This window comes from Adiantum capillus-veneris, chromosome 10 (assembly GCF_014529385.1).
Source record: "Adiantum capillus-veneris isolate H3 chromosome 10, ASM1452938v2, whole genome shotgun sequence".
Lineage (NCBI taxonomy): Eukaryota > Viridiplantae > Streptophyta > Polypodiopsida > Polypodiales > Pteridaceae > Adiantum > Adiantum capillus-veneris.
Window position 1 is genome coordinate 135,827,639 of NC_140940.1, and position 72,089 is coordinate 135,899,727.

Here is a 72,089-nt window from a genome sequence, read left to right on the forward strand (position 1 = left end):
TTCATAATAATATGATACTCACAACAAAATTTCTGAAATTTTTCCTTCATCAAATGACAAAGATTTCTCTCATTCATACCTACTACCAAAAAAGGTGCACCAAATTTACTATCACACAAGGTTTTGTTGGAATTAGGGTTGAAGAAAAATGCACACAGCTTGGAGAAGACGAAGGAAGCTCAAGGTACACAGTAGAGAGTGTATTGCTTAGTGTTCAATGGAAAGATAGATAGCCCTAGAGTGATGGGCTTATGTACAATGCAAGGGGAAAAAAAATCTAAAGAGGGAAAAATGTCCCGGTAATCCTAGTGTGTTCACACACATCACTACCACATGTATATGGTAACAAATCCCCTTGGAGTGATGCGATGAATGAGAGATGGCACAAGATTAAAGGGGAGCTCCATGCCCTGAGGACATGATCAGTCCAGAAAGGGGAGTAAGCCCAAAGCTTCACGGAAAGCTTCAAACTTCTCACGAGACAATTCCTTTGTGAAAACTTCTATAAGGGAGTCCTGTGATGGCAGTGTCCTATTCAACACTCAAATCATCCATGAGGCGTCTAAGCCATACACACTCAATCTGAGCTGTGAAGACTTCCCTGTACTCAGCCTCACAATTCCAGGCACTAAGGGCTTGGTGAAAAGGTTTGAGATGTGTGGATACAGTGTGCTTGGAGCTCCATTTCTTGTGTCATTTAAGAAGCCTGGCCATGATCAACATTATGTTTCCGACTTAGACAAAGATGAATTATGGGGGCCTGTTTGGCGAGAAATAAGCAATGATTTTGATAATGCCCTTCCTCTTGAGTGGGAAGACTTAAGGGGGGGGAAATTTATTGTTAGGGATGGCAATCACCGCTTGAAAACTTAGATGTGCTTGATAAAAACACGTAAGTGATTTGTTTTTTGTTTAATATAAGGTTTTCTTATATTACTCTATGCTTTCTAATTTTTCCTTTTGTTGTTGTAGAATTTTCAATGATAAAGTGGAGACATGTCATTCCCACACTCATCTGAAAAGCAACTTTTGCTTTTTGCTTTTGATTTTTCTCCTAATTGAAAATTTATCAATCATATATTTCTCTTCATGAATCATATATTTGTTACAGACATAACTTTGTTGTAGAAGACATTTACAATTCAAATCACTATTATAGATATCTGTTCTCAAAAGTCTATACTATTCCAAGTTGTCCAATATGTTCTCAAACATTTACTGATGATTTGTTCTTGGATACCTATGTTTCTAGATATCAAATGTCTATAGATATGTTCATGGATATTTGTCATGAATATCTTTCCGATTCAGTCAAGCCTTGATGATCATCAAAATTCCATCGAGCTATCAATGGTATATGATCTTTTGAGAGAGAGAGAGAGAGAGAGAGAGAGAGAGAGAGAGAGAGAGAGAGAGAGAGAGAGAGAGAGAGAGAGAGAATATTTATAGAGTTATAGAACAAAGATGTGGGTTAAGGGAAGATGTAGAAGAATTTGGATTGAAGTGGGTAGGACGTGTCCATTGCACATCAAACCTCGCAACATGGATGTGTCCATTGCACATCAGACCTTGCCGCATGGATGTGTATATTGCACATCAGACCTTGCTGCATTTAATGAGCGCGTGTTTGTTAAGATAATAGATCACCTCATAAGCTCCAATGCAGGTAGTATTGATAGTAACATCAAGCTTGGTTTACATAGAGCACAATGTTATTGTGAGCAAACTTGCAAGAGGAAAATGAGTAAATAGGAATTCTCTTTTGGAGCGCACGTTGGTGTGCACTAAAGTGACCAAAGTAGGTTCCTTCTTGCTCAACCATGATATGGATGAACTGCCAAGTATGAAAACAAAAACCGCTTGTGGACACTCGCGTGTCAAAACAACCAACCCAATTTGAGTCCAAAAAGGCATGTAAGTATGGCGACAATGATCCCCCCTTGGGATAAAACAAGACACGATGTAAAGTACCACTAAGGTAGCAAAAAATTCTCTTGACAACCTACCAATGCTTAGACACTAGGCTATGTATAAATTTGCAGACATGTGACACTACAAACTGAATATCCGGTCTCGTGTTGCATACATAAATGAGCCATCCAACGACAGTTTTATAAATAGTGACATTAGCAAGATCACAAACGTCATGAAGACTCAATTTCAAACCTGTTTCCATGGGAGTGGCAATAGGTTTTCAATCCTCAAGTACAAACCTACATAGCAATGTCTCTATGTAACTTTTTGACACAAGGAAATACCACCTTCACACTGCTTAAATTGTATACCCAAGTAATGATGCAATAGCCCCAAATATTTCATCTTGAAAGTAGCATTCAAATCAGCCTTAAATTCAACAATATGTCTCTCATTTGGTCAAGTGATCAACAAATCATCTACATAAAGAACCACAATGAGAAGTACTTCACCCTCATGCTTTATATACATTGTGCTTTCTGTTGAACTGTAACAAAAGCCTCGTTTGACCAAATGAGTGTTAGCTTTCTCATACCAAGCACAAGGAGATTGCTTCAACCCATATTAAGCCTTCTAACATCTGCACACTTTGTCCTCTTGTCCTTTCTTGACAAAACCGCGAGGTCTATGTTATATAAAATTCCTCAAATATGTTACCATTCAAGAAAGCAATAACAATGTATAATTGATGTACATCCCAACCAAAATGAGCTTCCAATGCACATAGAAAACAAATAGTAGCCAAACAATGAGTGGGAGCAAAAGTCCCTTCATAATCTATGCCTTTTTGTTGTGCATAACCCTTTGCAACAAGGCGAGCCTTATGGCAATCAATCTCACCATCCACCTTGCGTTTCAACTTGTAAACCCACTTTGTACCAATGGCCTTTTTTCCAAGAGGAAAATCACATAAAGTCCATGTGTAATTTTCTATAAGTGAATCATATTGTGATTGCATGGCAGCTATCCAATTTTTTGAATTCTGTGCTTTATCAAAAGACATAGGTTCTTCAACATCATGTAAGCTAGATATAGCCAAATCATAACAATCTGATGCATAAGATGCATGGCCGAAGCCCTGAATGAGTATGACTAGACAAGGGTGCATCCAATTTACTGTCAGGCAATGTACGCACGAGCCATTTTGGCATACCTGTAGCCTGCTCATTTTCAGCCCTTTCCTCATCAAGTACATCATGTACATCTGCATCAATAATAGGCTAATCTGTAACATTTTTGGAAATCCTCATAGGCTTTACATTTGCCTCATTGGAATTTACATTCGAACTTCCAACTCTGAAAAGAGACAAAAAAGTGTCATAAATGTCATGTGAGCTTACATTACTGTCTCTAGTACATGACACCAAGGGTTGAAGAGAATCTTCCAAAAACAGTACATCCCATGAAACCAGAATACGCTTTGTTTCTGGATGATACAACCTGTAACCTTTTCTCTCATCACTATAACCAACAAGAATACATTTGACAGCCTTATCATCCAATTTTCTGCGATGTGTTTGTGGCACCAAAGCATATGCCAAATAGCCAAAAACATGCATGTGCTCAATAGAAGGCTTTCTATTATGCCATGATTCATATGGAGTAACAGACTGCAAAGCTTTATTAGGACACCTGTTGAGAACATAAGTGGCACACATGATGCCCTCTACATAGTGCCATTTTCGTAAGTGACTTGTTTTTTCCTCTCAGCTACACCATTTTGTTGAGGCGTATAAGGCACTGTACATTGGTGTTTTATCCCACGACTAGCCAAGAATGCATTAAATTCATGAGACATATACTCCCCCCCTCGATCAAAATGGAGGGTGACCAGAGTACATTTCAAGACATTTTCAGCCATAGCCATAGATTGTTTGAAGCACAAAAAACTTTGGACTTCGCTTTAAGCATAAATACATATGCATGCCTGGAGTACATTTCAAGATATTTTCATCCATAGCCATAAATTTTTTGAAGCATAGAAAAACTTTGGACTTCGCGCGCTTTAAGCATAAATACCTATGCATGCCTGGAGTCATGAAGTACAGGTAATTGCCCAAGGACGGAGTTTGCATGGGCCCATAAACATCACTATGCGCAAGCTGCAACCTGCATGTGGCCCTAACTGAACCATCCTTTGGAACTTAGAACGCTGCATTTTACCCAAAATACATCCTTCACAAACATGTTTGACAGCTGCTTCAAGAGGTGGCAAAGAAGCAATTATATCAAATTTCTATAAATGCAACAAACTAGCAAAATTCGGATGCCCCAAACGTGCATGCCACCGTTTTGTATCTGAAACAGCCCTTGAATCTATAGTTGCATTTGCAATAATGTTTCCACGCTTGTCATACAAAGTTAACACTAGAATGGTAACCTAACAGGACATAAAAGTGTCCTTTTAGGGTTTTGGGAAAAAATTCCAAAACCATAGTAGATCCACTCATTTTGAAAAATCCTTTCATGAGCTTATAGTTCAATAACTACTACATATGGGAAAAATGAGAAACTTGTAATTTTTCTCATCCCTTGGTCACTACAAGCCTCCAAAGTTGATGGACCAGTGCATTTTGCCCAAAACAACAATTTGTTACGATTGATTGCATATAAATAAGAGTGGGGATTTTTGTAGGACATGAGATAAAATGCCCCGTTAACTTCAGTGGGTTGGTGACCAAAACATATGGTTGCTTTTACATCACTAAATTTTTTTTTGAGCAAAAACAATAGGTACAAAAAAGTTGCAGTTTTGCCATTCTGCGGACCTATCATCAAAGTTTCTATAGTCACGCTCAATAAAGATACTATATACATGTTTTCTTAGTTCCCTTTGGGCATTTGGATTCAAAAGGAGCCATGGAGCATGTCAAAAGGATAATGGATCTCTAACAATTGGAACTTTGGGGGCAATGATAAAGTGCTAAATACAGCAAACATGAAAAAAATGTGTTTAGCATTATGACCTCTAGAAACCCATAGAAACTACTCAATATCTAGCCAAGTTTGTAGTCTATGGTTAGATATGGTTACTACCTGCAAAATACACGCAATTAGCCTAAGAAACTAGCAATATTGAGAAAGTTATACTTGCTACTCTAAAATGTATAGTATTCTTCAGCAATCAAAAAACTCAACCATCATCATATACTATGCTATATAGCATATTAGGTCCCCCAAAACTCAAGCAAGATTAGCTTTGTGTTATACATTACACTTACACAATCAAAATTGAATTTGGATATCAAGAAAGCCACCAAAAAAATCATAAAAGTGCTAATTTTGGCCAAAAAACTGGATTATGCAATTCTTGTAAATTGGTCATAACTTTCAATTTTAACACTTAGCTCTCCCTACAAGCATCAAAACATGTTGAGAACTATGAAGGCCTAACCTCTAGCCATCTAAACCTCACAAACATGAAGTTTAGAGTGGTATAGTTGCCAAAAATTGAAAAAAAACAAAAAACAAAACCCGTTTTTTCACACAGTTTAGGTTCAAAAATGTTGTGCAAGAGTAAGGTTAATGGTGAGATTGATACTCCAAAAAAAATGCTACGTTTTTTTCAGCTCATAAGGCAACTTTGTGGATATATAGCACCTAGAAATTCATTTTCATACTCTTCAAATAATTCAAGCAAAATGGTCACATTACAGGACACAAAAGTGTCCAAGGACATAAAAGTGTCATGTTACCATTCTAGTGTTAACTTATACAACCCACGTCAAAAAAGGCTAGATGCAACAATTTCATCACCAAAATTGAGATCATGAACTGTACATCTATCATCCACAAATTTTACTACAAGTCTAAGTCTAGAAAGTGCTGATACAGACAAAATATTTTTCTTGATCCCAGGTACATAAAGTGCATGAACAAGTGTTGAAGAACTACCATTTATAGCAATAAGCACAATCTTTTCAACTTCCTAAACTATATAAGAGGCATTGTTGGCACGAGTGACTGAATTCCCAAGAGGGATAGGCTCAAGCGATGAACAATTCATGATGTGAGGTAATGTTCTTTGTAGCACCATTGTCAAAATACGACACATGTGAATCTGCAATAGCTGACATGCATGCATCATGGACAGGAGGACTTTAAGTGCACTTTTCACTAAAAGCCCATTCTACATCAACATCAGCATCATAGTCTTATTTCATAGAAGACTCAACAATGGATGCATGCATAGTGGAACCAACAGTTGCAATGGAACCACCCTCTTTCTTCTTAGCCTCTTTGACCTTCGTTTTAGGACACTGCTTGATCAAGTGATCATTAGCTTTACAATAAAGGATACACATCTTCTTACCCTTATCACCAAAATTTCCAGACAAAATGCTACCAGCAGAAGCATTGGGAACTGAAGTTTTTCCTCTCGCAGCAGAACCATAAGAAGTGGATCCATTTGTTGTTACCACCCTTTCTTTGAGAAGCAATAAAAGCCTTCTCAAGTGAACACTCTCTAGTCCTGCTCTTTTCAGAAAGTGACTCTTGCAACAGCAATATGCACAATGCATCAAACTTGACAACTTCAGGATATCCTTGGGTCATTCGTCTTCAAGTACTAGCAAAAGTCTGGTAAGAATATGTAAAATCTGGAAAGGCATCAAGAACAAGCTGCACAAGGAAACTGTTTGAGATGAATTCACCTGCAGAATAAGTTGCTCATTGATATCCTTGACACCAGCAAGGAAAGTGTCCATATCATCTTCCTCATGCATAATATTTGATTCCAACTCTTTATGCACCAAAGCAATTTTTGCCTCATTACGGCTTGCATAAAGAGTAGTCAGAACATCCCAAGCCTGTTTTGCAAATTTCATTAAATGAATGTGAGGAGTAATGGTGTGATTTATGGTAATGCAATCCACGCATAAGCCTATGCATCCTTTACATCCCAACGAGCTTGTTCTGCCGTATGCAAAACAACTCTAACAACAACAATCCTTGAAGCAAGACCTACAACATCCTCAAGATCGCCTATATCCTCAGAACCAAGACATACATCAATGCCTTGCACAATATTCTAGATGCCCTTTGACACAAGAACATGTTGCATCATGTAAGCCCACATAGGGTATCTGTCCCCATCCAACCTGTCCTCAGTAGCAAACATCTTGAACACATCTGCGTCGCTATCAACCATGGAAAATGTATACACATGATTTGAAAACTTCCCAAAATGAGGAGAAACTGAGTGAACTAGCACGTCCATATAGCAGAACCCCTAGTAGACTATATGGGAGCTGCTATGCAGAAAACGACACTAACAAAAATTATGCACTAAATGAAAAAATTGATTGTGCAGACCTACCTATAGTGGAAACGGAGGCCAAAACGAGCCCAAATCGAAGTAAGCGAGTAGGCGTGTTCTTGAGCTGCTGGCGACTAAGCCCGAGAGGATGCAACCTACTCTTATACCAATTGTTGGAAGTAGGGTTGCAGGAAAACACACACAACTCGGAGAAGATGAAGGAAGCTCAAGGCACACAATAGAGAGTGTATTACCTAGTGTGCAATGGAAAGATAGATAGCCTTAGAGTGATCAGTGTAAATACAATGCACGGGGGGAAAAACCTCCTAAAGAGGGAAAAAATGCCTCGGTAGTCCTAGTGTGTTCACACACATCAGTACCACATGTATACGGTAACAGGATTACACAATCATCTTTTGTATACCTCCAACCTTCTCATTTCTAGCCCCAACCTTGCTAACTACATCTTGTTTATCTCCAGCCTTCTTATTTCTAGCCCTATCCTCGTTAATTACATCTTAATTTTTTCATCAAAAAATGGCCACTCTATAATATCGTTTAAAACATGCATAGGCTTCATGTGTCTCATTAAAACTCATATTCATAGTCGCATGATAAAAAAGAGGCTACATAATATTGTATACATTTTGGTGTCAAACAAGAGTTGAACTATATCTTCCACAAAACTATCTCAACTAATCCAAAAGTAATTTTTTTTGTAGATGATGCAACATATAATCTTTTCTTTCTAGACTTTGATAATGAAAAAAATAATAATTCAAGAAACCAAACAAATGCAAGTGACCAATGTCTAGATTCTTGCCATGCAAAGCCTCATATAGGAATATGTGAGGACAATGCTTTAGTGGGATACTTGATTTTTACATGTACAACACACATGAGAGCCTCAAGTCTGCATAACAAAGTCTCTTAGCTTTTGAACATACATTGTGCCATCCCAATATCTGAGCTATTTTTCCTCTCATGGACATCATTTTGTTGAGGGGTATACAACACTATACGTTTGTGTTTCATTAAACAAGCTAACCAAAAATTTATTGAATTATTCAAACATGTACTGCCCCCCACTAATTAAAACAAAGAATTCCCACAATACTATCAAATACATTTAATCCATAAGAAAACATTGCTTAAAGAACATAAACATGTCAAGCATTTCCTTAAATAGATACACATATGTATGCCTAAAGTAATCATCTATAAAATTCATGAAGTAAAAGTGATTCCCAAAATATGTATACATCGGATCACAAAATCATCATAGATGAGAAACTTTGAAGAAGCTAGCATAAAACTATCTTAAAGAACTTGGAACATTGCATTTTACCTGGAATACATGGTGCCTCATAAGGGGACAATAAGCTAACCATATCATATTTTTGCAAACTTGTAGAACTCAAATGACTAAAACATGCATTCCAAAGTTTTGCATCTTAAATTGATCTCAAATGAAAAGTTGTGCATGTTGAATCTCCACACATTTCATATGATCAATTGATTTTATCTAGCCACAAAATAACTGCCATCATGCATAATATATCTGTCATCCACAATGTTGAATATAAGATCAAGTCTTGCAATTGTATATACAAACAAATAAGTGAGAAAACTAAAAGCATGAACAAGTGTGAAAGAGCCATCACTTCCAATAGTAAGAAAAAAAAAATCCAACCTTATCTAGGGAAGAGGAATTTTTGGCATTTGAAAAGTTAAAAAAACATGCAAAACTAAAATGTGTTTAGTTCCACCATTGTGAGTGTCCCACACATGCTCCACTGGTTTTTTTTTTAGTCTTACCTTGTGACGAGCAAGATTTTTCGAGCAAAGGAAAATTCGAGTGAATGTATAAGGAAATCAAATGGGCCAATGAAACCACATTTACTTGAGATAGAGAAAATTGAAGCATTCATTGAGCTCATAGTGGAGCTTCCCTTATCATAATGCTCAATCTAATTTGAATACTTGTTGTGCAACTAGGTAGCCACTAGAAAAAACTATGTGGACTCCTTTCTTGAAGCCCTAAGTGCTCATAGCCATATCATCGATTACAAAGAGTGTCTAGAGTCTTTTATGCAATTGAGGCTCTATGTCTTGCCACTAAGCTTAATGCAACTTCAAGTGTCTTTTTGGTCAAGGTCCGAAGATGATGAAATTTGTAGTCAGTGAAGAATGTCCATTGATTGCTCTTTGCTTGGTTCAAAAGCTTATCAAATGTGACTTCTTGCTTGGAGGGTGAGAGCTTGGCTTGGTAGCAGGATCTAGTTGGGTGCAACATGAAGGGACTCCCGCAATCGCAATGGCTTCCTTAGTGTGCTCCAAGCCGTTTACTCAATGAGGGTCAAATGAACTTTGATAGCATGAGATAAAGAGTGTGGCATACATATTACTGACATAGAACACTTCATTAGCATGGTTGAATTTTTAGGAAGGCAAGGTCTCTTAACAAAGTTATACGAGTTACCAATATGAGGTTAACATCTAATTATCAGCTTGCATAGTTAGCACATATTGCTTGGGACAAACTCTCATTTTTCTTTCTTTTGTCTCGTTCTTAAGACTTGAAAAATTGACACCTAGAAAATTTAGAGTTAAATTGCCTACATGTGATGGTTTTTGACACTAGAGGCTCCTCCATATGCTCGACAAAGATGATACTAGGGGGGCTTTTAATACCTATAATGTGGCCTTATAAGCTTGATTGGTGAAACGCACCCTCTAGTGAAATTCTTGTAGGTGGAGAACTTGGAGGGTGTTTTGAACACCCTCCAGATTGTAGAAACACCTCCCAACACACACGTCAACTAGTGAATAGTGTGCTATGCACCATGTGCATAGTGTTGGGACAATACAAAGCGACCTGTTAAACTTGGGCTTATAGGCACACATGACATGTTTTGGAGGGCCATTGAACTAAAAAGGGCCCTTTGCTCTAGCCTATGGGGTGCTCTCTAGATTCCTTGGATTTGTAATTCTTTTCAACTTCATCTTTAAAATGTAAATTTCATTTCCAAACTTGTAAGGTCTCGTTTTTTTCCCAAAATGGTAAGGTCTCATTGTTTTTGTTATTGTTGAAAATTGGGAAATATGGAGCTTGTAACCGATGCGTGAAAAAAACTATTTTTCAAAAACTTGGCAAACCTGTATATAAGTTTATTAAAGAGTAAACTAAAATAAATTTGAAGAATTTTTTACTAAGTTTTGTAGGTTTTCTAACCTTAAAATCAAAACTTTAGTGGCAAAACTCAAAATTTTGAGGTACGTTATTTTAGAGCACTGCATGCTAGCGGGCATGAAGAGTGGAAGACAGCATTATCGGTTGCTCGGGATAGATCATGGGGTCATATGCAGAGGGCAACAACAATAGCAGGAGGTGAAGGAGATTTTAGAATTTAGAAGAATAAGGGAAAGTTGAAAGCATACACTCTTGTTTGAGCATGAAGGAGAGCTGTGTTGCTTGCAGTAATAACCCTAGCTAGGGTTTTTGTTCATCGATCTACAGAAAAGCCCATTCACTGGGAAACTTTCACTCAACTCCTTGCTCTGTCGGACCTTTGCCCAGGCAGTGCAAGCACATCATCTCCTCACCACTCCAACGGGCATGTAAAAAAGAACCACCACGTGCAGAGTAGACGCCCCTACTAGAGTTATGCCGGTAGGGCTAGCTTTGTATATGTGCTCAGGGTAGGAGGAAACTTTCACTCAACTCCTCGCTCTGTACTCGGACTGCTACCCATCATCTTCTCACCACTCCAGTCGGCACGTAAAAAGAAGCCCAATAGAGCTAGTTGTAAGGAGGTGTGTGTGTACTTACTGTGTTTGTCTTTGCATAGCTTCTTGCTCATGACGTGGCGATGTTGTTTATATCCCTAGTCACGATCTTGCTGGTGTGGTCATGCAGTTGGGCAACGTAACCAAGTGAAGGATCTTCAGGAGGGAGATGAGGTGTATGGGACCTTTCCAAGCATGCAACACAATTAGTGCCCTTTACCTTTGGCTTTCTTGCAGAATACTTTGTCGTCAAAGAGAAACTGACAGCATGCAAGTCCTCAAATCGCAACTTTGTGATATCTGCAACTCAGACTGCATGCTTTCCATTAGCCGTACTCGTGATCACAGACAAAGGCTTTGATAGAGCGCACTTATTATTGGGGCCCCTAGTGGGGTAGGCAGCTTATGATTACAGTCCCCCGTTTTCCCTTCACATAAATTAGCCTTTGAACCAACTATAGCCTCATCCTCTCATTGCTGGTCTGTTGTGGTATAGCAGAGGAGTGCAGATAGAAACCAGTTGCGAGGCAAGGACAAGCATAGATGTAGAGAGTCAAGTCTTGATGTATGTGAAAGAAAACCCAATCTCAGCCATCTAAAGCTCCCCGTGTCAACGCGGAAGCTTTGGGTCTACTTACTGAGCCCGCTATTGAAACCCAATGTCGCCATCTAAAACTGCCCGCGTCGACGGGGAAGCTTTAGGACTGCTTAATGAGCCACCTATTGAAACCCATTGTCACTATCTAAAATTGCCCGCGTCGACGCGGAAGGTTTGGGACCGCTTAGTGATCAGCTCCCTATTGAACAAAATCAATAAAATAAAAATTTACAATAGAACCCAATCTTTAGCTGCATGAAATCGACTGTGTCAGCATGGATGAAGTGGGACTTCTCTTTGCCCCTTCATACTGAAATAACACATTTTGAGGTCTCCATGAATCTTAGTGGAATTAATGAGGGTGCCTGCAAAGATTTAATTTATCAGGGCGTCACTTAATTCATTGAAAGGTGGTATAAAAGATGAAGCTAGTTTTGGTATAAGGGAACGAGCTTATAGCGTGCATGCATCGACCCACCTACAGACTGTTTAGGGGGGCTTAAAGGGTCTCTCCAAATTTTCCTCCCAAACTAGTCTGTGATGCCATGGATTCTTTTTAGCGGGGCTAAAGGGTCTCTCCAAATCATAAAACAAGCTAAGATATATATTTCCCAGAACAAAATCAAAACCTTCCTTCTCATTTGAACCCCCAAAATCTGCCCGCACATCCACTGATAGATAGTTTGGAGGGGGTCAATATGCGTAAGTTGCTCATGAAGAGAATTATTAGTGCATTGGGGTTCAAACAGAGGTCTCCTACCATCGTGAGCGAGAGGGTGCATGTACCATCTTGAGTGAGTGACCACTCAAACATTAGCCTATAAGTCTTAACTTATTCACGTCTTGAGACACATCTATGGTTAAAAAGGAGCACAAGGATTTTCACTTTATAAAAAGAACATTGCATGTGGCAACCACTAAGACATAGCATCACGATGTTCCCACTATCTATAATGCTCCCAATCTATTGTTGTAAGGCCCATTTAAATTATGCGTGTGTAGAAAGTTGTCACTTGAACGATGTTAAAGTAAATGAGAAATTCTTCTCCAAATTGTAGGGAGGAGTTTTTTTTGGGGAGAGAGAGAGAGAGAGAGAGAGAGAGAGAGAGAGAGAGAGAGAGATATTTTCAAGCAAACATCCATGGAAGTGAGTGAACTATCCATCAAAAATCACCAAATTCATTGGTTCCTATGAGTTTTCTTATCCCTTGTCTTTGCACCAATAAACGCTTTTGAGAAAGCAATCATGATCAAGAGATTCATCATGTCATCCACATAAAGTATATTTCTCGTAACTTTGTAGATGCATTTGTCCTAGAATTTAAACTCGAATTAATAAGGTGCCTAGTAAAAATTCATAAGGCATCATGAGCAACCAAAATGCCTCCTGTGTTCTAAATAATCCCTCACTTGCAAACTCCATGAGAAGACAAACGGGAATGGGCCTAAAATTCTCTTTCCACCCTCTTCTATATAGCCATGCTATACAACACCCTTTTCCCAAGCCATGTATGTTCAAAAACCCTTGCCACGCCTTGGTAATGCTTTCATGCTACATTATGGATGTCAAACTTCCTCTTGAGCACAATATAAATGATGGCTATCGATCTTGCTTGTAACTTATTCCTTTCATCTTTGCAGAGTGAATTTTGTTTCTTTCTTTTGAGGCCCTTTGTATCCCCTTTATATGACTCTTTTGAGATCTTCACAAGTGGAAGATTAGTAGATGTATGTTTCTCATCTTTAGCTATAAGTTGTTCATAGTAATAAATCTGTAGCAATTGTTAAGACTAGTTAGTCAACCACAAAAGTTGTCTCTTTTCTTCAAAAGGTGAGGTATTTGAGTAGGTTCATTCACTTGCTCTCCCAAGTGGTTCTCCCTTTACAACAAGTTACCCATCAAGAGATCTTCACTTGGAGTGAAGAAAATGAACAACAATTCAATGAGGTAAAACAAATTCTAGCTTCACTTCCCACCATAGCACCTCCAAAGTGGGACGAGCCATTTTATGTAAACCCTAGTGTTGGCAATGACACACTTGGGGATGTATTGATGCAAAAGGATCCTCAAACTTCTTTCATGCGTCCTATCTACTTCTCTAGAATGATGACCCCATCAAAAAAGGCATACACGGAAGTGGAGCACATGGTGCTTGCATTAATGTTTGCTACCACCAAATTTCGCTCTTATTTATTGTCTAGACCATTCATAATCTTAACAATGGAAGAAGTATTTCCTTATGTAATGCAGCACATGGATGTTTCTTCTAGGATTTCCAAATGGCTCACAAGGCTACAAGAGTTTGACTACACAATGCAAGTGGAGAACTCCACAAGGGCCAGTCTAGGAGGTATTCTCACTCATCGCCACTATGAAAAGAAGCTAAAGATAAAGCCAAATGATCAAGATATTACACCCGTGCTGGAAGTCCCTAAGGTAGAGGAGGTTCACTCTCTTTTCTTTGATGGAGCCTACAAGAGGAAAGTGGACAAAGCTGCAGCAGGCATTGTCATCTTCAACGAGCAAGGGGACAAGGTTTTCTCCATTGGGAATCTCTTGGATTATCACTCTAACAATGAGGCAGAATATGCAGCTTTAACTCTTGGGTTAGAGTGGTGTGTGACACAGGGCATTCAACGGTTAAATGTATTTGGTGATGCCATGCTTTTAATAAAACAAATACAAGGAACTTGGGCTTGTAAAAATCATATCTTGCCAGGCCATTTGCGCAAAGTCAAGGAACTTTTAGGGAAATTTCAAGTTGTACAATTACATCATGTCCCTCAAGCAGAAAATCAAGAAGCAGATGCTCTAGCTAGAGAGAAGTTGCAAGATGTTTCAGTGGTGGGTGCTATCAAGTTGAAGCTGCCTCTCTTCCAAGGTAGCGATGCTATGCCTGACATCATGAGTTTCTTGGACACAGGAGAGTGTCCTAAGGATCTTACTAAGGGCCAAAAGCAGTGGCTTGTGCGCAAGGCAACAAAATACCGCCTTATCAATGACGACCTCTACTGCAAGGGTAAGGATCAAATTCTTAGGCGTGTACCTCTCTCTAGAGAGATCACTGAAATCATTTCAAGTTGCCATGATGGTGTTTGCGGAGGACACTTTGCACTTGACATCACTAGTAGAAAGATTCTACAATCCCGGTTTGTATAGCCTAGTCTACATAGGGATGTGCATCATTGGTGTAAAACATGCAAGGAATGTCAAAAGGCAGGGGATAGGAGGCTCACATATGAGCCACAGACTCCTATAATCTCATATGGACCATTTGAGAAATGGGGAATTGATGCTATTGGGCCTTTGCCAAGGAGCCAATCAGGTAAATTTTATATCATCATGGGTGTGGACTACATGACCAGGTGGGCTGAAGCAGTTGCCACCACCCGGATTACAGCTAAGGAAGTGGCTAAGTTCGTATTTGAAAACATTTGTTGCCGTTTTGGCACTCCTCTTGAAATAATTTCTGACAGGGGACCAGGTTTTAGAGGAGACCTTGTAGGAGAGCTAATGGAGAAGTTAGGTATCTCACGACGACACACAACTCCCTACTACCCACAATGCAATGGTTTGGTGGAAAAGGTAAATGGTATGATCTGCAAGATTATCACTAAGCATGTAAACAATCACAAAAGTGATTGGGACAAGCATCTTATGGCTGCACTTTGGGCTTATCGCACTTCATTTCGCACATCCCTTGGGTTCACACCATATCACTTGGTGTTTGGTAAGGAAGCCATTTTACCCATTGAAGTACAATTGGCTAGTCTCAGGGTGCTAGCTGGGCAAGTGGAACGTCCTAATGCTCATCTCCACAACCACATTCTTGATCTAGAGAGGCTTCAACTAGACAGAGAAGATGCTATCAACTATTATGCAGCACAGGCAGAGCAACGTCGACTTACCTTCAACAAGGGACTTAGGGCAAAAGGTCTCAAGAAAGGTATGTTGGTCCTACGGTATGATAACAGGTTTGACACTAGGAAGGATAAAAAGTTTTCACCTAGATGGGAAGGGCCATTTGTCATTAGAAAGCACTACGCCAATGGCAGTTACCGATTGATGGATGCAGATGGTAGGCTCCACAAAACACGTGTCAATGGATGGAGGTTGAAGCAGTACTTTTTGAGATTTGATCAAACACCTATGATGGAAATCCCCGAGGAGGGAGATTCCTCCACCTCAATTGAAGAAGAATCAGGTACAACGCTAGAGGCATGAATACCTCTAGCCTTAGGGGGAGGGCTAATGAGGAAAGCTTTTCCATGCATGGGAACTCCCCCATATATTTTTGCCCTTTTATCAAAATATTTCCCATTATATAAGTTACTTTTGATTTTTTTCTTCCTTTTTCACAAACGTTTTAGCCTTTATTAAATAAATAATACTTATGCTAATCAATCACGATGTAGCATAATAAGTAAGCTTTCTTTGTTGATCTCTCTTTTGACCTTAAAAATATTAAAAATATATATTCTAGTATTTTCTAATATATTTTTTTCATATATGTATATTATTCCACTCTACCAAATATTTTATTCACTAGTTTTCATTTTCAAACCTCAACCCCACTTTCAAATTTCAATAATACCTCCATCTAGATGATTGCCAATCTTTTCAACACTCTAGGTCATGTTTTCATACACATGAAGGAGCTTACACTTGAAGGCAAGAGAGAAGTCCACTCAAAGGGGACCACCAAAAGACTTTTGCAGCCACAAATAATACATTATTTGGCTGAATTTTTTAAGTAAAGAAGAACCCATAATCTGAAGGAGCGTTCAACATGAAAGATGTAGCTCGTGATCTCAAATTTTAGCTCAATTTTTTCCAGAATTTTTGGAGTTATGAACACGGAGATATGATTTTTGTAGTGGACCCCAATTTTCTCGTGTAATGGTGACACAGGCCATCCCACTTTTCTTCCTTCTAGAATGGCTATGGTTCTACAAGTCTTCAAACATGATTACAAAGAGACAAGGCTCTTTTAATGAGGTCTTGTCTAGTCTAGAGTAATTCTATCACCATTTTTGGAGGATCCATCCTCATCAACAAATATCCACCTTCGACAACCTCTCTTATAATTTTCTTACCTCTCTCTTCTCTCCCTAATAAGCTTATGTCTATCCAAAGCTAGACTATTGTAAATATTTCCTATCCTCTACATCCTACCCACATTCTCTCTTTTTCTCCCTCTATTGACTCTGGTATTTTAAATAATGAGTAGACAAGATGGGAGCCACAGTCACATGCACCCCATTTTCCTAGTCACCAAAGTGGGACACTCACCTCAAATAGAAATATTGCTAAATCCTTCCCTCCTTCCCTATATAAGGAGGCCATGAGAGCTCACTTGGGGGAGGGAACACACACACACACACACACACACACACACCTATCCATACACACTCTTGTGCTACATGCTTGTAGCATGAACCCTAATCACATAATCACAACACCATCATCATCACCATCACCATGCACAAAAGATGATCACCACACCTACACACCACTTGTAATTAAGGGTTGAAGACACAATTTCAAGAAGAAGAAGGGTGGACACACTCATGATATTCCTCGCCATCAACTCCCATCTCTCCATTATGCCTCCTACGATCTTGTTCCCTTCTCATTTTCCTACCATACGCTACCTATTGTATTCATCTTTTGCAAGCAATCAACACACTCCATCTTGGTGCCATACTTTGTGTTGCTTTGGATACATTTCATTGTGAGTATGGTATATTCTTGTTCCTTGCCATTTTTTTTCCGGCTTATGTTAAGGTGTGCGGATTCGCCACCACACACACACACACTCTCTCCCTCTCATATTCCTATCATCTTGCTACTTCCATATTAAGGTGTGCGGATTCGCCACCTTTTGTATGAGAAGTGAGCATACTTGCATGTATCCCTGACCTCGTTATCTTCCTTACTACATGCACACGTAGCGAGCCCATTCTCACTCACTCACCACTCCTCTCACCTTATTCTCTGACCACCCCATTCCACATTTGGGCGTGGATCTTGAAATTGTTTTCCATGCATGCTTCATCGTGTATATGTATGCGTCCTAGCCGCATATCTTGCTAGGTGGTGCCCCTATTGTGTATTCCCCATGATGAGGCCATTGTGCATAGTCTTGGTGTAGAGGCCACCGGGTCTATTTTTTTCACTTCCGCCTCTCACTACCTTGTTGTCTTGAGAATCTTGTGTTTGTAGTGATATTGGCTATTACACTCAATGGAGGTCATTTTCCCAAGGCCATGATCATTGAAATCTCTTTGCTCATGGATCTCAAGATGAATGGGCACTAAAAAAATATGAACTTTCATTTTACATTGGTGTTGCGATGCTTGATTCAATAAAGAAACCAAGTTTTTTGACAGTGTATCTTGTCTCTAACTTCTCGGTTTAGGGGTTGCTCGAAAACTTTCGCTCAGGGTTTGGGATTCCTCGTTTTTTTGTAACTTGTTTTGTTTACTAGAGCATAGACTTCATTCAAGGAGGAAGTAAAGTGACAAGGGAGAATTTTGCAGTGTCTTTCAAGGTTTTTCTTCTTTCTCAAATCCAAAATTCTTGATCCTTTTACCCTACCCAAGTCTTTTACATATAACTCAGTTAGTTATCATGAGGTTTTCTCAGATAAGGTTGTAACTTTTTAAATTGAATATTTAAAACCAAAACTCATTACTAATTTTTTTCTTTACTCTTGTTATTATCCACTATGCAGAAAAGGAGTTTTATGTGTGTCATACTCTTATTTCCTCGATGAAGCTTGTTGCTAGTGTTGTAAGGAATGCCAATGGATTCTTGCAATTCACCCTAGTTTGTAAGAGTAATAAAGGGTTCAATAATATACATAAGTAAAACATGATTTATTGTGAGTAATGATTCATCTTTTATCAGAGTTTTAAATGACACTCACTACTACCTTGCTTGATTGGTTCTCTAAGTTGAAAAGCTCTTTTGTAAGGTTGTTCTTCTAAGTTTAATTGGATCCAATATTACATGTGAAACACACCTCCTCTCCTTAGCTACTATCTTTTTTCTTTACTAGAGGAAGTATTAGATATCCTTAAGACTCCTTACGCAAGGCACTCAAACTAACAAGGTGATATGTTGGCTCAAAATCTACTAGGGGAGTATATTCATGGTAAGGTGGTACAATAGCATCCCAAATGTGAGGTAGTAGGAAGATTTTGTTGCACCTGCACTTTTGATTGTGCGAGCAACCATTTTGTAGAACTTTTAAGGGATTTTATCAAGTCTGAAAATAGCTTAATAATGTTGGATTGAGGGACCCTTTGTAACAAAAGAGAGAGCTCTCAAGATGCTAGTGCCATGGGGGAGAATGGAGGGGGGATTACCTACACAAAAAATACTTGTTTCCCCATTCAAAAAGGAGGTAATTCCAATTCATTCCTAGAGTACGGTCATGATAGCTTTCATAGTAGTGAGGAGAAAGACAAGAGGAGGCATCAAAGGAGAAAAAATCACTTGTATTATGGGAGGTTGCATAGTCATTGATGGAGCAAAATACACCATGCACACACTCACACACCCTTGCACCTCAACTCAACACAAGGAATTCACTTAGATTTCTAGCCTCATATGCAACCACTCAAGAGCTCAATGGAAATTATTCCCCCCAACCCAATTCAAGCTCCAAGCATCTCGCCATATTTAAGTCATTGCCTACCTGTAGACACTACGAGGTGAGTCAAGCTAATCAAGGCTTGCAATCCCACTTGATGTTGAGAAAAAGAAACAAGAAAATCCATCAAAAATTCAAAAACTCCAAGCACAAAATTACTCTTTCAAAACATTGCAAAATATTCACCAAACTCCACTCTATTGGACTCTTTGGTGTAGTCTCAACCCTAATGGCACCGATATAGGGTCACATAGTCTTGCATAAATTTGCATCTTATTCTGTCAATTCATCACACACACACACATCCATGGAAATCTCAAAACTTCCAGAGACTCCCCCAAGTGAAAATTTGAAGAGAAGAAACTCTCATTTACTCCTCCACGGACTCCAAAATAGGACGCTAGCAAGATGGAACTACGTAGGACCACCTATAGAAACCTTGCTTCCTCCTTCAGATAAAGAGGTGAAAGTGCTAATATCCATCCCCACACACTCTCCCTGAGCCTAAAAAATCATTAAACCATGATTGATGTCGCAATTTTTAGACTTTTCACACCACTCTGATTTTTTTTAGCGCCGATTTTGACTAGTTTTGATCACAGACGGGCATTTTTAATGGAAAATTTACCATAAGGACTCCAAAATCCACAAAATTTTGTAGCCTTGATCCTTGATAACCAAAATTCATGGTCAATGTTAGGGTACTCCCACACTTGTGGCACCACATGGGAAAGATCCCTCGTCTATTAGGATGGATGAGATGATGACATAGTCCAATAAAAAAGGATGCAACCTCCCTAGCCAATGGATGTAAACTACCATGCCTATTTAAGAATCTATTATATGATGAATATTTTTCACTTTGAGCTTTAACATTGTGTTGATACTCTCTTTATGCTTTTTCTCTTGGCGTAAGCCCTACATCTAATCTCTATTGCTCCAACCCTAACCCTAGCACAATGGTGAACTTAAGCCTTCAACTAACATGTTCACCCATTTGTGAACACGTTGTCATGAATTTTTTGGAGGAGCATAAATCCAATAGATCATGCCAAAAAGCTTTCTAACTAGCCTCATGTATATATGTGTGACCATGTAAAAATTCATGAACAAAGGTTTGGGTTTGCCGGGATTGTGCACTAATGTTTTGGGTTGTTAGAGTACCCAAAACATGGTTTTCAATAATTATTTTTGGTCGTGTTTTATAGTTTGTGAATTGAACTTGTACATCATGAGTTATGTGCACCCGAAGTGGGTGGTCTCGACTTAAGAAGTGATTGCAAGACACTGGGCCAGCTTGATGGTCTAAAATTAGAAATGCTAAGATATTAAATTTCTGGAGATAGCCGAAGTAATAGGCTTCGAGCCATGCATTACAGTGTCGCATTTGGTGGCTAGAGCGGTGCGCTATGCCCTTGGGAAGTTGGTCCTGAGAAGGGGTCAAGCTAGAAATTTTATGTGGGAAGGAGGGAGTTGGAGAATTGTGGGAGGAATGTGCCATGTGGCAAGGAAATAATCCCACATAGGGGAACTTGGGCTCAAAGCAAGGGATATAAGACAGAGAATGTGACCATTTGGATGTATCAAAGGAGAGAGGAGCTTGGATATGGGGGCTTGTGTGGACATTTGGGGGAGAAAGGGGTGCCATTTGTGAGTTCCCACCTGCTGCCCAAGCTCCTGGCCATCTTTCTCATCCCCTGGACACTAGCTCCCACCCCTTCCCTTGGTCCAAAATTCACCTGTTACCCATTTCTTACCCAAATGAAGCCAAAATTTAACCAATTAAATGAAGCCTTTCAAGAGAGCCTTATCGGCTAAGGAGAGAAAATAAAAATTTTCAAACAACATATCCAAAGAGGCACCATTTTATAGCTACAACAACTGCAAACTTTTCAGAGACCTCATTTTTTTAGCAAGAGAGAGTACACCCCCAACTGCGAGTGGTCATATCTCTCTCATATTTCATTTGTTTTTAGCGTATGGATGCTCTACGAACATTTAATCAAGACAAGTTACGTCTTTATGTCCTTGGTTTCTCCTAATTCCAAGTGTGCTTCATGCTAGAAGGGTTATTCATAAATATTTACAGGTGCTTATCACAGGTGATTTTGGCGGTGCAATGGTTCTTGCTTTCAACGTTTGGCTCGTGCAAGGCTATAGAGGCACTCGTTTTCCTTTTAGTTTGCATGCTAACATTGTTTTGGTACCCCACCCAGGGAGAACATGCTCATGTTCTCCAATATATTCTTGTGGCATACGTCTAATCTGTAGGCAGAGAATGTAAAGGGGATGTGGGTCCTTATGGACAACCGCCTATGTATGTGCAAATTGTGGACATCACTTGAGGTGATCGTGTAATTGGACTATAGCCGGACTATAGCCGTTAGAGGGTCCTAAGGTTTTGTGAAGCCAAGCACTAGGGTCCGGGTTACCCAATGTGAGGTGAAATAGGTATTGGAGAGATCTATCAACATTCCTTGAACTTACGATGACACATGTAAGTGCTTTTGTGGCAGTCAAACATGGCGGATGAGTTTCCATAGTTTCATGGATTTCCTAATCAGAATGCACAGACTTTTATAGAGAAATTGGAGGTTAATTTCTTACTGAAAAATATACTAGATCACTCTATATTACTGTGGTTGCTGCAATACAGTTTACAGGATGAGGCAGAAGTTTAGTTACAGAATTATGAAGAGGTGGTACAAGCACAAACTAAAGGGGTGTTTGTCGACTACAATCGTGTGAAGCAAGATTTTCTAGCACAATACACGAGCATTGAAGTACCTGATGAAGTTTGGCATGAATTTTGGGGTACACTCAAAAGGCTAATCAAAGTGTTAATGATTTTGTCATGCAGTTACCCGTTTATGGGATAAATGGGCCTGAGCTTTGGGAAATCAAATCCCTCCATCCATGTTAAAGAAGAAACGTTTCGTGGAAAACTTAAAGGTAGGTTTGAAGTTTAAATTTGTGTTGAAAATTCTCGCTACCTTTGAAGAAGCAGTCACTATTTCCATGGAGAAAGAATGGAAAGCTCAAAGACTCAATGAGTATGGAAAAGTGATCCATGCGCAAGGTATTGATGGACAAAATGAGGAAAAGTAGGCAAAGGCTGAAGCCGAACTTGCTGAAAGGGTCACGAACACTAAACAGTTACATCAAAATATGCAAGCCATGATGAGCATGGTGCAAGAATTGTGGCTGAGTGTTCTTGGAGGTGATAGTAATGGTGGTCATGATAGAGGAATGGCCCAACCATACGAAGCTTAGCCTAATGCTAATGTGGGTCGTGGACAGTCGTGGACAAGTTGTCTTTGATCCACAAAGGAAATTCATCCTTACCTATTATAATTGTGGTGAGCTTGTTCACATCAGCACTCATTATCTAAGGCCAACAAGGATTAGAGATGATATGTTTCCACTTCCTTAGAAGATTCCTAACAGGGCTTATGATTATGCAATGGTTATACGAGGAAGTAAAATCAGGTCTCAACCTCTCGTGGTCATGTGGGTATTATGCGGGTTGAAAAGAAAGAAGTAGATATGATGCATGTAGGTAAAAGAGGGAGGGAAGGCTATGCTGCTCTAGGTCCCAGCAAGAAGAAAGGGAAATAGAAAGAGGGTGAAGATGCAAGAGTTAAGAGGAAGAGAAGACCTTGTAGATGATTCGAAGTAGCCGATTTACCTTTGGGAGAAGGCCAAACAACTTACAGTTCAAAGGAAGAACTGATCGGGAGGAAAGTAGATTGTACTTTTGGACGATTAATGAATATGGTGCCCAAACTTAAGAGGCATTGTAACTCATTAGTAAATCGAGAGAAAGAGTCGAAGCATGGACAAGTAAGAGTGTTGGCTGTGGGAGAGTTACCCGACATTTGTCCTGTGGTGAACGCTTGGCACAAAGGTGTGGGCATGGGAGAGGCCTACATTGACGGATGTGCTCAAGTTTGTGTGATCACACAATCACGTGTTGAGAGACTGGGTCTCATTGCATGTGCAAGCTCTAGGTTCAGAATTTGACTAGCAAACCATGCCAAAGTGCAGTGTTTGGGGCTAATTAAGCATCTGGAAGTTGAAGTCTTCAATGTGAAGGTTATAGTAAACGTTCATGTTAAGCCAGCTCGCCTAGGAGCTTTTCTGTAAGGACATGGGTCCTGTGGGCAAGGCCACCGGCACGCCGGACAATGTGTACGCTAGGGGGAGGCTATAAGATGGCACGGTTGGGTGGAGACTAGCACACACATTACCACCACCCTTTCACTGGTATTCGAGCTATTTTTTGGGAGGAGGCTAAAAACGGCTTGCATGTGCGTGCGCCTCCCTACTTCTCCCCCACATTCCGCAGACAGCGACGTCTCCACTGTGCAGCAAAAAGAAGACAAGGGCAATTTTCTATGCGAGCAACGTGCGGACAAACAACAACAACCGACCGCGGCGACCCCATCTACGCCCTCCACAGCGGGCGACCAAGGCGGGAGACCAAGGCAAACTCGACAAAGCAAGGCTCCAAAGGCTTCCGTCGGCGCCGTTGGCTGCACGTGTAGGAAGGCCCGCTTAACCCTTTGCATGAAGGAGGGTTGAACCCACCCCATGAGGGAAAGAGGCCAACACTTTACCATTAAGCTATTGGCCTTTGTTGTGTGTAACAGGGAAAGATAGTCTACTTCTGTTGAAAGGAAAACTAGAAGGAAAAGCAAACTTCAAGGAAGTAGCTTTACCCTTCCTTTTCACTTCTTAGAGAAAGGGAAGTTTTCCTCCAACAATTATTTTTTCCTCAAGGAGGTAGCTTCAAAGTGAAGAAAAGCCTTCACAAAAACGACAAGTTTTTGTGAAGAATTATCAACGGTGTTCTTACAAGGAACGACAACTGAAGAGCTCAACTTCCCGCAAGGCGAGGTTCGCATGCAACGCAAATTGCAGAGCATACAAAACACAAAGACTTCAATTTCTCAAGGTATAAGTTGTCATTTATTTTTCTCTCTTTACATTAGTGTGTGTTTACCATGGCCAGTGAGGATATCCCACCTACACACACGTTTGATTTTGAGCACATAGAGCAAAATCAAGGCACCACAGGTGCTGCTGACACTAATATGCATGATGATGATGATCTAGGAGATCATGGGCTTGTAGATATGGCTTCTTTTAAGCCTTTGGAACATCGCCAAAGTGTACTTAAAAGAAACCTCTCTGCACTCAACGCAAATGTTACCAATCTTACCGAGTTACTTGTGAAATTTATGAATTCACAAACAACTCAAGGAGCCACAAGTGGCACGGTTTAAGGGAACCAAGCTTGCACGACTCAAGGAGTCCAAGAGACAAGTGCTACAGAAGATGCAAAAGGTAGCAATGCATTACTTAATAATATCACCATTCCTGAGTTTCACGGGAAAGAGCGTGATCGCAACAAGGATGCGGTCAATACATTCTTACACAAATGGAGTGATATTCATAGATTGAGACACACCCCGGATATAAATACGATTGTGGAAACAAGTCTATCTCTTAAAGGCAAGGCCTATAAGTGGTGGATGACATTTTCAATAGACGATCGTCCTTCGTCTTGGGCTGCATTTCAAGCTTCTTTCTCCAAAGAGTTTTTGGACTCCAATGAAGAAGATAAGAAATGTTTAGCATGGGATGCATGCTGCATGTCTGGCCTCTCTTTCGCATAGTACCTTATAAAGTATCAGGAAATCATATTAAAACTAAAAGGTCTAGATGAATTCCAAAAGATACGGGGTTTTAATAGGGGTCTTGACAAAGACTATTGTCTTCATGTTAAGACCCAACATCCAAAAACTTTGGAAGAAGCCATTAGTCATGCACAAAGATATTATGATGACCAAGAGAGGAAAGGAAATGTTCCTTACTCTAAGAATACTTTTTCTAAGAGCAATGTGGCTAAGAGCCAATGGCGAGGTAGATCTCCCACACGTTCCAAGAGGAATAAGAGACAATCTACCTCTCCACGCCCACAAGAGGCTAAGAAGCCTAAGCAATCACGAGATACTCCGCATGGGTCTCTCAGCACTACTGATTTTGAGCGTGCAAAGAAACACAATTTGTGTTTTAGATGTCTTTCGGACCAACATAACAAGAAAGATTGTCCTCTTTTGCAAGGCAAAGAGAAGGCCATGCACACGGTGCAGCACCTCACATTAAAGACCATATTAGGTAAAGTGGGAAAATCCCAATTCCCAGGTTGGACAACTTTCAATATATCATGTATAAAATATAGAGATTTTGTCAAAAATTTGAGTTTTCTTAAGGTCTCATTCCACTTTATGCACATACAATACACAATGAGAAAAACTAAAATATCATGGTTTCAATCAATTGGATTATTAGGAGAGGAGTATATTGCATCCATTATCGTTGTCTATGTTCTACTGTCCTACCTACAACTTATCTCAACATGGAGAGCTTGGTTTCTAGGTCTACCACTTGTCCAAGTTAATGTAAAAGTGACTCAAGGTTCACAACTTGTGAAAGCAAGGATCCATTAAGGAATACAATCCACTTGGCTATTTTTCCTTAATTTATTGCATGTGACATTTAAGCAAGGTCCACTTCTAATCTATAACTTCTTAATTTGAGGCATGGGGCATACATAAAATATGTAGCATATGCTCTATTGCCTCATAGGAAGGTTGGTTTCAAGGTGCACTTATCCATGCTAGCCTATCTTGGAGAAATGATGGAGCTTGCTTCTCTCCTTGTTTCAATGGAGACTAGCTTGGACAAGTGGTGGACCTTTGCTTCTCTCTATGTTTCAATAGAGTTAGCTTGGACAAGTGGTGATCTTGGAACAAAACCCCCATGTAAAACATATCATGGGTATTCCAAGTGATTAGAAAGATTACCATTTAAGATATAACCTTATAGGTTGGACAACTAGATCTTGGATTGGAGAAATGGTGGACCTTTGATTCTCTCCATGTTTCAATGGAGTCTATCTTGGAGAAATGGTGGAGCTTGCTTCTGTCCATGTTTCAATGGAGCCTAGCTTGAATAGTTGGTGGACCTTTGCTTCTCTCTATGTTTCAATAGAGTTAGCTTAGACACGTGGTGGATCTTCAAAATAAACCAACTACTATCAATGTTGCCTAGCTTGGACAAGTGGTGGAGTGTTTCTCTACTCCATGTTTCAATGGATCTTAGCTTGGACAAGTGTTGGACCTTAAAACAAAAACCCCATGTACAACATAGAATGGATTTTCTAGATTTCAATGGAGTCTAGATTTAACAAATGGTGGAGCTTGTCTTCATCCATGTTTCAATGAAACTAGCTTGGACAAGTGGTGGACCTTGTAACAAACCCTCCCATGTACAACATATCATTGGTTTTCTAAGTGATGGGAAGGAATACCATTCAAGATATAAACTTATAGCTTGGATAAGTAGTTGACTTTAAAACCAAATTCATCATAATACAATGAAATACAGGTCAGCCAATTCCTAAATCTTGAGACCAAACCTCCCATGCTATTAGATATAATATATTGGATAAGTGGTGGACCTTCTATTATTTTCCCATGCCTAGTTTAGACAACCGGTACACTTCGCAGCTATAAAGGTTGGACGAGTTGTGGAGCCTTGTTTCTATCCATGTTTTAATGGATCCTAGCTTGGACAAGTGGTGGACCTTGGAAAAAAGCTTCCATGTACAACATATATGAGGTTTTCCATGTTTTAATGGAACCTATCTTGGACAAATGGTGAAGCTTTCTTCTCTCCATGTTGATTTTGGAACTACCTTAGACAAGTGGTGGAGCTTTTCTTTTCTACTCTTCATAATACAATGAAGTATATATTGGTTACATGGTGAATCTTAAGGCCAAACCTCCCATTTTACTAGAGATGATAGGTTGGACAAGTGGATCAACCTTCTATCATTTCTCCATGACTATATTGGACAATTAGTAGACATAACATCTCTCTATGTTGTCTAGAGATGAGCTTGGACAAGTGATGGACCCTGCTTCTCTCTTCCCTTGGTTTACTAGTTTGAAAACTCAGTATATATACTTTCTTAGATCTAGCTTGAACAAGTGGTGGACCTTGCATCCACAATCTTAATTCAGTACAAAAAAGTATATGAAAAAATAACATAGGAATCTTGGTTTGAAGGTCAAGCAATTAGGTTCCAAATGCACATAATAATATATTTTCCACCCATATTAAAAGAAAGTTAAATATGTTATTACCAAATTGACAAAGGTAACGTCCAAGAATTATATCTTTCCATCTTGTCAGATCTAAATCTTCATCAAGGCGACATGCATGTATACATCAACTTTCAAGCCATTCAAGAATACATGCACTTAGATTCCATAGTTTTGTTTTCAAAGTCTTTTAGGTTCTAAAACTCTTTCACATAAAGTATGTAATGACAAAATTCTTGAAGCAAACATTTGTGCCCAAGAAAAAGATCCCTCTCACATATTTAAAGTCCATGAATTCTCTGATCCACACTTACAAGTTTTATTTTGACATCAAACATCAATTCTTTCATAGTTCCAAATAAATGCAACCTCGATATGAATTGACAAAAAATGAATTTCTTTTACTATATGACCCAACATAGGCCCCAATCAAATAAAAAACGAGTCCCCAAAAATTTGGGTGCACTCTAGCAATACATCAGAGTCCCCTTACAATAGGATGCACTCCAATAGTACATTGAAGTCCCCTTAGAGTAGGGTGCACTCCATTCAAGTGTTCATAAAATTGACACACCTTTAAAAAAAAAAAAAAGACTATATCAAATTATACAAATGTTGAAAGATACACACTAGAATAAAAAAGGCATCTTATAGCCATATTTATTCAATGCTTTCGTGTTGACAAGTACACACCAAGGACATAATTTGTCTCAGAATCACTATACTGATTTACAATTGTGTTGTATGTATAGACTCTCTTATCTCTTGCATACAACCATCCTACCAACCATGGAATTATGGTTCTCTGCAAGAAGTTTTGAAGTTGCTCGGAAGTTTGCCTCCACATCTTTGGAAATATAAGATATGTCCCTGGCATGTTCCACATCACCCTATATGGAGTGTCATCAAAAATTAAGGTATTGTTTGCATCCAAATCCTCAAATATCTTCCAAATATCACTCAGATTTTTGTGATAAACCCTTGTAAATCCTAACATGATATTTGGATTTTGGCAATTTTTGTTACTCATAAACACCTTGAACTTGTATACTGCTCAGGAAAACACTTTTGTGTGATGCGTTGCACCCTTGTTAAGTTATAGCAACTCCATATCCATAGCTCAAAGTATTCATCACAAAAATCCAAAAAACTTTGTGCGTCTGGTCGCACCACATGATAAACTTCATCTTTGTCCTCCACAGTCGCATGTGTTGAGCCCAAGATGGCATAGAATCTCCATGTTTCATTTCAACTGTCTTGAGAAGTAACCCCTCTAGATCCAAGATAAGTACTCTTTTGATGTCCTTGAAAGCAAGTGGTAGGTGATAAGGAGGTGATTCATTCCTTGGACAAGGTCTTGGAGGAGGTTGGATGGGTAATTCAATAGTTTTCTTCAATTTATGCCAGCATATAGCCAATCCATTTTTCTGTAATGGTTCTGAAATTAAAAAACAAGAACACTTAATGCAAACACAACAATAGACATGAGTTTTACATTGTCTACCCTAAGGTTTTATTAGATACCAAAATCCATCTATGATCTACTCATTAATAGAAAGAAAGTCAAATTAAAATCCTGACTCTTTTTTATGCTACACTCTCTCTTAGTCTCAATACCATGGAGTTCAACTAGACTTAAGTCAACTAATAACTACTACTTGTTGTTAAAGGTATTCTTGAAGTGTATAAGGCTTAACCAATGCTCTAGTGTAGAATGGGTATTTAGGTCTCAAGGTCTACCACTTATCCAAGCAAAGATCCATTTAGATATGGAAACCCAATTTTTCTTAATATAATGATATAGAGTGGACAAGTGGTGAATCCTGAGAGCAAGCCACTCATGCTACTAGGGATAATATAGTTGGACAAGTGGTGGACCTTGAATGTAAACCCCCCATGTACAAAGTATCAGGGGTTTTGGGTATTTCAATGGACTCTAGCATCTTGGAAACATGGTGGAGCTTACTTCTCTCCATGTTTCAATGGAGTCTATCTTGGATAAATGGTGGAGCATCATTCTCTCCATGTTTCAATGGAGCCTACCTTGGACAAGTGGTGCACGTTTGTTTCTCTCTATGTTTGAACAGATTTAGCTTGGACAGGTGGTGGACCTTGGAACAAAATCCCCATGTAAAACATATCATGGACATTACAAGTGGTGAGAAAAAATACCATTCAATATATAACCTTATAGGTTGGAAAAGTGGTGGACCTTAACACCCAATTATTATTAATATAATGACATAGAGTGGACAAGTGGTGAATCTTGCGACCAAACCTACTAGGAAAAGTACGTTGGACAAGTGGTGGACCTTGAATGCAAACCCCCCATGTACAAAATATTACTCATGCTACTAGGAATAATTTGGTATTAAGGTCCATGTTTCAATGGAGCCTAACTTGGAAAAGTGGTGGACCTTTGTTTCTCTCTATGTTTCAATAGAATTTGCTTGGACAAGTGGTGAACCTTGGAACAAAACCCCCATGTAAAGCATGTCATGGGCATTACAAGTGGTGAGAAAAAATACCATTCAAGGTATAACCTTATAGGCTGGACAAGTGGTGGACCTTAGCACCCAATTCCTCTTATTATAATGACATATAGTGGAAAAGTGGTGAATTGTGAGACCAAACCTACTAGGGATAATAGGTTGGAGAAATGGTTGACCTTGAATGTAAATCACCCATGTACAAAATATCATGGGTTTTGCGTATTTCAATGGGGCCTAGCATCTTGGAGACATGGTGGAACTTACTTCTCTCCATGTTTTAATGGAGCCTATCTAGGAGAAATGGTGGAGGTTCTTTCTCTCCATGTTTCAATAGATCCTAGCTTGGACAAGTCGTGGACCTTTGTTTCTCTCTATGTTTGAGTATGGTTAGCTTGGACAAGTGGTGGATCTTGGAATGAAACTCCCATGTAAAACATATCATGGGCATTTCAAGTGGCGAGAAAGGATACCATTTAAGATATAACCTTATAGGTTGGACAAGTGGTGGACCTTAACACAATAGAATGACATAGAGTGTACAAGTGGTGAATCTTGAAACCAAACCACTCATGCTACTAGGGATAATAGGTTAAACAAGTGGTGGGCCTTGAAATAAAACCCCCTAGAGTGTTTCAATGGAGCCTAGCTTGGAAACATGGTAAAGCTTGCTTCTCTCCATGTTTCAATGCAGCCTATCTTGGATAAATGGTGCAGCATCATTCTCTCCATGTTTCAATGGAGCCTAGCTTGGACAAGTGGTGGACCTTTGTTTCTCTCTATGTTTGAATAGAGTTATCTTGGAAAAGTGGTGGACCTTGGAACAAAAACCCCATGTAAAACATATCATGGGCATTACAAGTGGTGAGAAAAAATACCATTCAATATATAACCTTATAGGTTGGACAAGTGGTGGACCTTAACACCCAATTATTCTTAATATAATGACATAGAGTGGATAAGTGGTGCAATTGGGACCAAACGTACTAGGGAAATAGGTTGGACAAGTGGTGGACCTTGAATGTAAACGCCCCATGTACAAAATATCACTCATGCTACTAGAAATAATTTGGTATTAAGGTCCATGTTTCAATGCAGCCTAGCTTGGAAAAGTGGTGGACCTTTGTTTCTCTCTATGTTTCAATAGATTTATCTTGGACAAGTGGTGTACCTTGGAACAAAACCACCATGTAAATCATGTCATGGGCATTACAAGTGGTGAGAAAAAATACCATTCAAGCTATAACATTATAGGTTGGACAAGTGGTGGACCTTAACACCTAATTCCTCTTAATATAATGACATAGAGTGGACAAGTGGTGAATCATGAGACCAAACCTACTAGGGATAATAGGTTGGACAAGTGGTGAACCTTGAATGTAAACCCCCCATGTACAAAAAATTATGGGTATTGGGTATTTCAATGGAGCCTAGCAACTTGGAGGCATGGTGGAGCTTATTTCTCTCCATGTTTCAATGGAGCCTATCTAGGAGAAACAGTGGAGGTTCCTTCTCTCCATGTTTCAATGAGCCTAGCTTGGACAAGTGGTGGACCTTTCTTTCCATAGAGTTAGCTTGGACAAGTGGTGGACCTTGGAATGAAACCCCCATGTAAAACATATCATGGGCATTTCAAGTGGTGAGAAAGGATACTATTTAAAATATAACCTTATAGGCTGGACAAGTGGTGGACTTTAACACATATTTCTTCTTCATATAATGACATAGAGTGTACAAGTGGTGAATCTTGAGACCAAACCACTCTTGCTACTAGGGATAATAGGTTGGACCACTCTTCCTACTAGGGATAATAGGGTGGACCTTGAATGTAAACCCCTCATGTACAAAATTATGGGTTTAGGGTATTTCAATGGAGCCTAGCTTGGAGACATGGTGGAGATTACTTCTCTCAATGTTTCAATGGAACCTATCTTGGAGAAATGGTGGATCATACTTCTCTCCATGTTTCAATGGAGCCTATCTTGGACAAGTGGTGGACCTTTGCTTCTCTCTATGTTTTAATGAAGTTAGCTTGGACAAGTGGTGGGTCTTGGAACAAAACCCCTTTGTAAAACATAGCATGGACATTACAAGTGATGAGGAAAAATATCATTCAAGATATAACCTTATAGGTTGGAAAAGTGGTGATGGACCTTGAAAAGTGGTGAAGGATACCATTTAAGATATACCCTTATAGGTTGGACAAGTGGTGGATCTTAACACCCAGTTATTCTTAATATAATGACATAGAGTGGATAAGTGGTGAATCTTAAGACCAAATCACTCATGCTACTAGGTATAATACGTTAGAGAAGTGGTAGACCTTGAATGTAAACACCCCATGTACAAAATATCATGGTTTTAGGGTGTTTCAATGGAGCCTAGAATCTCGGAGACATGGTAGATCTTGATTCTTTCCATGTTTGAATGGCACCTATCTTGGAAAAATGATGGAGGTTACTTCTCTCCATACTTCAACGGAGCCTAGCTTTGACAAGTGGTGAACCTTTGCTTCTCTCTATGTTTGAATAGAGTTAGCTTGGACAAGTGGTGGACCTTTGCTTCTCTCTATGTTTGAATAGAGTTAGCTTGGACAAGTGGTGGACCTTGGAATGAAACCCCTGTGTAAAACATATCATGGGCATTTCAAGTGGTGAGAAAGGATACCATTTAAGATATAACCTTATAGGTTGGACAAGTGGTGGACCTTAATACATAGTTCTTCTTAATATAATGACATAGAGTGTACAAGTGGTGTATCTTGAGACCAAACCACTCGTGCTACTAGGGATCCTAGCTTGGACAAGTGGTGGACCTTGGAAAAAAGTCCCCCTATACAACATAGATGAGTTTTTTCATGTTTTAATGGAAGAGAGATTCGACAAATGGTGGAGCTTGCTTATCTCCATGTGGATTTTAGAACTAGCTTGGACAAGTGGTGGAGCTTTGCTTTTTTACTCTTCATAATACAATGATGTATAGGTTGGTTACATGGTGAATCTTAAGGCCAAACCTCCCATCTTACTAGAGATGATAGGTTGGACAAGTGGTCAACCTTCTATCATTTCTCCATGCCTATAATTAGACAATTAGTAGAACTAGCATCTTTCTATGTTGTCTAGAGCTGAGCTTGGACAAGTAGTGGACCTTGCTACTCTCTTCCCTTGGATTATTAGTTTGAAGACTCATTATATATACTTGCTTAGATCTATATAATTACTCATTAGTTAGGTTACAAGTGGGTATGTAATTTGTTAGCCTCAAGGGACTTTGAATATTGAATAGTAAGAAAGTCAAGTGCTGGTTTGAAGATCTTTTTCTTATCTAAACTAACTCTAACTCAATAATAAGTTTCATAAGTTCCACGAATTGTCCTATCTAGGCTCCAAAAGAGTCTTAATTGGTTTGTGCTAGATTCTAACTTCCTTGATGGGGTAGAATCCTAGAAAAATGAGGCACTATAAGTTTTACCTTAGCTCAAATGGATTTTTCACTTAAACTCGACTGCAATTTGGCTATCTAGTCTTTGTCTCGATGGAGTTTAACACTAGATACATAGTAGTGATATTTAAGCTTCATGTCTCTTCACTTGATCGAGATATGAGACCATACTTTCAAGGTCACCACTTGTCTTACCTAAAGACCAATGTGAGACATGGGAGCAAGAAAGCCATCCGATATTGTTTTAAGGACTATTACATAGGCAATCAATAACTTAAGTAAAGCAAAAAGACTTGGATCTTTCACAATTAATAACTTAAGTAAAGCCAAAAAGACTTGGATCTTTGACAGTTTTTTTCAAACTAAAAAAGCACAATCTCATGCTAACAAAACTATAAATCACAATTGAAAGGTTTGAACAAGAAAAAGATCAACAATCTTAATAAGAAGGATACTTTTCATTTCATTTGATGATTACAAACTAAAATAAAGTCTCTCAAGAAATTGATAAACAAAAAATGTAGGTGACTGCTTCATTATTTTGAGCAAAAATATCAAAATCTCTATTGATTGAGCTCCATCTAGTAGTATCCTTTGTAAGATCCTGCAAGAAGGAATAAAAAGAAAGATTTGTTAGATACCATGCACATGAGTGTTCAAGCATGTGTATCAAGAATATATGACATGTCACTAGTACCTTAGGGTTGCTTTCTATCCAGCCTTAGAAGATTGTTCTCAGCTTTCACCTTATTTATATAAGCCTTTGCTGTGGTTGCCTTCAAAACTCCTTTTGTGTTACAACCCAATTGCCTAGCTAAAGTGGTCAATTGTGACGCCTTCATGCTTTCAATGGGTGTACGCTCCTTTGCCAAGATCTCTTGTATTTGGGCTCTTCTCATTTCATTGCGGTGGCTTGTGTCACTTGCATCTTCAATGATAGTTTCATCTCTGTCACCTTTTGCAGGTGGTATTCTTCTTGTAAAGAACACCTTAGCTGACCAAACATCATTTTTCTGCTTCCAATACTCCATGATTTGTTTGTATTCACTATCATTTGTCACTATAGGTTGTCCATAACGATTAGAAGCAATTAAATCACGCACATCCCTTCTCTCATCAAGCTGAATCAAGTATGGCAGTAGCTCCTCCAAGAGCATATTGTCAACCATCTTCTCAGCATCAAATTGTGGTGGAAAAATGCAATTGTTTGCTGGTGAAATACATCCCTTGTAAGGAGAGTCATCAATAAGCACTGTTCTTTGTGGATCACATTCAAACCCCATGGCAATTTTGGCTAGAGGCTTGAACATTGCCTCAACGTTTGGATTGTCGGGTCTAAACAATTTTTGAGTTTGAGCGGTGTAGCAAACATCTTGCGACCAAATTGCAAAGAAAGGCAATGTATCCTCAGCTAAGTTGTTTAGTGCTGCAAGGATTTGATACACATTATTCCTAGTAGCTGTCGACCAAATTGCAACATTAAACCTTTGTAAAATAGTCTTCAAGAATTGGATGCAACCTGGCCTGAGTATAATATATCTTTTTGAATCCATTTGCACTGAGTTGTGGTGTGAGGATGGTTGAGGGGAACGTTTCAACAATAGACCATTTAAATCCAATATAATTGTAAGCATGGATTTCTCAACATCTACGCTACATGACGTAGTACCAATTGGCAATAGCTCGTGAGTGGACTTTTCAGTCTCTTTTGATGTATGTTGCATTTTTGAAGCATCGATTTCTTGGTTCTCATTATTGGAAGCTTGCTCAAGTTGCACAACACTAGACTCTAGTATAGAAATATCATCCATCTTGGGCACTTTAGAAACCATAGAATCTATGGATTCTATAGTTGTTGACTGAACCATAGGAGCATTATCCATCCCAGTTTGTGAATCTAAGAAAACACACACACAAATGGTATCTCAAAACCACTAGAATTTTATTCACCATATTTATATGTAGAACTCCTAGTAAGAAATTTATTTAAGGTAAAGTCGTTGTTAGAATCCTTGCAACCATTTTCAGCATTCGTACACCAAACACCACTTGTCTAAAATACAATCTACTAACTCAACATTTTCCATCCTACACTTTATTAAAGATGAGTACTTAAAGTGAAAACTAAAAGCCACCCTTGTTGAGGAAACATGGATACAAGGTCCACCAAATGTCCAACCTAGACTACAAGAAAATAATTAGAGATTTGGCTTAGATTTGGATTCAAAGGCCACCACTTATTCAAGTAAGATAACTCCACTTGTTTAAGACAGTAATGTTTGAAGCCCCACCACTTGTCCAACCTAGACATTGATTAAATTTTGGTAAGATTTATCACAAATCTAGAGTAGAATCAAGATTCTATGGCCAAGGTAGTCAAATATGTTAGACAACACACAAAGCATAAGAGCACTCTAGATTCTCGTTGAGCATAAACTAAACAATAATCAAATGTTATATTTACTTGAGATTTCATCCATGAAAAATGAAAATGATGCATGTACTTGAGATTTCCATCCATGTACAATACTTTACAATGTCAAGTAAAGTTATAGTCAGCAAACAACTCTTCTCCTGCTTCAACTTGACAAATAGTCTCAATGCATACATGGCCATATTCTTCTGACTTGATGTGTGAAGAGGTGCATTTATGCCAAGGTGGCAAATTTGGATCAAATGTATAGCGTACGTTGGGACAGACATTTGTACTGTGAGAACTATTTATATAGCCCGACACGTTTCCTTCTTCTACACAACCAATAATGTATGATTGATCTTCCTCTTCTTCTATGTTTGGATCCTCTAGAAGAGAATATTTATAAGCTCTTGGAAATATTTTGCATATCTTTTTCCAGTCTTGAAATCTATACTTATGCCCTCCATAGTTTAGAATAGTCAAACCACTTTCCAGGGTAGTATGCACAAATAGCCCATAACCAGCTCCTTCAATACATGAAAGTCGCACTTCAAAATCCACACCGTTAATATGGAAAATTACATCTTTGGGAATAGGAAAAGTTGGTGTCCCAAAAGGATCTTCATGCCAATCATAGTGTGAAATACATCTAGTTTTTATATCACTTAACTCCTTTGTGTCTGCAAAAAGAAGAAAATATTATGCATAAAATAATGACAATATCAAAGAAAGATATCATTATTTTATAGTCCAATAGGTCCATTGTATGGAAGACTTAGAGTGCCTCTTACATGGTGCCTCCAAGGTTTCCAAAAAATAAAATCATTGGAAAAAAAAGGCCACTGTGTCTCCAATCTATTGCCCATTTGAAGCATAGAGAGAACCAAGGTCCACCACTTGTCCAAGCTAGACATGGAGCATTGACACAAGATCCAACACTTATCCAAGAACCCTATAGTATATGTGGTAACATGGGATGCATTGATGCAACAAAAGTAGTCTAGCCTCCTCATCCATCTCTTTTTTCTTGTAGCCTAGAGGGATTAGTTTCAAGGTCTATCACTAGTCAAAAACTACACATAGAACATTGATACAAGGTTCCACCACATGTGAAACCTATCATCTCTAGTAGCATGGATGGTTTGATATCAAGGTTCATCGCGTGTCCTACCTATACTCTATTGTAGCATATAGATTCTGGTTTGGTGGTACTACACTTGTCCAAACTTGGCTTGTTGTTGATATCTGGAGGTAATCAAGGGTCCTCCACTTGTCCAAGTTAGGCATATAAAACAATTGCAAGGTCCACCATGTGTACAACATATGATTGATTATAGCATGCATGGTCTTATTTCATGGGCAACCATCTTCTCTCCAACATGTGTCCAACCTCGGCTCCATTGAAGCATGGAGAGAAGCAAGGTCCACCACTTATCAAAGCTATTATTTTCTCCCAGTGCTTTCAAAACCCATAATACGTTGTACATGGGGGGGGGGGATTCTTGTTTCAAGGTCCACCACTTGGCTAAGATTGGATCCATTGAAACATAAAGAGAAGCAAGCTCTACCATTTGTCCAAGCTAGGAGCCATTGAAACATGAAAACCCCATAATATGTTGTATACGGGGGTGTTTTTCAAGGTCTACCACTTGTCTAAGCTATGGTCCATTGGAACATGGAGAGAAGCAAAGCTCCACCACTTTTCTAAGCTAGGATCCATTGAAACATGGAGAGAAGCAAGCTCCATTGTTTGTCTAAGCTAGGCTCCATTGGAACATGGAGAAAACAAGCTCCACCACTTGCCTATTATTGCATAGAGATTCTGGTTTGAAGGTCCACCACTTGTCCAACCTTGCCTTCATGTATGGAGATAATCAAGAGTGCAATGCTTCTCTAAGCTAGGGACATAAAAGAGTTTCAAGGTCCACTACATATACGATCTATGATGGGTTGTAGCATGGGAGGTTTCATTTTAAGGTTGACCACTTCTCCAGCTCCGCTTGTCCAACCTCAGATCCATTGAAGAATGGAGAATAAAGGTGTACCAACTCTCCAAAATAGGCAAGACAATCTCTATAAAACCCATGAATTGTTAATATATGCTATGCTGTGGAGTTTTGTTTGAAGTTCCACTCCTTATCCAAGCTACAATCCATTGAAGCATGGAACTAAGTAAGATATATCTCTAGTCCAAGATAGGATCCATTGAAACATAGAGAGAATCAAGGTCCACCACTTGTCCAAGCTATGCATGGGTAATTGATATAAGGACCACTACGTTTTCACCTATACTATGCTCTATCATGGATGGTTTCATATCCCACCAATTTTCCAACCTATTTAGTAGGTTGTATTATGGGGGTTTGGTTTCAAGGTACTTCACTTGTCTAAGGTGGGTTCCATTGAACCATGGAGAGAAACTATGTCTACCACTTGTCCGAAATATGCTCCTTTAAAACATAAAAACAAGGTCCACCACTTGTCCAAGCTAAAGTTTCTCTCCATTGAAGCATGGAGAGAAACAAGGTCTACCACCTGTCCAAAATATGCTCCATTGAAACATAAAAGCAAGGTCCACCACTTGTCCAAGCTAATATAACAAATGGGTGTTGGTTACAAGGTGTACCACACTTGTCTAAACTAGTCTTCATGCAAGGTCTACCACATGTCCAAGCTATATGAGCTTGTTTTGAAGGTCTACCACACCTCTTGAAATTAGGATCCATGTAAGGTCCACCTTTTGTCAAGCTATGCATTTAATGAGTACTAAAACTAAGTAAATTGCAGTACTTAAATACCTTTCCAAGCTCATTAAGATTTTGGTCTCTAAGGCCGGCCACCACCACATGTCTAATCTATGCTCTAATTGATTACTTATGCTAGTTCTCAAAGTCCAAACATAAGCTCCCTTCTAGCAAGGTTAGTTTAAATTTAGGCTCCAGCACCTGTCTAAGCTAGGTTCAATTTATGAAGCATCACCATTTAACCATGCTACGATCTAATGTATCATATCAAGGGGGTATTGATAAAAGGTCCAAAACTTATTGAGTTCAAGCTCTTAAGTAATTAAGTCTTTGTGAGTATTAAATGTTATAGTTTTAGTCTACAGATCCACCATTCAAAAACTCAAGTAATTTACTATTTACATTCAAACCTTGAATGCTTGAGATAAAAAATACAAACTCAATCAATACTATATAAAGCAAAATCTAACATTAAGAGTATCAAATCAGTAACAAGAAACACTAACATGCACAAGAAACTCAAAACATACGTGTCTCCATTTCCAAAAAGTCCTCCATTGACAGAGGATGGTGTTGTTGTTGTTCTTCTTCTCTTTGTGGAGAGCACTCCTCTGTAACAGGCACAATGTCGCCTGATTGCGAAGTGGATTGTTGAAGTCCAGCCCATTTTTCTATATCTTCATGAGACTTAACAAAGTCTAGCAGCATGGTCTCCACGCTTTTTGCCTCCTCCACACTATCAATTAAGCAGATAACTTCTTTTTTCTGTTGTATTCCTTCTTGTGCAACCAAGGAGCCATCACCAAAAACATCAACAAGCTTGCGGTCTTCAAAACAATATGTACGAATGTAGTGCTTGACCAAAGCTCTTTTTTTGGCCTCCAAATATTGCAAATCTGACATATCGTTATCTGCTACTTGAAGAAGAGAACAATCAATTGGCATGGGATGTTCCTCTGATCTTCTTCTCAGGTCTTCAAATGCATTGCCTTGTCCCAAGAAGGCAATAACTGTTAGGAATTGAATTGCTCCTTTGCAAGGAGCTGATGGAAAGTGATGCAATGCACCACAACAATGGTAGCTCAGATTATCTCCCATGGCGTGAAAGGCACATTGCAATTTTGTGAAGTTAGTGAAATCCACAAATGCAAGAAAGACAAATCCAGGATCTGTTGACCCTCCAGCAATAGCCAAGATCCCATCCAAAGCATTGTTAAATGTCTCCTCACTCCACTTCAAATTGCCTCCAACGTTTTTTGTCATATCTAAAACACATAAGCCAATAGGCACTTTATTATTGAAGTGGCGCATCAAGTAGAGATTGCCTTCCATTTGTAGGCTCACCACATAGATTGACCATGGCAAATCTCTAGGCTCAGTTTTCTCCTTTTGAAGGTGAATTGCCCATTGCATGTATTTTATTGCTCCATCTGGAAAAGCCATTTTCTTTGTTCCACGCGTCAAACTAGATCTGATCCATTCCTCGCATAGCATTAAAATTGTTTTATAAACAACATCATTGATGTTATACATTTTGACCACCTCCTCCCAGTCTTTACATGGTGAAGACTCATTCAAATTGTTGAAGCCTTCAAGAAGTGCATCTTGAATCAATTTGTCTTGCTTCAACTGCTTGATTCGATCATACATGTCAGTTGCATCACCATCCTTTGCACTCTTTGACAGTAAAATCTTCTCATCTCTAATCTCTTCTTGAATAGTCTTTACCTCTGATTCCTCAAGGCCACAAAGGTATCTAAATACAGTTGTTGGGGGTTTCTTATTCTCCTCTTCTAGATTTTCAATGATTTCTATCCAGCAATCATAAACTAAATCAGAGTACGTGACCATGTGTGCCTGTTTAGCAATCCAACTTGCTGCTGCACTCATTCTTGCCAATCGAAGAAAAGCCTAAAAAGAAATAGAGAAATAATTAAACTATTGAGCAAGATTTGTTAATTAAACACTATCAAAAAGACAAAGAAAATAACTTACATCCCATCCGGCACGAGATGCATGTCCCTCTGCAATTCCACTTGCTGCCTTTGGTGGTCGTCCTGAGAAGATCCATTGACTCCGTAAATGTCTCAATATTTGGCTGTAAGGTTGCTTGACATACAATGCCTGAGCCTCCTCATTTGCAATGGCAGATATAGCAGTTGCAACAAATGGAGGAGCATTCACAACAATGCGAGCCTTTCTAAATTTATACACGCTAATCAGTCTTTCAAAGATCTCTTTGTTGTTTTGTTCATTGTGAAGCAAAACTTTTGCAGCATAGATTGAATGCTGCCCATCAAGAATCCAATAATGATAATCTTTAATTTTTTGCTCCTCTACCTCTTCTACTGCCAAAGGAGTCCCCTTCTTTGATTTTGCATTTCGAACAGGCATCAAATATGCACATGCTGCAGGCTTGGTCGTACTCCGTGAAAATCCAAATAACACACTTTCAGCGTGTTTTTTATCCATAATACGTGCATTATAGTGATCAGGAGCAAGCCAACAATTTTGAATAGGGATATCAAATTCCCTATATTGGAAAGGAAAATAATTTATGTACTTATTCATTCCACCTGTATCTTTTTCTTGTCCTTTCATGGCCTCAGCTTCTAAAACATCTGGATCCACAATTCTCATCTTTGACATTGAACCCTCTGTTGATGAGGATGCCAAAGATGCCTTGTCTACATCCAAAATGGAACTAGTTCGCTTAGCTTCTACTTTCTGCACTTTTGCTTGCTTCTTTGTGGATGGTGGTCGTGAAGCTTTCACCTTTTTTCGTTGTAGTGTGGCAATGATGGAGCTTTGAAGTTGATCTGCTGTGATATTTGGATTTGATTCTGCAAACTTCCATCCTCGAGAAAACATTGTCTCTTCTTTGTTTCTAGACATGCGCTCCAATGCATATGCTCCTGGAGATAGTTGAAATTCTAGATTCATTGGAACTAGAATGTCAATGCATTCCACCTCTGGATGACTATCAACTACAGAGACAGATGCTTCCACAACTTGTCCAACATCTTCAAACAAGCTGTCATTCTCCTTTTTGGCAATAAATAGATGCACCTTATGAAATTGTGCACCCTCTATACCATGTATGTCCAAATACCATTTCCTAAGATCATTGCAAGTATAGTCAACTGAGACAGCAACCCTTGCAACCTGTTTTTTTGGAGCCATCTTTCCTGAAACAAAAAAAACCAAATGTTATTTTAACATATACTTTTTTGTAATGGATTAAGTTTGTGTGAATACAAGTTCCACCACTTGTTCAAGCTAGATCTAAGCAAGTATACATAGTGATCATTTAAGCTAGTAAACTAAGGGAAGGGAGAAGTAAGGTCCACCACTTGTCCAAGCTCAGCTCTAGACAACATGGAGAGATTCGAGGTCTACTAATTGTCTAATATAGGCTAACTATATTGAAACATAGAGAGAAGCAAAGGTCCACCACTTGTCCAATCTAGGGTCCATTGAAACATGGAGAGAAGGATGCTCCACCATTTGTCCAAAATAGGCTCCATTGAAACATGAAGAGAAGCAAGATGCACCATGTCTTTGAGATGCTAGGCTCCATTGAAATACCTTAAACCATGATATTTTGTATATGTGGGGTTTAAATTCAAGGTCCACCACTTGTCCAACCTATTATCCCTAGTAGCATGAGTGGTTTGGTCTCAAGATTCACCACTTTTCCACTCTATGTCATTATATTAAGAAGATCTGGGTGTTAAGGTCCACCACTTGTCCAACCTATAAGGCTATATCTTAAATGGTATTATTTACCACCACTTGGAATGCACATGATGGGTTTTACATAGGGGTATGGTTCCAAGGTCCACCACTTGTCCAAGCTAACTCTATTGAAACATAGAGAGAATCAAAGGTCCACCACTTGTCCAAGCTAGGCTCCATTGAAACATGGAGAGAAGGATGCTCCACCATTTGTCCAAGCCAGGTTTGATTGAAACATGAAGAGAAGCAAGCTGCACCATGTCTCCAAAATGCTAGGCTCCATTGAAATATCTTAAACCCATGATATTTCGTACATGGGGGGTTTACATTCAAGGTCCACCACTTGTCCAACCTATTATCACTAGTAGCATGAGTGGTTTGATGTCAAGATTCACCACTTTTCCACTCTATGTCATTATATTAAGAAGATCTGGGTGTTAAGGTCCACCACTTGTCCAACCTATAAGGCTATATCTTAAAGGGTATTCTTTCTCACCACTTGGAATGACCATGATAGGTTTTACATGGGGGTTTGGTTCCAAGTTCCACCACTTGTCCAAGCTAACTCTATTGAAACATAGAGAGAAGCAAAGGTCCACCACTTGTCTAAGCTAGGGTCCATTGAAACATGGAGAGAAGGATGCTCCACCATTTGTCCAAGATAGGCTCCATTGAAACATGAAGAGAAGCAAGCTGCACCATGTCTCCAAGATGCTAAGATCCATTGAAATACCTTAAACCCACGATATTTTGTACATGGGGAGTTTACATTCAAGGTCCACCACTTGTCCAACCTATTATCTCTAGTAGCATGAGTGGTTTGGTCTCAAGATTCACCACTTTTCCACTCTATGTCATTACGTTAAGAAGATCTGGGTGTTAAGGTCGACCACTTGTCCAACCTATAAGGGTATATCTTAAAGGGTATTCTTTCTCACCACTTGAAATGTCCATGATATGTTTTACATGGGGGTTTGGCTCCAAGGTCCACCACTTGTCCAAGCTAACTCTATTGAAACATAGAGAGAAACAAAGGTCCACCACTTGTCCAAGCTAGGCTCCATTGAAACATGGAGAGAAGGATCCTCTACCATTTGTCGAAGCTAACTCTATTGAAACATGGGGGTTTACATTCAAGGTCCACCACTTGTCCAACCTATTAACGCTAGTAGCATGAGTGGTTTGGTCTCAAGATTCACCACTTTTTCACTCTATGTCATTATATTAAGAATATTTGGGTGTTAAGGTCCACCACTTGTCCAACCTATAAGGCTATATCTTAAGGGTTTTTCTTTCTCACCACTTGGAGTGACCAGCATAGGTTTTACATGGGGGTTTTGTTTCAAGGTCCACCACTTGTCCAAGCTAACTCTATTGAAACATAGAGAGAATCAAAGGTCCACCACTTGTCCAAGCTAGGGTCCATTGAAACATGGAGAGAAGGATGCTCCACCATTTGTCCAAGATACGCTCCATTGAAACATGAAGAGAAGCAAGCTACACCATGTCTCCAAGATGCTAGGCTCCATTGAAATACCTCAAACCCATGATATTTTGTACATGGGGGGTTTACATTCAAGGTCCACCACTTGTCCAACCTATTATCTCTAGTAGCATGAGTGGTTTGGTCTCAAGATTCACCATTTTTCCACTCTATGTCATTCTATTAAGAATATCTGGGTGCTAAGGTCCACCACTTGTCCAACCTATAAGGCTATATCTTAAACTTTATTCTTTCTCACCACTTGGAGTTACCAAGATAGGTTTTACATGGGAGTTTGGTTCCAAGGCCCACCACTTGTCCAAGCTAACTCTATTGAAACATAGAGAGAAGCAAAGGTCCACCACTTGTCCAAGCTAGGCTCCATTGAAACATGGAGAGAAGGATGCTCCACCATTTGTCCAAGATAGGCTCCATTGAAACATGAAGGGAAGCAATCTGCACCATGTCTCCAAGATGCTAGGCTCCATTGAAATACCTTAAACCCACGATATTTCGTACATGGGGGTTTACATTCAAGGTCCACCACTTGTCCAACCTATTATTCTTAGTAGCATGAGTGGTTTGGTCTCAAGATTTACCACTTTTCCACTCTATGTCGTTATATTATGAGGATCTAGGTTTTAAGGTCGACCACTTGTCCAACCTATAAGGCTAGATCTTAAAGGGTATTATTTCTCACCACCTGGAATGACCATGATATGTTTTACATGGGGGTTTGGTTTCAAGGTCCACCACTTGTCCAAGCTAACTCTATGGAAACATAGAGAGAAGCAAAGGTCCACCAATTGTCCAAGCTAGGCTCCACTGAGACATTTAGAGAAGGATGATCCCCCATTGGTGGAAGATAGGCTTCATTGAAACATTAAAAGAAGCAAGTTGCACCATGTCTCCAAGATTCTAGGATCCACACTTGTCCAAGCTATTATTGGTAGTAGCCTGAGTGGTTTGGTCTCAAGATTCACCACTTTTCCACTCTATGTCATTATATTAAGAATATGCGCGTGTTAAGGTCCACCACTTGTCCAACCTATAAGGCTACATCTTAAAGGTTATTCTTTATTACCACTTGGAGTGACCATGATAGGTTTTACATGGGGGTTTGGTTCCAAGGTCCACCACTTGTCCAAGCTAACTCTATTGAAACATAGAGAGAAGCAAAGGTCCACCACTTGTCCAAGCTAGGGTCCATTGAAACATGGAGAGAAGGATGCTCCACCATTTGTCAAAGATAGGCTCCATTGAAACATGACGAGAAGCAAGCTGCACCATGTCTCCAAGATGCTAGCTCCATCGAAATACATTAAACCCACGATATTTCGCAGATGAGGGGTTTACATTCAAGGTCCACCACTTGTCCAAGCTCTTATTGCTAGTAGCCTGAGTGGTTTGGTCTCAAGATTCACCACTTTATTAAGAATATGTGGGTGTTAAGGTCCACCACTTGTCCAACCTATAAGGCTACATCTTAAGGTTATTCTTTCTTACCACTTGGAGTGACCATGATAGGTTTTACATGGGGGTTTGGTTCCAAGGTCCACCACTTGTCCAAGCTAACTCTATTGAAACATAGAGAGAAGCAAAGGTCCACCACTTGTCTAAGCTAGGGTCCATTGAAACATGGAGAGAAGGATGCTCCACCATTTGTCCAAGGTAGGCTCCATTGAAACATGAGGAGAAGCAAGTGCACCATGTCTCCAAGATGCTAGGCTCCATCGAAAACATTAAACCCACGATATATCGTAGATGAGGGGTTTACATTCAAGGTCCACCACTTGTCCAAGCTATTATTGCTAGTAGCCTGAGTGGTTTGGTCTCAAGATTCACCACTTTTCCACTCTATGTCATTATATTAAGAATATGCGCGTGTTAAGGTCCACCACTTGTCCAACCTATAAGGCTACATCTTAAAGGTTATTCTTTATTACCACTTGGAGTGACCATGATAGGTTTTACATGGGGGTTTGGTTCCAAGGTCCACCACTTGTCCAAGCTAACTCTATTGAAACATAGAGAGAAACAAAGGTCCACCCCTTGTCCAAGCTAGGGTCCATTGAAACATGGAGAGAAGGATGCTCCACCATTTGTCCAAGATAGGCTCCATTGAAACATGACGAGAAGCAAGGTGCACCATGTCTCCAAGATGCTAGGCTCCATCGAATAAATTAAACCCACGATATTTCGTAGATGAGGGGTTTACATTCAAGGTCCACCACTTGTCCAAGCTATTATTGCTAGTAGCCTGAGTGGTTTGGTCTCAAGATTCACCACTTTTTATAAGAATAATGTGGGTGTTAAGGTCCACCACTTGTCCAACCTATAAGGCTACATCTTAAAGGTTATTCTTTCTTACCACTTGGAGTGACCATGATAGGTTTTACATGGGGGTTTGGTTCCAAGGTCCACCACTTGTCCAAGCTAACTCTATTGAAACATAGAGAGAAACAAAGGTCCACCACTTGTCCAAGCTAGGGTCCATTGAAACATGGAGAGAAGGATGCTCCACCATTTGTCCAAGATAGGCTCCATTGAAACATGACGAGAAGCAAGCTGCACCATGTCTCCAAGATGCTAGGCTCCATCGAAATACATTAAACCCACGATATTTCGTAGATGAGGGGTTTACATTCAAGGTCCACCACTTGTCCAAGCTATTATTGCTAGTAGCCTGAGTGGTTTGGTCTCAAGATTCACCACTTTTATTAAGAATATGTGGGTGTTAAGGTCCACCACTTGTCCAACCTATAAGGCTACATCTTAAAGGTTATTCTTTCTTACCACTTGGAGTGACCATGATAGGTTTTACATGGGGTTTGGTTCCAAGGTCCACCACTTGTCCAAGCTAACTCTATTGAAACATAGAGAGAAGCAAAGGTCCACCCCTTGTCTAAGCTAGGGTCCATTGAAACATGGAGAGAAGGATGCTCCACCATTTGTCCAAGGTAGGCTCCATTGAAACATGAGAGAATCAAGTGCACCATGTCTCCCAAGATGCTAGGCTGCATCCAAAAACATTAAACCCACGATATGTCGTTAGAAAGGGGTTTACATTCAAGGTCCACACTTGTCCAAGCTATTATTGCTAGTAGCCTGAGTGGTTTGGTCTCAAGATTCACCACTTTTCCACTCTATGTCATTATATTAAGAATATGCGCGTGTTAAGGTCCACCACTTGTCCAACCTATAAGGCTACATCTTAAAGGTTATTCTTTATTACCACTTGGAGTGACCATGATAGGTTTTACATGGGGGTTTGGTTCCAAGGTCCACCACTTGTCCAAGCTAACTCTATTGAAACATAGAGAGAAACAAAGGTCCACCACTTGTCCAAGCTAGGGTCCATTGAAACATGGAGAGAAGGATGCCCACCATTTGTCCAAGATAGGCTCCATTGAAACATGACGAGAAGCAAGCTGCACCATGTCTCCAAGATGCTAGGCTCCATCGAAATACATTAAACCCACGATATTTCGTAGATGAGGGGTTTACATTCAAGGTCCACCACTTGTCCAAGCTATTATTGCTAGTAGCCTGAGTGGTTTGGTCTCAAGATTCACCACTTTTATTAAGAATATGTGGGTGTTAAGGTCCACCACTTGTCCAACCTATAAGGCTACATCTTAAAGGTTATTCTTTCTTACTACTTGGAGTGACCATGATAGGTTTTACATGGGGGTTTGGTTCCAAGGTCCACCACTTGTCCAAGCTAACTCTATTGAAAACATAGAGAGAAGCAAAGGTCCACCCCTTGTCTAAGCTAGGGTCCATTGAAACATGGAGAGAAGGATGCTCCACCATTTGTCCAAGGTAGGCTCCATTGAAACATGAGGAGAATCAAGTGCACCATGTCTCCAAGATGCTAGGCTCCATCGAAAAACATTAAACCCACGATATGTCGTAGATGAGGGTTACATTCAAGGTCCACCACTTGTCCAAGCTATTATTGCTAGTAGCCTGAGTGGTTTGTCTCAAGATTCACCACTTTTCCACTCTATGTCATTATATTAAGAATATGCGCGTGTTAAGGTCCACCACTTGTCCAACCTATAAGCTACTACATCTTAAAGGTTATTCTTATTACCACTTGGAGTGACCATGATAGGTTTTACATGGGGGTTTGGTTCCAAGGTCCACCACTTGTCCAAGCTAACTCTATTGAAACATAGAGAGAAACAAAGTCCACCACTTGTCCAAGCTAGGGTCCATTGAAACATGGAGAGAAGGATGCTCCACCATTTGTCCAAGATAGGCTCCATTGAAACATGACGAGAAGCAAGCTGCACCATGTCTCCAAGATGCTAGGCTCCATCGAAATACATAAACCCACGATATTTCGTAGATGAGGGGTTTACATTCAAGTCCACCACTTGTCCAAGCTATTATTGCTAGTAGCCTGAGTGGTTTGGTCTCAAGATTCACCACTTTTATTAAGAATATGTGGGTGTTAAGGTCCACCACTTGTCCAACCTATAAAGCTACATCTTAAAGGTTATTCTTTCTTACTACTTGGAGTGACCATGATAGGTTTTACATGGGGGTTTGGTTCCAAGGTCCACCACTTGTCCAAGCTAACTCTATTGAAACATAGAGAGAAGCAAAGGTCCACCCCTTGTCTAAGCTAGGGTCCATTGAAACATGGAGAGAAGGATGCTCCACCATTTGTCCAAGGTAGGCTCCATTGAAACATGAGGAGAAGCAAGGTGCACCATGTCTCCAGATGCTAGTCTCCATCGAAAAACATTAAACCCACGATATGTCGTAGATGAGGGTTTACATTCAAGGTCCACCACTTGTCCAAGCTATTGTGTTTGGTTTTTTGTCTCTTTTTTGGGTTTGGTGTTCTAGTAGCTTATAAAGATTAACCACTTTTCCACTCTATGTCATTATATTAAGAATATCGCGTGTTAAGGGTTCACCACTTGTCCAACCTATAAGGCTACATCTTAAAGGTTATTCTTTAGTACCACTTGGAGTGACCATGATAGGTTTTACATGGGGGTTTGGTTCCAATCCACCACTTGTCCAAGCTAACTCTATGAAACATAGAGAGAAGCAAAGGTCCACCACTTGTCCAAGCTAGGGTCCATTGAAACATGGAGAGAAGGATGCTCCACCAATTGTCCAAGATAGGCTCCATTGAAACATGACAAGAAGCAAGCTGCACCATGTCTCCAAGATGCTAGGCTCCATCGAAATACATTAAACCCACGATATTTTGTAGATGAGGGGTTTACATTCAAGTCCACCACTTGTCCCAAGCTATTATTGCTAGTAGCCTGAGTGTTTGGTCTCAAGATTCACCACTTTTATGAAGAATATGTGGGTGTTAAGGTCCACCACTTGTCCAACCTATAAGGCTACATCTTAAAGGTTATTCTTTCTTACTACTTGGAGTGACCATGATAGGTTTAAGATGGGGGTTTGGTTCCAAGGTCCACCACTTGTCCAAGCTAACTCTATTGAAACATAGAGAGAAGCAAAGGTCCACCACTTGTCTAAGCTAGGGTCCATTGAAACATGGAGAGAAGGATGCTCCACCATTTGTCCAAGGTAGGCTCCATTGAAACATGAGGAGAAGCAAGGTGCACCATGTCTCCAAGATGCTAGGCTCCATCGAAAAACATTAAACCCACGATATGTCGTAGATGAGGGGTTTACATTCAAGGTCCACCACTTGTCCAAGCTATTATTGCTAGTAGCCTGAGTGGTTTTGGTCTCAAGATTCACCACTTTTCCACTCTATGTCATTATAAATAGAATATGCGCGTGTTAAGGTCCACCACTTGTCCAACCTATAAGGCTACATCTTAAAGGTTATTCTTTCTTACCACTTGGAGTGACCATGATAGGTTTTACATGGGGGTTTGGTTCCAAGGTCCACCACTTGTCCAAGCTAACTCTATTGAAACATAGAGAGAACAAAGGTCCACCACTTGTCCAAGCTAGGGTCCATTGAAACATGGAGAGAAGGATGCTCCACCATTTGTCCAAGATAGGCTCCATTGAAACATGACGAGAAGCAAGGCTGCCACATACATGTCTCCAAGATGCTAGGCTCCATCGAAATACATTAAACCCACGATATTTTTTAGATGAGGGTTTAACATCAAGTCCACCACTTGTCCAAGCTATTATTGCTAGTAGCCTGAGTGGTTTGGTCTCAAGATTCAACACTTTATTAAGAATATGTGTTGTTAAAGGTCCACCACTTGTCCAACCTATAAGGCTACATCTTAAAGGTTATTCTTTATTACTACTTGGAGTGACCATGATAGGTTTTACATGGGGGTTTGGTTCCAAGGTCCACCACTTGTCCAAGCTAACTCTATTGAAACATAGAGAGAAGCAAAGGTCCCCCCTTGTCTAAGCTAGGGTCCATTGAAACATGGAGAGAAGGATGCTCCACCATTTGTCCAAGGAAGGCTCCATTGAAACATGAGGAGAAGCAAGTGCACCATGTCTCCAAGATGCTAGGCTCCATCGAAATACATTAAACCCACGATATTTTCGTAGATGAGGGGTGTACGTTCAAGGGTCCACCACTTGTCCAAGCTATTATTGCTAGTACCTGAGTGGTTTGTCTCAAGATTCACCACTTTTACTTAATTATATGTGGTGTTAAAGTCCACCACTTGTCCAACCTATAAGGCTACATCTTAAAGGTTATTCTTTCTTACCACTTGGAGTGACCATGATAGTTTTACATGGGTTTGGTTCCAAGGTCCACCACTTGTCCAAGCTAACTCTATTGAAACTAGAGAGAACAAAGTCCACCCCCTTGTCTAAGTCAAGGGTCCATTGAAACATGGAGAGAAGGATGCACCAACCATTTGTCCAAGGTAGCTCCCAATGAAACCTGAGGAGAGAGCAAGTGCACCATGTCTCCAAGATGCTAGGCTCCATCGAAAAACATTAAACCACGATATGTCGTAGATGAGGGGTTTACATTCAAGGTCCACCACTTGTCCAAGCTATTATTGCTAGTAGCCTGAGTGGTTTGGTCTCAAGATTCACCACTTTTCCACTCTATGTCATTATATTAAGAATATGCGTGTGTTAAGGTCCACCACTTGTCCAACCTATAAGGCTACATCTTAAAGGTTATTCTTTATTACACTACTTGGAGTGACCATGATAGGTTTTACATGGGGGTTTGGTTCCAAGGTCCACCACTTGTCCAAGCTAACTCTATTGAAACATAGAGAGAAACAAAGGTCCACCACTTGTCCAAGCTAGGGTCCATTGAAACATGGAGAGAAGGATGCTCCACCATTTGTCCAAGATAGCTCCATTGAAACATGAAAGAAGCAAGCTGCACCATGTCTCCAAGATGCTAGGCTCCATCGAAATACATTAAACCCACGATATTTCGTAGATGAGGGGTTTACATTCAAGGTCCACCCACTTGTCCAAGCTATTATTGCTAGTAGCCTGAGTGGTTTGGTCTCAAGATTCACCACTTTTATTAACAATATGTGGTGTTAAGGTCCACCACTTGTCCACCTATAAGGCTACATCTTAAAGGTTATTCTTTATACTACTTGGAGTGACCATGATAAGTTTTACATGGGGGTTTGGTTCCAAGGTCCACCACTTGTCCAAGCTAACTCTATTGAAACATAGAGAGAAGCAAAGGTCCACCCCTTGTCTAAGCTAGGGTCCATTGAAACATGGAGAGAAGGATGCTCCACCATTTGTCCAAGGTAGGCTCCATTGAAACATGAGAGAGAAGCAAGGTGCACCATGTCTCCAAGATGCTAGGCTCCATCGAAAAACATTAAACCCACGATATGTCGTAGATGAGGGGTTTACATTCAAGGTCCACCACTTGTCCAAGCTATTATTGCTAGTAGCCTGAGTGGTTTGGTCTCAAGATTCACCACTTTTCCACTCTATGTCATTATATTAAGAATATGCGCGTGTTAAGGTCCACCACTTGTCCAACCTATAAGGCTACATCTTAAAGGTTATTCTTTATTACCACTTGGAGTGACCATGATAGGTTTTACATGGGGGTTTGGTTCCAAGGTCCACCACTTGTCCAAGCTAACTCTATTGAAACATAGAGAGAAACAAAGGTCCACCACTTGTCCAAGCTAGGGTCCATTGAAACATGGAGAGAAGGATGCTCCACCATTTGTCCAAGATAGGCTCCATTGAAACATGACGAGAAGCAAGCTGCACCATGTCTCCAAGATGCTAGGCTCCATGAAATACATTAAACCCACGATATTTTTGATGAGGGGTTTACATTCAAGGTCCACCACTTGTCCAAGCTATTATTGCTAGTAGCCTGAGTGGTTTGGTCTCAAGATTCACCACTTTTATTAAGAATATGTGGGTGTTAAGGTCCACCACTTGTCCAACCTATAAGGCTACATCTTAAAGGTTATTCTTTCTTACTACTTGGAGTGACCATGATAGGTTTTACATGGGGGTTTGGTTCCAAGGTCCACCACTTGTCCAAGCTAACTCTATTGAAACATAGAGAGAAGCAAAGGTCCACCCTTGTCTAAGCTAGGGTCCATTGAAACATGGAGAGAAGGATGCTCCACCATTTGTCCAAGGTAGGCTCCATTGAAACATGAGGAGAAGCAAGGTGCACCATGTCTCCAAGATGCTAGGCTCCATCGAAAAACATTAAACCACGATATGTCGTAGATGAGGGGTTTACATTCAAGGTCCACCACTTGTCCAAGCTATTATTGCTAGTAGCCTGAGTGGTTTGGTCTCAAGATTCACCACTTTTCCACTCTATGTCATTATATTAAGAATATGCGCGTGTTAAGGTCCACCACTTGTCCAACCTATAAGGCTACATCTTAAAGGTTATTCTTTATTACCACTTGGAGTGACCATGATAGGTTTTACATGGGGGTTTGGTTCCAAGGTCCACCACTTGTCCAAGCTAACTCTATTGAAACATAGAGAGAACAAAGGTCCACCACTTGTCCAAGCTAGGGTCCATTGAAACATGGAGAGAAGGATGCTCCACCATTTGTCCAAGGTAGGCTCCATTGAAAATGAGGAGAAGCAAGGTGCACCATGTCTCCAAGATGCTAGGCTCCATCGAAAAACATTAAACCCACGATATGTCGTAGATGAGGGGTTTACATTCAAGGTCCACACTTGTCCAAGCTATTATTGGTAGTAGCCTGAGTGGTTTGGTCTCAAGATTCACCACTTTTCCACTCTATGTCATTATATTAAGAATATGCGCGTGTTAAGGTCCACCACTTGTCCAACCTATAAGGCTACATCTTAAAGGTTATTCTTTATTACCACTTGGAGTGACCATGATAGGTTTTACATGGGGGTTTGGTTCCAAGGTCCACCACTTGTCCAAGCTAACTCTATTGAAACATAGAGAGAAACAAAGGTCCACCACTTGTCCAAGCTAGGGTCCATTGAAACATGGAGAGAAGGATGCTCCACCATTTGTCCAAGATAGGCTCCATTGAAACATGACGAGAAGCAAGCTGCACCATGTCTCCAAGATGCTTGGCTCCATCGAAATACATTAAACCCACGATATTTCGTAGATGAGGGGTTTACATTCAAGGTCCACCACTTGTCCAAGCTATTATTGCTAGTAGCCTGAGTGGTTTGGTCTCAAGATTCACCACTTTTATAAGAATATGTGGGTGTTAAGGTCCACCACTTGTCCAACCTATAAGGCTACATCTTAAAGGTTATTCTTTCTTACTACTTGGAGTGACCATGATAGGTTTTACATGGGGGTTTGGTTCCAAGGTCCACCACTTGTCCAAGCTAACTCTATTGAAACATAGAGAGAAGCAAAGGTCCACCCCTTGTCTAAGCTAGGGTCCATTGAAACATGGAGAGAAGGATGCTCCACCATTTGTCCAAGGTAGGCTCCATTGAAACATGAGGAGAAGCAAGGTGCACCATGTCTCCAAGATGCTAGGCTCCATCGAAAAACATTAAACCCACGATATGTCGTAGATGAGGGGTTTACATTCAAGGTCCACCACTTGTCCAAGCTATTATTGCTAGTAGCCTGAGTGGTTTGGTCTCAAGATTCACCACTTTCCACTCTATGTCATTATATTAAGAATATGCGCGTGTTAAGGTCCACCACTTGTCCAACCTATAAGGCTACATCTTAAAGGTTATTCTTTATTACCACTTGGAGTGACCATGATAGGTTTTACATGGGGGTTTGGTTCCAAGGTCCACCACTTGTCCAAGCTAACTCTATTGAAACATAGAGAGAAACAAAGGTCCACCACTTGTCCAAGCTAGGGTCCATTGAAACATGGAGAGAAGGATGCTCCACCATTTGTCCAAGATAGGCTCCATTGAAACATGACGAGAAGCAAGCTGCACCATGTCTCCAAGATGCTAGGCTCCATCGAAATACATTAAACCCACGATATGTTTTAGATGAGGGGTTTACATTCAAGGTCCACCACCTGTCCAAGCTATTATTGCTAGTAGCCTGAGTGGTTTGGTCTCAAGATTCACAACTTTTATTAAGAATATGTGGGTGTTAAGGTCCACCACTTGTCCAACCTATAAGGCTACATCTTAAAGGTTATTCTTTCTTACTACTTGGAGTGACCATGATAGGTTTTACATGGGGGTTTGGTTCCAAGGTCCACCACTTGTCCAAGCTAACTCTATTGAAACATAGAAAGAAGCAAAGGTCCACCCCCTGTCTAAGTTAGGGTCCATTGAGACATGGAGAGAAGGATGCTCCACCATTTTTCCAAGGTAGGCTCCATTGAAACATGAGAAGAAGCAAGGTGCACCATGTCTCCAAGATGCTAGGCTCCATCGAAAAACATTAAACCCACGATATGTCGTAGATAAGGGGTTTACATTCAAGGTCCACACTTGTCCAAGCTATTATTTTCAGTAGCCTGAGTGGTTTGGTCTCAAGATTCACCACTTTTCCACTCTATGTCATTATATTAAGAATATGCGCGTGTTAAGGTCCACCACTTGTCCAACCTATAAGGCTACATCTTAAAGGTTATTATTTATTACCACTTGGAGTGACCATGATAGGTTTTACATGGGGGTTTGGTTCCAAGGTCCACCACTTGTCCAAGCTAACTCTATTGAAACATAGAGAGAAACAAAGGTCCACCACTTGTCCAAGCTAGGGTCCATTGAAACATGGAGAGAAGGATGCTCCACCATTTGTCCAAGGTAGGATCCATTGAAAAATGAGGAGAAGGAAGGTGCACCATGTCTCCAAGATGCTAGGCTCCATCGAAAAACATTAAACCCGATATGTCGTAGATGAGGGGTTTACATTCAAGGTCCACCACTTGTCCAAGCTATTATTGCTAGTAGCCTGAGTGGTTTGGTCTCAAGATTCACAACTTTTATTAAGAATATGTGGGTGTTAAAGTCCACCACTTGTCCAACCTATAAGGCTACATCTTAAAGGTTATTCTTTCTTACCACTTGGAGTGAGCATGATAGGTTTTACATGGGGGTTTGGTTCCAAGGTCCACCACTTGTCCAAGCTAACTCTATTGAAACATAGAGAGAAACAAAGGTCCACCACTTGTCCAAGCTAGGGTCCATTGAAACATGGAGAGAAGGATGCTCCACCATTTGTCCAAGATAGGATCCATTGAAACATGACGAGAAGCAAGCTGCACCATGTCTCCAAGATGCTAGGCTCCATCGAAAAACATTAAACCCACGATATTTCGTAGATGAGGGGTGTACATTCAAGGTCCACCACATATCCAAGCTATTATTGCTAGTAGCCTCAGTGGTTTGGTCTCAAGATTCACCACTTTTATTAAGAATATGTGGGTGTTAAAGTCCACCACTTGTCCAACCTATAAGGCTACATCTTAAAGGTTATTCTTTCTTACTACTTGGAGTGACCATGATAGGTTTTACATGGGGGTTTGGTTCCAAGGTCCACCACTTGTCCAAGCTAACTCTATTGAAACATAGAGAGAAGCAAAGGTCCACCCTTGTCTAAGCTAGGGTCCATTGAAACATGGAGAGAAGGATGCTCCATTTGTCCAAGGTAGGCTCCATTGAAACATGAGGAGAAGCAAGGTGCACCATGTCTCCAAGATGCTAGGCTCCATCGAAAAACATTAAACCCACGATATGTCGTAGATGAGGGGTTTACATTCAAGGTCCACCACTTGTCCAAGCTATTATTGCTAGTAGCCTGAGTGGTTTGGTCTCAAGATTCACCACTTTTCCACTCTATGTCATTATATTAAGAATATGCGCGTGTTAAGGTCCACCACTTGTCCAACCTATAAGGCTACATCTTAAAGGTTATTCTTTATTACCACTTGGAGTGACCATGATAGGTTTTACATGGGGGTTTGGTTCCAAGGTCCACCACTTGTCCAAGCTAACTCTATTGAAACATAGAGAGAAACAAAGGTCCACCACTTGTCCAAGCTAGGGTCCATTGAAACATGGAGAGAAGGATGCTCCACCATTTGTCCAAGATAGGCTCCATTGAAACATGACGAGAAGCAAGGTGCACCATGTCTCCAAGATGCTAGGCTCCATCGAAAAACATTAAACCCACGATATTTCGTAGATGAGGGGTTTACATTCAAGTTCACCACTTTTCCACTCTTTGTCATTATATTAAGAATATGTGGGTGTTAAGGTCCACCACTTGTCCAACCTATAAGGCTACATCTTAAAGGTTATTCTTTCTTACTACTTGGAGTGACCATGATAGGTTTTACATGGGGGTTTGGTTCCAAGGTCCACCACTTGTCCAAGCTAACTCTATTGAAACATAGAGAGAAGCAAAGGTCCACCCCTTGTCTAAGCTAGGGTCCATTGAAACATGGAGAGAAGGATGCTCCACCATTTGTCCAAGGTAGGCTCCATTGAAACATGAGGAGAAGCAAGGTGCACCATGTCTCCAAGATGCTAGGCTCCATCGAAAAACATTAAACCCACGATATGTCGTAGATGAGGGGTTTACATTCAAGGTCCACACTTGTCCAAGCTATTATTGCTAGTAGCCTGAGTGGTTTGGTCTCAAGATTCACCACTTTTATTTAGAATATGTGCGGGTGTTAAGGTCCACCACTTGTCCAACCTATAAGGCTACATCTTAAAGGTTATTCTTTATTACCACTTGGAGTGACCATGATAGGTTTTACATGGGGGTTTGGTTCCAAGGTCCACCACTTGTCCAAGCTAACTCTATTGAAACATAGAGAGAAACAAAGGTCCACCACTTGTCCAAGCTAGGGTCCATTGAAACATGGAGAGAAGGATGCTCCACCATTTGTCCAAGATAGGCTCCATTGAAACATGACGAGAAGCAAGCTGCACCATGTCTCCAAGATGCTAGGCTCCATCGAAAATACATTAAACCCACGATATTTCGTAGTAGATGAGGGGTTTACATTCAAGGTCCACCACTTGTCCAAGCTATTATTGCTAGTAGCCTGAGTGGTTTGGTCTCAAGATTCACCACTTTTATTAAGAATATGTGGGTGTTAAGGTCCACCACTTGTCCAACCTATAAGGCTACATCTTAAAGGTTATTCTTTCTTACTACTTGGAGTGACCATGATAGGTTTTACATGGGGGTTTGGTTCCAAGGTCCACCACTTGTCCAAGCTAACTCTATTGAAACATAGAGAGAAGCAAAGGTCCACCCCTTGTCTAAGCTAGGGTCCATTGAAACATGGAGAGAAGGATGCTCCACCATTTGTCCAAGGTAGGCTCCATTGAAACATGAGGAGAATCAAGGTGCACCATGTCTCCAAGATGCTAGGATCCATCGAAAAACATTAAACCCACGATATGCCGTAGATGAGGGGTGTACATTCAATGTCCACCACTTGTCCAAGCTATTATTGCTAGTAGCCTGAGTGGTTTGGTCTCAAGATTCACCACTTTTCCACTCTATGTCATTATATTAAGAATATGCGCGTATTAAGGTCCACCACTTGTCCAACCTATAAGGCTACATCTTAAAGGTTATTCTTTATTACCACTTGGAGTGACCATGATAGGTTTTACATGGGGGTTTGGTTCCAAGGTCCACCACATGTCCAAGCTAACTCTATTGAAACATAGAGAGAAACAAAGGTCCACCACCTGTCCAAGCTAGGGTCCATTGAAACATGGAGAGAAGGATGCTCCACCATTTGTCCAAGATAGGATCCATTGAAACATGAGGAGAAGCAAGGTGCACCATGTCTCCAAGATCCTAGGCTCCATCGAAAAACATTAAACCCACGATATGTCGTAGATGAGGGGTTTACATTCAAGGTTCACCACTTTTCCACTCTATGTCATTATATTAAGAATATGTGGGTGTTAAGGTACACCACTTGTCCAACCTATAAGGCTACATCTTAAAGGTTATTCTTTCTTACTACTTGGAGTGACCATGATAGGTTTTACATGGGGGTTTGGTTCCAAGGTCCACCACTTGTCCAAGCTAACTCTATTGAAACATAGAGAGAAGCAAAGGTCCACCCCTTGTCTAAGCTAGGGTCCATTGAAACATGGAGAGAAGGATGCTCCCCATTTGTCCAAGGTAGGCTCCATTGAAACATGAGGAGAAGCAAGGTGCACCATGTCTCCAAGATGCTAGGCTCCATCGAAAAACATTAAACCCACGATATGTCGTAGATGAGGGTTTACATTCAAGGTCCACCACTTGTCCAAGCTATTATTGCTAGTAGCCTGAGTGGTTTGGTCTCAAGATTCACCACTTTTCCACTCTATGTCATTATATTAAGAATATGCGCGTGTTAAGGTCCACCACTTGTCCAACCTATAAGGCTACATCTTAAAGGTTATTCTTTATTACCACTTGGAGTGACCATGATAGGTTTTACATGGGGGTTTGGTTCCAAGGTCCACCACTTGTCCAAGCTAACTCTATTGAAACATAGATAGAGAGAAACAAAGGTCCACCACTTGTCAAGCTAGGGTCCATTGAAACATGGAGAGAAGGATGCTCCACCATTTGTCCAAGATAGGCTCCATTGAAACATGACGAGAAGCAAGCTGCACCATGTCTCCAAGATGCTAGGCTCCATCGAAATACATTAAACCCACTATATTTCGTAGATGAGGCGTGTACATTCAAGGTCCACCACCTGTCCAAGCTATTATTGCTAGTAGCCTCAGTGGTTTGGTCTCAAGATTCACCACTTTTATTAAGAATATGTGGGTGTTAAAGTCCACCACTTGTCCAACCTATAAGGCTACATCTTAAAGGTTATTCTTTCTTACTACTTGGAGTGACCATGATAGGTTTTACATGGGGGTTTGGTTCCAAGGTCCACCACTTGTCCAAGCTAACTCTATTGAAACATAGAGAAGGGCAAAGGTCCACCCCTTGTCTAAGCTAGGGTCCATTGAAACATGGAGAGAAGGATGCTCCACCATTTGTCCAAGGTAGGCTCCATTGAAACATGAGGAGAAGCAAGGTACACCATGTCTCCAAGATGATAGGCTCCATCGAAATACATTAAACCCACGATATTTCGTAGATGAGGGGTGTACATTCAAGGTCCACCACATATCCAAGCTATTATTGCTAGTAGCCTCAGTGGTTTGGTCTCAAGATTCACCACTTTTATTAAGAATATGTGGGTGTTAAAGTCCACCACTTGTCCAACCTATAAGGCTACATCTTAAAGGTTATTCTTTCTTACTACTTGGAGTGACCATGATAGGTTTTACATGGGGGTTTGGTTCCAAGGTCCACCACTTGTCCAAGCTAACTCTATTGAAACATAGAGAGAAGCAAAGGTCCACCCCTTGTCTAAGCTAGGGTCCATTGAAACATGGAGAGAAGGATGCTCCACCATTTGTCCAAGGTAGGCTCCATTGAAACATGAGGAGAAGCAAGGTGCACCATGTCTCCAAGATGCTAGGCTCCATCGAAAACATTAAACCCACGATATGTCGTAGATGAGGGGTTTACATTCAAGGTCCACCACTTGTCCAAGCTATTATTGTAGTAGCCTGAGTGGTTTGGTCTCAAGATTCACCACTTTTCCACTCTATGTCATTATATTAAGAATATGCGCGTGTTAAGGTCCACCACTTGTCCAACCTATAAGGCTACATCTTAAAGGTTATTCTTTATTACCACTTGGAGTGACCATGATAGGTTTTACATGGGGGTTTGGTTCCAAGGTCCACCACTTGTCCAAGCTAACTCTATTGAAACATAGAGAGAAACAAAGGTCCACCACTTGTCCAAGCTAGGGTCCATTGAAACATGGAGAGAAGGATGCTCCACCATTTGTCCAAGATAGGCTCCATTGAAACATGACGAGAAGCAAGCTGCACCATGTCTCCAAGATGCTAGGCTCCATCGAAATACATTAAACCCACGATATTTCGTAGATGAGGGGTTTACATTCAAGGTCCACCACTTGTCCAAGCTATTATTGCTAGTAGCCTGAGTGGTTTGGTCTCAAGATTCACCACTTTTATTAAGAATATGTGGGTGTTAAGGTCCACCACTTGTCCAACCTATAAGGCTACATCTTAAAGGTTATTCTTTCTTACTACTTGGAGTGACCATGATAGGTTTTACATGGGGGTTTGGTTCCAAGGTCCACCACTTGTCCAAGCTAACTCTATTGAAACATAGAGAGAAGCAAAGGTCCACCCCTTGTCTAAGCTAGGGTCCATTGAAACATGGAGAGAAGGATGCTCCACCATTTGTCCAAGGTAGGCTCCATTGAAACATGAGGAGAAGCAAGGTGCACCATGTCTCCAAGATGCTAGGCTCCATCGAAAAACATTAAACCCACGATATGTCGTAGATGAGGGGTTTACATTCAAGGTCCACCACTTGTCCAAGCTATTATTGCTAGTAGCCTGAGTGGTTTGGTCTCAAGATTCACCACTTTTCCACTCTATGTCATTATATTAAGAATATGCGCGTGTTAAGGTCCACCACTTGTCCAACCTATAAGGCTACATCTTAAAGGTTATTCTTTATTACCACTTGGAGTGACCATGATAGGTTTAATGGGGGTTTGGTTCCAAGGTCCACCACTTGTCCAAGCTAACTCTATTGAAACATAGAGAGAAACAAAGGTCCACCACTTGTCCAAGCTAGGGTCCATTGAAACATGGAGAGAAGGATGCTCCACCATTTGTCCAAGATAGGCTCCATTGAAACATGACGAGAAGCAAGCTGCACCATGTCTCCAAGATGCTAGGCTCCATCGAAATACATTAAACCCACGATATTTCGTAGATGAGGGGTTTACATTCAAGGTCCACCACTTGTCCAAGCTATTATTGCTAGTAGCCTGAGTGGTTTGGTCTCAAGATTCACCACTTTTATTAAGAATATGTGGGTGTTAAGGTCCACCACTTGTCCAACCTATAAGGCTACATCTTAAAGGTTATTCTTTCTTACTACTTGGAGTGACCATGATAGGTTTTACATGGGGGTTTGGTTCCAAGGTCCACCACTTGTCCAAGCTAACTCTATTGAAACATAGAGAGAAGCAAAGGTCCACCCCTTGTCTAAGCTAGGGTCCATTGAAACATGGAGAGAAGGATGCTCCACCATTTGTCCAAGATAGGCTCCATTGAAACATGAGGAGAAGCAAGCTGCACCATGTCTCCAAGATGCTAGGCTCCATCGAAATACATTAAACCCACGATATTTCGTAGATGAGGGGTTTACATTCAAGGTCCACCACTTGTCCAAGCTATTATTGCTAGTAGCCTGAGTGGTTTGGTCTCAAGATTTACCACTTTTCCACTCTATGTCATTATATTAAGAATATGCGCGTGTTAAGGTCCACCACTTGTCCAACCTATAAGGCTACATGTTAAAGGTTATTCTTTATTACCACTTGGAGTGACCATGATAGGTTTTACATAGGGGTTTGGTTCCAAGGTCCACCACTTGTCCAAGCTAACTCTATTGAAACAGAGAGAGAAACAAAGGTCCACCACTTGTCCAAGCTAGGGTCCGTTGAAACATGGAGAGAAGGATGCTCCACCATTTGTCCAAGATAGGCTCCATTGAAACATGACGAGAAGCAAGCTGCACCATGTCTCCAAGATGCTAGGCTCCATCGAAATACATTAAACCCACGATATTTCATAGATGAGGGGTTTACATTCAAGGTCCACCACTTGTCCAAGCTATTATTACTAGTAGCCTGAGTGGTTTAGTCTCAAGATTCACCACTTTTATTAAGAATATGTGGGTGTTAAGGTCCACCACTTGTCCAACCTATAAGGCTACATCTTAAAGGTTATTCTTTCTTACTACTTGGAGTGACCATGATAGGTTTTACATGGGGGTTTGGTTCCAAGGTCCACCACTTGTCCAAGCTAACTCTATTGAAACATAGAGAGAAGCAAAGGTCCACCCTTGTCTAAGCTAGGGTCCATTGAAACATGGAGAGAAGGATGCTCCACCATTTGTCCAAGGTAGGCTCCATTGAAACATGAGGAGAAGCAAGGTGCACCATGTCTCCAAGATGCTAGGCTCCATCGAAAAACATTAAACCCACGATATGTCGTAGATGAGGGGTTTACATTCAAGGTCCACCACTTGTCCAAGCTATTATTGCTAGTAGCCTGAGTGGTTTGGTCTCAAGATTCACCACTTTTCACTCTATGTCATTATATTAAGAATATGCGCGTGTTAAGGTCCACCACTTGTCCAACCTATAAGGCTACATCTTAAAGGTTATTCTTTATTACCACTTGGAGTGACCATGATAGGTTTTACATGGGGGGTTGGTTCCAAGGTCCACCACTTGTCCAAGCTAACTCTATTGAAACATAGAGAGAAACAAAGGTCCACCACTTGTCCAAGCTAGGGTCCATTGAACACGAGAGAGAAGGATGCTCCACCATTTGTCCAAGATAGGCTCCATTGAAACATGACGAGAAGCAAGCTGCACCATGTCTCCAAGATGCTAGGCTCCATCGAAATACATTAAACCCACGATATTTCGTAGATGAGGGGTTTACATTCAAGGTCCACCACTTGTCCAAGCTATTATTGCTAGTAGCCTGAGTGGTTTGGTCTCAAGATTCACCACTTTTATTAAGAATATGTGGGTGTTAAGGTCCACCACTTGTCCAACCTATAAGGCTACATCTTAAAGGTTATTCTTTCTTACTACTTGGAGTGACCATGATAGGTTTTACATGGGGGTTTGGTTCCAAGGTCCACCACTTGTCCAAGCTAACTCTATTGAAACATAGAGAGAAGCAAAGGTCCACCCCTTGTCTAAGCTAGGGTCCATTGAAACATGGAGAGAAGGATGCTCCACCATTTGTCCAAGGTAGGCTCCATTGAAACATGAGGAGAAGCAAGGTGCACCATGTCTCCAAGATGCTAGGCTCCATCGAAAAACATTAAACCCACGATATGTCGTAGATGAGGGGTTTACATTCAAGGTCCACACACTTGTCCAAGCTATTATTGCTAGTAGCCTGAGTGGTTTGGTCTCAAGATTCACCACTTTTCCACTCTATGTCATTATATTAAGAATATGCGCGTGTTAAGGTCCACCACTTGTCCAACCTATAAGGCTACATCTTAAAGGTTATTCTTTATTACCACTTGGAGTGACCATGATAGGTTTTACATGGGGGTTTGGTTCCAAGGTCCACCACTTGTCCAAGCTAACTCTATTGAAACATAGAGAGAAACAAAGGTCCACCCTTGTCCAAGCTAGGGTCCATTGAAACATGGAGAGAAGGATGCTCCACCATTTGTCCAAGGTAGGCTCCATTGAAACATGAGGAGAAGCAAGGTGCACCATGTCTCCAAGATGCTAGGCTCCATCGAAAAACATTAAACCCACGATATGTCGTAGATGAGGGGTTTACATTCAAGGTCCACCACTTGTCCAAGATATTATTGGTAGTAGCCTGAGTGGTTTGGTCTCAAGATTCACCACTTTTCCACTCTATGTCATTATATTAAGAATATGCGCGTGTTAAGGTCCACCACTTGTCCAACCTATAAGGCTACATCTTAAAGGTTATTCTTTATTACCACTTGGAGTGACCATGATAGGTTTTACATGGGGGTTTGGTTCCAAGGTCCACCACTTGTCCAAGCTAGGGTCCATTGAAACATGGAGAGAAGGATGCTCCACCATTTGTCCAAGATAGGATCCATTGAAACATGACGAGAAGCAAGCTGCACCATGTCTCCAAGATGCTAGGCTCCATCGAAATACATTAAACCCACGATATTTCGTAGATGAGGGGTGTACATTCAAGGTCCACCACATATCCAAGCTATTATTGCTAGTAGCCTCAGTGGTTTGGTCTCAAGATTCACCACTTTTATTAAGAATATGTGGGTGTTAAAGTCCACCACTTGTCCAACCTATAAGGCTACATCTTAAAGGTTATTCTTTCTTACTACTTGGAGTGACCATGATAGGTTTTACATGGGGGTTTGGTTCCAAGGTCCACCACTTGTCCAAGCTAACTCTATTGAAACATAGAGAGAAGCAAAGGTCCACCCCTTGTCTAAGCTAGGGTCCATTGAAACATGGAGAGAAGGATGCTCCACCATTTGTCCAAGGTAGGCTCCATTGAACATGAGGAGAAGCAAGGTGCACCATGTCTCCAAGATGCTAAGCTCCATCGAAAAACATTAAACCCACGATATGTCGTAGATGAGGGGTTTACATTCAAGGTCCACCACTTGTCCAAGCTATTATTGCTAGTAGCCTGAGTGGTTTGGTCTCAAGATTCACCACTTTTCCACTCTATGTCATTATATTAAGAATATGCGCGTGTTAAGGTCCACCACTTGTCCAACCTATAAGGCTACATCTTAAAGGTTATTCTTTATTACCACTTGGAGTGACCATGATAGGTTTTACATGGGGGTTTGGTTCCAAGGTCCACCACTTGTCCAAGCTAACTCTATTGAAACATAGAGAGAAACAAAGGTCCACCACTTGTCCAAGCTAGGGTCCATTGAAACATGGAGAGAAGGATGCTCCACCATTTGTCAAAGATAGGCTCCATTGAAACATGACGAGAAGCAAGCTGCACCATATCTCCAAGATGCTAGGCTCCATCGAAATACATTAAACCCACGATATTTCGTAGATGAGGGGTTTACATTCAAGGTCCACCACTTGTCCAAGCTATTATTGCTAGTAGCCTGAGTGGTTTGGTCTCAAGATTCACAACTTTTATTAAGAATATGTGGGTGTTAAGGTCCACCACTTGTCCAACCTATAAGGCTACATCTTAAAGGTTATTCTTTCTTACTACTTGGAGTGACCATGATAGGTTTTACATGAGGGTTTGGTTCCAAGGTCCACCACTTGTCCAAGCTAACTCTATTGAAACATAGAGAGAAGCAAAGGTCCACCCCTTGTCTAAGCTAGGGTCCATTGAAACATGGAGAGAAGGATGCTCCACCATTTGTCCAAGGTAGGCTCCATTGAAACATGAGGAGAAGCAAGGTGCACCATGTCTCCAAGATGCTAGGCTCCATCGAAAAACATTAAACCCACGATATGTCGTAGATGAGGGGTTTACATTCAAGGTCCACCACTTGTCCAAGCTATTATTGTAGTAGCCTGAGTGGTTTGGTCTCAAGATTCACCACTTTTCCACTCTATGTCATTATGTTAAGAATATGCGCTGTGTTAAGGTCCACCACTTGTCCAACCTATAAGGCTACATCTTTAAGGTTATTCTTTATTACCACTTGGAGTGACCATGATAGGTTTTTATGGGGGTTTGGTTCCAAGGTCCACCACTTGTCCAAGCTAACTCTATTGAAACATAGAGAGAAACAAAGGTCCACCACTTGTCGGAGCTAGGGTCCATTGAAACATGGAGAGAAGGATGCTCTAACATTTGTCCAAGGTAGGCTCCATTGAAACATGAGGAGAAGCGAGGTGCACCATGTCTCCAAGATGCTAGGCTCCATCGAAAAACATAAAACCCACAATATGTCGTAGATGAGGGGTTTACATTCAAGGTCCAACACTTGTCCAAGCTATTATTGCTAGTAGCCTGAGTGGTTTGGTCTCAAGATTCACCACTTTTACTAAGAATATGTGGGTGTTAAGGTCCACCACTTGTCCAACCTATAAGGCTACATCTTAAAGGTTATTCTTTTTTACTACTTGGAGTGACCATGATAGGATTTACATGGGGGTTTGGTTCCAAGGTCCACCACTTGTCCAACCTAACTCTATTGAAACATAGAGAGAAACAAAGGTCCACCACTTGTCCAAGCTAGGGTCCATTGAAACATGGAGAGAAGGATGCTCCACCATTTGTCCAAGATAGGCTCCATTGAAACATGACGAGAAGCAAGGTGCACCATGTCTCCAAGATGCTAGGCTCCATCGAAATACATTAAACCCACGATATTTCGTAGATGAGGGGTTTACATTCAAGGTCCACCACTTGTCCAAGCTATTATTGCTAGTAGCCTGAGTGGTTTGGTCTCAAGATTCACCACTTTTATTAAGAATATGTGGGTGTTAAGGTCCACCACTTGTCCAACCTATAAGGCTACATCTTAAAGGTTATTCTTTCTTACTACTTGGAGTGACCATGATAGGTTTTACATGGGGGTTTGGTTCCAAGGTCCACCACTTGTCCAAGCTAACTCTATTGAAACATAGAGAGAAGCAAAGGTCCACCCCTTGTCTAAGCTAGGGTCCATTGAAACATGGAGAGAAGGATGCTCCACCATTTGTCCAAGGTAGGCTCCATTGAAACATGAGGAGAATCAAGGTGCACCATGTCTCCAAGATGCTAGGCTCCATCGAAAAACATTAAACCCACGATATGCCGTAGATGAGGGGTGTACATTCAATGTCCACCACTTGTCCAAGCTATTATTGCTAGTAGCCTGAGTGGTTTGGTCTCGAGATTCACCACTTTTCCACTCTATGTCATTATATTAAGAATATGCGCGTATTAAGGTCCACCACTTGTCCAGCCTATAAGGCTACATCTTAAAGGTTATTCTTTATTACCACTTGGAGTGACCATGATAGGTTTTACATGGGGGTTTGGTTCCAAGTTCCACCACATGTCCAAGCTAACTCTATTGAAACATAGAGAGAAACAAAGGTCCACCACCTGTCCAAGCTAGGGTCCATTGAAACATGGAGAGAAGGATGCTCCACCATTTGTCCAAGATAGGATCCATTGAAACATGAGGAGAAGCAAGGTGCACCATGTCTCCAAGATCCTAGGCTCCATCGAAAAACATTAAACCCTCGATATGTCGTAGATGAGGGGTTTACATTCAAAGTCCACCACTTTTCCACTCTATGTCATTTTATTCAAGAATATGTTTATTGTGTGTTAAGGTCCACCACTTGTCCAACCTATAAGGCTACATCTTAAAGGTTATTCTTTCTTACTACTTGGAGTGACCATGATAGGTTTTACATGGGGGTTTGGTTCCAAGGTCCACCACTTGTCCAAGCTAACTCTATTGAAACATAGAGAGAAGCAAAGGTCCACCCTTGTCTAAGCTAGGGTCCATTGAAACATGGAGAGAAGGATGCTCCCCATTTGTCCAAGGTAGGCTCCATTGAAACATGAGGAGAAGCAAGGTGCACCATGTCTCCAAGATGCTAGGCTCCATCGAAAAACATTAAACCCACGATATGTCGTAGATGAGGGGTTTACATTCAAGGTCCACCACTTGTCCAAGCTATTATTGCTAGTAGCCTGAGTGGTTTGGTCTCAAGATTCACAACTTTTATTAAGAATATGTGGGTGTTAAAGTCCACCACTTGTCCAACCTATAAGGCTACATCTTAAAGGTTATTCTTTCTTACCACTTGGAGTGAGCATGATAGGTTTTACATGGGGGTTTGGTTCCAAGGTCCACCACTTGTCCAAGCTAACTCTATTGAAACATAGAGAGAAACAAAGGTCCACCACTTGTCCAAGCTAGGGTCCATTGAAACATGGAGAGAAGGATGCTCCACCATTTGTCCAAGATAGGATCCATTGAAACATGACGAGAAGCAAGCTGCACCATGTCTCCAAGATGCTAGGCTCCATCGAAATACATTAAACCCACGATATTTCGTAGATGAGGGGTTTACATTCAAGGTCCACCACTTGTCCAAGCTATTATTGCTAGTAGCCTGAGTGGTTTGGTCTCAAGATTCACCACTTTTATTAAGAATATGTGGGTGTTAAGGTCCACCACTTGTCCAACCTATAAGGCTACATCTTAAAGGTTATTCTTTCTTACTACTTGGAGTGACCATGATAGGTTTTACATGGGGGTTTGGTTCCAAGGTCCACCACTTGTCCAAGCTAACTCTATTGAAACATAGAGAGAAGCAAAGGTCCACCCCTTGTCTAAGCTAGGGTCCATTGAAACATGGAGAGAAGGATGCTCCACCATTTGTCCAAGGTAGGCTCCATTGAAACATGAGGAGAAGCAAGGTGCACCATGTCTCCAAGATGCTAGGCTCCATCGAAAAACATTAAACCACGATATGTCGTAGATGAGGGGTTTACATTCAAGGTCCACCACTTGTCCAAGCTATTATTGCTAGTAGCCTGAGTGGTTTGGTCTCAAGATTCACCACTTTTCCACTCTATGTCATTATATTAAGAATATGCGCGTGTTAAGGTCCACCACTTGTCCAACCTATAAGGCTACATCTTAAAGGTTATTCTTTATTACCACTTGGAGTGACCATGATAGGTTTTACATGGGGGTTTGGTTCCAAGGTCCACCACTTGTCCAAGCTAACTCTATTGAAACATAGAGAGAAGCAAAGGTCCACCCCTTGTCTAAGCTAGGGTCCATTGAAACATGGAGAGAAGGATGCTCCACCATTTGTCCAAGGTAGGCTCCATTGAAACATGAGGAGAAGCAAGGTGCACCATGTCTCCAAGATGCTAGGCTCCATCGAAAAACATTAAACCCACGATATGTCGTAGATGAGGGGTGTACATTCAAGGTCCACCACTTGTCCAAGCTATTATTGCTAGTAGCCTGAGTGGTTTGGTCTCAAGATTCACCACTTTTCCACTCTATGTCATTATATTAAGAATATGGCGTGTTAAGGTCACCACTTGTCCAACCTATAAGGCTACATCTTAAAGGTTATTCTTTATTACCACTTGGAGTGACCATGATAGGTTTTACATGGGGGTTTGGTTCCAAGGTCCACCACTTGTCCAAGCTAACTCTATTGAAACATAGAGAGAAACAAAGGTCCACCACTTGTCCAAGCTAGGGTCCATTGAAACATGGAGAGAAGGATGCTCCACCATTTGTCCAAGATAGGCTCCATTGAAACATGAGGAGAAGCAAGCTGCACCATGTCTCCAAGATGCTAGGCTCCATCGAAATACATTAAACCCACGATATGTCGTAGATGAGGGGTTTACATTCAAGGTCCACCACTTGTCCAAGCTATTATTGCTAGTAGCCTGAGTGGTTTGGTCTCAAGATTCACCACTTTTATTAAGAATATGTGGGTGTTAAGGTCCACCACTTGTCCAACCTATAAGGCTACATCTTAAAGGTTATTCTTTCTTACTACTTGGAGTGACCATGATAGGTTTTACATGGGGTTTGGTTCCAAGGTCCACCACTTGTCCAAGCTAACTCTATTGAAACATAGAGAGAAGCAAAGGTCCACCCCTTGTCTAAGCTAGGGTCCATTGAAACATGGAGAGAAGGATGCTCCACCATTTGTCCAAGGTAGGCTCCATTGAAACATGAGGAGAAGCAAGGGCACCATGTCTCCAAGATGCTAGGCTCCATCGAAATACATTAAACCCACGATATTTCGTAGATGAGGGGTTACATTCAAGGTCCACCACTTGTCCAAGCTATTATTGCTAGTAGCCTGAGTGGTTTGGTCTCAAGATTCACCACTTTTATTAAGAATATGTGGGTGTTAAGGTCCACCACTTGTCCAACCTATAAGGCTACATCTTAAAGGTTATTCTTTTTACTACTTGGAGTGACCATGATAGGTTTTACATGGGGGTTTGGTTCCAAGGTCCACCACTTGTCCAAGCTAACTCTATTGAAACATAGAGAGAAGCAAAGGTCCACCCCTTGTCTAAGCTAGGGTCCATTGAAACATGGAGAGAAGGATGCTCCACCATTTGTCCAAGGTAGGCTCCATTGAAACATGAGGAGAAGCAAGGTGCACCATGTCTCCAAGATGCTAGGCTCCATCGAAAAACATTAAACCCACGATATGTCGTAGATGAGGGGTTTACATTCAAGGTCCACCACTTGTCCAAGCTATTATGGCTAGTAGCCTGAGTGGTTTGGTCTCAAGATTCACCACTTTTCCACTCTATGTCATTATATTAAGAATATGCGCGTGTTAAGGTCCACCACTTGTCCAACCTATAAGGCTACATCTTAAAGGTTATTCTTTATTACACTTGGAGTGACCATGATAGGTTTTACATGGGGGTTTGGTTCCAAGGTCCACCACTTGTCCAAGCTAACTCTATTGAAACATAGAGAGAAACAAAGGTCCACCACTTGTCCAAGCTAGGGTCCATTGAAACATGGAGAGAAGGATGCTCCACCATTTGTCCAAGATAGGCTCCATTGAAACATGACGAGAAGCAAGCTGCACCATGTCTCCAAGATGCTAGGCTCCATCGAAATACATTAAACCCACGATATTTCGTAGATGAGGGTTTACATTCAAGGTCCACCACTTGTCCAAGCTATTATTGCTAGTAGCCTGAGTGGTTTGGTCTCAAGATTCACCACTTTTATTAAGAATATGTGGGGTGTTAAGGTCCACCACTTGTCCAACCTATAAGGCTACATCTTAAAGGTTATTCTTTCTTACTACTTGGAGTGACCATGATAGGTTTTACATGGGGGTTTGGTTGCAAGGTCCACCACTTGTCCAAGCTAACTCTATTGAAACATAGAGAGAAGCAAAGGTCCACCCCTTGTCTAAGCTAGGGTCCATTGAAACATGGAGAGAAGGATGCTCCCCATTTGTCCAAGGTAGGCTCCATTGAAACATGAGGAGAAGCAAGGTGCACCATGTCTCCAAGATGCTAGGCTCCATCGAAAAACATTAAACCCACGATATTCGTAGATGAGGGGTTTACATTCAAGGTTCACCACTTTTCCACTCTTGTCTCATTATATTAAGAATATGTGGGTGTTAAGGTCCACCACTTGTCCAACCTATAAGGCTACATCTTAAAGGTTATTCTTTCTTACTACTTGGAGTGACCATGATAGGTTTTACATGGGGGTTTGGTTCCAAGGTCCACCACTTGTCCAAGCTAACTCTATTGAAACATAGAGAGAAGCAAAGGTCCACCCCTTGTCTAAGCTAGGGTCCATTGAAACATGGAGAGAAGGATGCTCCCCATTTGTCCAAGGTAGGCTCCATTGAAACATGAGGAGAAGCAAGGTGCACCATGTCTCCAAGATGCTAGGCTCCATCGAAAAACATTAAACCCACGATATGTCGTAGATGAGGGGTTTACATTCAAGGTCCACCACTTGTCCAAGCTATTATTGCTAGTAGCCTGAGTGGTTTGGTCTCAAGATTCACCACTTTTCCACTCTATGTCATTATATTAAGAATATGCGCGTGTTAAGGTCCACCACTTGTCCAACCTATAAGGCTACATCTTAAAGGTTATTCTTTATTACCACTTGGAGTGACCATGATAGGTTTTACATGGGGGTTTGGTTCCAAGGTCCACCACTTGTCCAAGCTAACTCTATTGAAACATAGAGAGAAACAAAGGTCCACCACTTGTCCAAGCTAGGGTCCATTGAAACATGGAGAGAAGGATGCTCCACCATTTGTCCAAGATAGGCTCCATTGAAACATGACGAGAAGCAAGCTGCACCATGTCTCCAAGATGCTAGGCTCCCATCGAAATACATTAAACCCACGATATTTCGTAGATGAGGGGTTTACATTCAAGGTCCACCACTTGTCCAAGCTATTATTGCTAGTAGCCTGAGTGGTTTGGTCTCAAGATTCACCACTTTTATTAAGAATATGTGGGTGTTAAGGTCCACCACTTGTCCAACCTATAAGGCTACATCTTAAAGGTTATTCTTTCTTACTACTTGGAGTGACCATGATAGGTTTTACATGGGGGTTTGGTTCCAAGGTCCACCACTTGTCCAAGCTAACTCTATTGAAACATAGAGAGAAGCAAAGGTCCACCCCTTGTCTAAGCTAGGGTCCATTGAAACATGGAGAGAAGGATGCTCCACCATTTGTCCAAGATAGGCTCCATTGAAACATGACGAGAAGCAAGCTGCACCATGTCTCCAAGATGCTAGGCTCCATCGAAAATAC